The sequence below is a fragment of the Patiria miniata genome, unplaced genomic scaffold (assembly GCF_015706575.1).
Source record: "Patiria miniata isolate m_02_andy unplaced genomic scaffold, ASM1570657v1 HiC_scaffold_29, whole genome shotgun sequence".
NCBI lineage: Eukaryota > Metazoa > Echinodermata > Asteroidea > Valvatida > Asterinidae > Patiria > Patiria miniata.
Window position 1 is genome coordinate 11,072,809 of NW_024037068.1, and position 72,089 is coordinate 11,144,897.

The 72,089-nt window shown below is 40.6% G+C and overlaps 3 protein-coding genes and 1 long non-coding RNA gene across 4 annotated transcripts; 2 read left to right on the top strand and 2 right to left on the bottom strand.

The window, feature by feature from the left end:
* Positions 1-5,699: 5,699 nt before the first annotated feature.
* Positions 5,700-36,280, bottom strand: LOC119735594 (HAUS augmin-like complex subunit 5). Its single transcript, XM_038209355.1, has 17 exons — positions 36,197-36,280; positions 33,723-33,877; positions 31,934-32,029; positions 30,030-30,217; positions 27,446-27,605; positions 25,857-25,944; positions 24,994-25,079; positions 24,129-24,293; positions 21,708-21,789; positions 18,686-18,843; positions 17,213-17,375; positions 16,483-16,563; positions 15,914-16,059; positions 15,494-15,611; positions 10,823-10,967; positions 8,124-8,256; positions 5,700-5,909 (listed from the first exon to the last, which is right to left on the bottom strand). Exons 2-17 carry the CDS (start codon positions 33,845-33,847, stop codon positions 5,792-5,794), a joined length of 2,052 nt encoding a protein of 683 aa, XP_038065283.1. The 5' UTR covers positions 33,848-33,877; positions 36,197-36,280; the 3' UTR covers positions 5,700-5,791.
* A 199-nt stretch (positions 36,281-36,479) lies between these two features.
* On the top strand, positions 36,480-59,826 carry LOC119735731 (DNA repair protein XRCC1-like). Its single transcript, XM_038209638.1, has 15 exons — positions 36,480-36,767; positions 40,980-41,072; positions 42,251-42,358; positions 42,800-42,958; positions 44,542-44,631; positions 46,340-46,460; positions 47,447-47,547; positions 48,332-48,551; positions 49,569-49,737; positions 50,651-50,764; positions 52,207-52,447; positions 53,425-53,576; positions 54,773-55,006; positions 56,675-56,750; positions 58,062-59,826. Exons 1-15 carry the CDS (start codon positions 36,717-36,719, stop codon positions 58,170-58,172), a joined length of 2,040 nt encoding a protein of 679 aa, XP_038065566.1. The 5' UTR covers positions 36,480-36,716; the 3' UTR covers positions 58,173-59,826.
* Positions 59,827-62,793: 2,967 nt separating this feature from the next.
* Positions 62,794-63,216, top strand: LOC119735161. The gene has a single exon (XM_038208866.1). It carries the CDS (start codon positions 62,794-62,796, stop codon positions 63,214-63,216), a length of 423 nt encoding a protein of 140 aa, XP_038064794.1.
* A 4,335-nt stretch (positions 63,217-67,551) lies between these two features.
* LOC119736141 lies at positions 67,552-71,566 on the bottom strand. The gene is made up of 2 exons (XR_005272281.1): positions 70,665-71,566; positions 67,552-68,292 (listed from the first exon to the last, which is right to left on the bottom strand). It is a non-coding gene; the product is annotated as an uncharacterized LOC119736141 (long non-coding RNA).
* Positions 71,567-72,089: the final 523 nt, after the last annotated feature.

Below are 72,089 nucleotides of genomic sequence, written 5' to 3' on the forward strand. Positions count from 1 at the left end.
TACCCTTCAGATATGTTAATGAATTTAATTCTTGCTATTATTAGTTTTTATCTACAGTGTACTTATTAAAAATATATTCCATTGAATAATATATCTTGTCACTTTTTACTAGCAGTGGAAACAAGTCAAGTGGGCGTTTTTACCCCATGGGCGTTTTTACCCCAGTTTACCCTAAACAAAGTAAACCCTTTTTAAAAAGGCAGTGTATATTTTGCCGGAGACGGCAAACCTTTAGTAAACGTTAGTTTGCCGGATATGCACTGAACATGCGCAGTGACTGTTTTTTTGTACTTAAAACATTTTCCGGTGACAAGTTTTAGTCTGGCTCTATGCCAAAATTATCGTTGTTACCTCGTATTCACAAGATGGGATTCAGACCATTTTATAATTTCGGACTTTATTTCCCTTTTAAAAAAAATCCTCCAGAGCCACAAATCTGAAAAAGAAAATGTAATACTCTGCAAAAAATGTTTGAGACATGTTAAAATAATAAAAAGAAGAATATTCTTGCACTATCTTTTAAAAAAAAAGAAGAAAGATAGTGGATATATTGCCGGCGGTAATCCCGGCAAGCTAACGTTTACTAAAGGTTTGCTGGCAGCAATCCCTATCAACAGAGGGCGCTGTACTCTCTAAGATAGGGCTGAATTATAAGATGTATTAAATTACCACCAACGGTTGTGCAGCACTAGTCCGAAAATTTGGGACTCTCAATTGAGAGTCCCTAATCTTAAGGTATTGAAAACCTGCAAAACAAGAAAATAGACTGGCACCTAAAACAACCAGTCCAACACCGCTTTAGTACTGCATCATTCAACCATGCCAAAAGAATTTAAGAAACATGTGGCATGAACCGGGAACTAGTCTCAATTTACTACACATTGTTCCATAGTCAAGCCACCAGACTATTGACACTGAATGAGGAGGTCAGTCTTTTCAAATAGTTGGACCATGGTTGGACATGTACCAGTCTAGTATTTAGCCCCATTTTGAAATCACTTGACATCCCTCTCATGTGCAAAATTTGTACTATCTAACTTTTGTTTACGTTTGAAATGAGACTGCTCCAGATGTGGGGAAAAATGTTACAACCTGACGCCACTTTCAAAACAGAAAAAAAAAATTGTTTTGCTTACTTTGTTCCCAGAGAGTATACTTTCATGTGGGAACTGTAAGGAATATGTTGACAGAGTCCTTAAGAGAGATTTGTAGCTTAATGTGTGGCCAATCTAACTGAGTGAATGTTTACATGTCACCACATGTTTCCACCTCCGTTTATCACAAATCTCTCTAAAAGACTTTCTCAACATAGTCCTTCCAGTTCTCACATGAAAGTATACTCTCTGAGGTACATGGTAAGCAAAACAATTTTTTTTTTTCTGTTTCGAAAGTGGCGTCATAGTCAGTGGGCTTGTGGTGGCCCATATGCAATTTCGGGTACATTCTTTGAAACTCTCAGGATCACTAGGGGATACCTCAACAACGTCAAAACCACTTGATGCCATTTTTTTTAACCCTTTTTTGGGCGTGGCCATGATTTTAAAAAGTGGGGGGCTTCGTGCGCAGAAAATATTTCAAAAAATTTTACTTTTCTTTTTCGCATTTGGACAGTTCACCCAAGTGCTACATCAAAAGAAAAACAATTCCACAATTTTGCCTCTTTTGGGGGTGGGGCAACATTTTAAAAAGTGGGGGTCACATGTCGCTAACAGAAAATCGACCTGTAAAAGGCAATCTTGAGGGTTTTTGTTTTGTTTTTGTTTCAATCCATTATAATTTGGCGAGGAAAAAATGTTTACATGTCAACTCATCAATTCCTTTTCTCCCATTTGGGGGGCGTGTCACACTTTTTTCATAAAAAGGGGGCATACGTGTATTCCAAAAGGGAGCTTGTGAGAGCCCATATGGATTATTGCACATTCTTTCAAACTCTCACAAACACCCATGGACACCTCAACAAGTGAAAAACTGCTCCACCCTACTCCCCCCCCCCCCCATTGGTCATTAAAATGGCAGCCGTTTTTAACATATATCTGGCATATTGTACACATACAAACGGACAAATAATCAATTTTATGAGACATTTATGTTTTGATTATGATATACAGTGAAATCTCGATAAGTCAAACTTTGAGAGAATGGGCTCCAAATGTGAGCTAAGCTGAGTTTTGAGTCAAGCAGGGTTGTATATCACTGTTATACAACTGAAGGGAATAATTACTTTTTGTTTGACTTAACAAGAGGTTTGATTTATCAGAGGTTGACTTGTTGAGATTTCACTGTAGTTTATTTTGTCCTGACAACAATGCTGACCTTGTTTTATAAAATACAAACCGCAATAGCCTTTTTAACTTTAAATTTATTTATCTTTACTTCGTTTATAAAAAAATGATATTATAAAATGTGGTACTCGATCATTGGAAATAAAGTTTGAAAATTACAAATTGCAATATTAAGAGTAAAACTTGCCAAACTTGGGTGATTTAGTGAATCCTACATAAGTCACTTGTAATTGGACAACATATTTGGTATTTAATATCCATGACGTTATTTAGTAATAGAAAAGTGTGAGACTTTATTGTCAATAGTTTCAGAATCCAGATCTGGATGGATTACACAACATTTTTTGTGTGTCACAGTTTTAAATACGGCATTTCACTGAATATATGTATCATTAATATAATTGGTGCCATACTTTAAGATTTATGTATGCTGCATTTTTGATCAGAGTATTGTTTACTGAGCAAGAAATAGACATTACAAATCAAGAATGTATGTAGCAATGTGAAGTACATGTATGCACAAATAGTCTGGTTTTCAAAGGGAATGGACATTTGCTTTCGCTGCAATTCTTTTTTTAGAAATGAATGGATTCGGTAAATTAGTTTGTTATGACTTGCTTCACGTTTTGGGTTCGGAGAATTTATAGACTGAGGGGGGAGGTGGGATTGTAAGGTCAGAGAATCAGTCTAGCTGGCTTGTACCTCTTCACAGGTGTGTAATCAATAGACCTTTCTGCGTTTGGTTGGCAAACTGCATTTTTGCCAACCACGGCCTGCAAAACTATGGAAGTTCAAACAATGCAAAAATGAAGAAGAGTTATTACAGATCACCAAAATATTATTAACAAAGCTACAAAATAATTATTAACAACATTTTTAAAAAGCTACAAAATAATTCCTACACATGCCTTGTTGCTATGTGTTGATGGCGTTATGAGGACTTTTTTGGAAAAATATGTTGCCAACCACGGCTTCAATTTATGCGCTTACGGCAGCCCATACAAAATGGCGCCAATGTTTACAAAATGTACAAACATAAGAAAGGTCTATTGCAAAGAAAATGCGGAAGAAATAAATATGAATAATTAGGAGCAGTTTTTGAAAAAAAAAGCCAGTTTTCTCCAACGCTGGAGAAATACAAGTTTTCTTAAAAAGGTTGGCGAACCAGGAGCCTCGATTTTACAGGATGCTTTGAACTGTCATTCCCTAACAATCCAGTTAGATATTGTGTGATGATTTGATCATTTCGTTTTTTAATGCTTGCCAATGTTGTACAGGGCGAGTCCAAAAAACCAGAACCCAAACCCCAAATATTATATTTCATATTTAAAAAAATACGTAGCACCAAAAATAACAATGAATGGAAAGCCAATTTCATAAGCTACTTTTAGAAAAAAATAATTCCGAAATTGCTAAATCCGTTATCATATCACCTTTTAAACACAATAACCCTGAAACCTCTTTCGTCCAAAAAAATGCGATTTCAAGAATCGTCATCATTATTGTCTTCAAACATCACCAGCAATTAAACCTCAGTTTAAAAATTAATAATATTCAAAAAGTCCTTTTGAAGGCCCATCTTTAAAAAAAAAGAAGAGATTTTATAAATCATATTGTTTGCCTAACCAGGGTAGTAAATACAGATATTGTGTATTTCAGTTGTTGACAGTTGTGGAAACAAGTATTCTGTGTCATTTTCTTTGGTGTTCCAAACAGTCAGAATACACAATCAATTTTAATTTTGTGTGTGTGTGTGTGGACGAAACAGGTTTTAGGGTCATTGCGCTTAAATGGTGATATTATTTGAACGGATTGACCAAATTCAGTAAAAAAAATTTTCATGTAAGAGTAGCTTATGAAATTGGCTTTCCAGTCATTATTATTTTTGGTGCTACATATTTTTTTAAATATGAAATATAAATTTGGGGGTTTGGGTTCTGTTTTTTGTACTCACCCTGTATCTTCCCTTTTACGGGCGTTACACGGTGCAGCCAGCCAGCCAACAATCTATGTATAAGATGATTTTTTTTTCGAAATGAAACAGTGCTCTGCCTTGGCACTTTATTTACAGTAAATACCAAAAAGTCATTTTATAGATACTTTACAATTTTATTTTGCAAAACGCTAAGTGTTACATTTTTTTGGACTGCTTTGATCTACCCACGGTCCCACAGTTGCCTGTAACTTAAAATATGAGACCTGTACCCACAAAACCCGGACAAAGTTGCAGAAATTGTTTTGGCATGTGCATGTGAAGTCATTTGGGGTGGGAACTGACCATTTTGAGGTTTTGAACAATTCTGAATCAGTAACTGTAAATTTACAACCTCCCAAAATATGCATGTAATACAAGTGGGTGTATTTGGTCGAGTTTGTGAAGATAACAAATGTCTAGAAATCTATACAAAACAGCATTGTCATGCGTTCATTGGAACAATGCATGTAAAATTCCATTGTTCCAGGGTTTGTAGTACACGTTGAAACTTATAATAGAGGTCAAAGTTCACTATTTGCTGTGTATGAAACATGGATCCTTACTTGAGCTTGCTGACTAGTCTTGTTGACAGGATGATTGACTAATTCATGCCCTGTTGGTATGGCATTTTCCAAGGCATACTTCCAGGGTCATTTTTATATAGCTTGTAATTCACATTACAATATATGGGTAAAAAAAAAATCGCTATTTGCTGTCAACAGTTCAACTCTGGTTATTACAGGGGCTCTCATAACTTTATTTGGCTATGATTGAATGAGGAACTTGAGAAATATTAATTTTTTTGACCCACAATTCTTGGAGTACTTAAATATTGCGTAATACGTACTGCAAAATATAGTCCCTTTAGAGGGGAACACACATTTTTACATATGGGTAGTTATTGGTATCGTCATCATGAGACACTGAGCAGAGCGCATGAACACTGTTCGAAATGTTGAGTTAAAACAACTGGTTCTTCTCTGAACCACACAACTCAGAAAGAGATAATATTCACATGGTGTTACCAAAAACCTTCTGGTCTCTGTTCATGTCCGCCATGCAATCTCCCAGCCTCATTTACATGTATGTAGCTTGCAAAAGCCGTATTCGCAAAATTCCTAGTTTTGAAAAAGCTTTAGTCTGGCTTCATGTTCACGCCAACAGCCACATTTTGGGAATGACATAGTCTGGTACCGACACGAGCGGGGCCATATCATAAGTCCGACGCCTCATAGGTCCGACGCCTCATAAGTCCGAAATTTCGGACTTATGAGGCGTTTGACTTATGAGGCATAAAATTTATTTATTCCGCTTCATAGATCCGACGCCTCATAAGTCCGACGCCTTATAAGTCCGACAACAGAAAAATGAGGCGTTTAATTTGTCGGACTTACGAGGCGTCGGAGCTATGAGGCGTTGGACCTATGAGGTGTCGGATGTATGAGGCATCGGACTTATGAGGCGCCAGACTTATGGGCCTTTATTTGTCGGACCTATGAGGCGTTGGACTTATGAGCGGACCCCACATGAGCCACTAGATGCCCAACTGCCTCAGTCGAGTCACAGCCACCGTCCATTTATCCAGCCACTGTTGCAGTGCGAGGTCGTCCAGCTTGACCCAGGGAGTAAGAAGCTGTGCTGGCTGCTCCCACCTGTCAATAATATCAATACATTACGACCAGTAATCAGGTTTTATTAAGCATGCATAAAAACCTTAAACAGTTTACCCATTACTATTGGTTGAGAGCTCATGAGTGGTTTTAAACGGTTAATAAAACATTGACTTTTTTTTTATGTTTCACAAAACATCAGTAAACTTGTTGAACAAAATCGTTTGTAATGTAATATTTTTGACTTGTTTTGACTTTTTGCCCGAAAGGTATTTTATGAATGGGAATATATATGTGCTTGGCTGCTATTAAACAAGTACAGTAAACTCCGGCTAAGTCGGCACTCTCAGGACCCGAGAATTTGTGACGACTTAACGCGAATGCCGACATCTGCTGTAAGTCGTCATTTTGCCGACTTACATGAATGGTCTTTTGCACACATGATTCATTGCACTAATTGGCTTCGATTTACCCTGGTTTATCTCCTTAATGCTTGAGTTGATTCCAGCAAATTAATCCTCGAATTTTATCATCACGTTAGTGGTATTGATAGTGGACGGGCCACGTGCACAAAATAGTAATACATACGTGCACAGTTACGAATTAAATACGTGCGTGGTAAACCACGCACGCATTGACTGTATCATTGCAGGTATTGACTGCATCATTCAATAAGACGACCCCCAAAATGGACAGAGCGCAAGCGTACAGGCCTAGAGGGGGTACTGGTATGATATGCTCACGATGCAGACAGTAGTGGGAAACCCCTTGGCTTGGCTGTGCAGCAACGCAGTGACACCAATGCAGTGATCAAGGGCCGTGCCAACCACTTTTCACTCGACCATTTTTGCCAACCGCAGTGCAGCATGGAGGTAGGAAGTCGATGCCAATGCGTGATTTTTAACTCTTTCAGTGCCCGCGACATTTCAAAAGTTTAACCCTATTGTGCCCAACTTCAAGCCTTTTTGCTAATTATTCAAAATTCTGTAAAGAAAGTAAATAAGTTGTAATCACCAAACTTGTTGTATCTTGCTCTCTGGAATATTCTTGTTACCTTCAAAAGTCAATAGTAGTCACGCACCTAGTGATATACCCTGAAACACTCTCCTGAACACAGGGGAATTCCGCACTTTTTGCAGAATATACGTGTGTCGCGTCTGATACCCCTCCTCATACAAACTCTGTTCATTATCATCAATATCGTCATGATTGTCACTACTGACACTAACGTAAGCACCATCATTATCATTTGTATCGGTATCCCCATTTTCGTCCTCTGACTCACCATCCTGTTCTTAAATATTCAAAGATGATTCTGAATCAGAAAAGTAATCCCTTTCACTGTCTGAATGAGCAAAGATTTCATTGATTTCCTCTGGAAATAACACGCGAGCTCGTTTTCTGGGCGTCGCCATTTTGTCAACAAGTCGAAACCTAGAGACGGGCTGTCAGTGTTGCAAGAACTCGAATAAAAAATAAATACAGGTCGTCGATGCATGAAAATGGTACCATTACAAAGAGCAAGAGTGCCCCCTTTTGATAACATGTTTACTCTACCTCATACATGTATGAGGTTTGGCGAGTTTAGTCACGAACATTACCTCGTACATGTACGAGATTGGTGCTTTAGTACTAACAAATATACCTCCTACATGTACGAGTTTGGCACTGAAAGAGTTAAATGCCAACTTACACAAAGGATTTTGTTATGCTTTTTATGGAAAGGGGACCGTAACACAAAAACTTGAGCGAAATGGCGACTTGTAAAAGCTGACTTTGAAATAAAAAACTCAGTGGAAATGCATTTCAGACAATTGGGACTTTAGTCAGACGGCCGACTTGAGTGATTTGATGAGTTGCACGATGTCGACTTGGCCGGAGTTTACTGTACATTGCTCCTTGCTTCGTACGTACGTACGTACATGTACATGCATGACTTTCTGTGATCAATACCACAGCCTGTAATCAACCATGGATGTAGAAATAAACCAGGGTAAATCAAAGCCTTTGAATTTTAGCCATTAATCTTGTTTGCATGATCCAGATACAGATGCGCATAGGCCATTAACTCAATCTATTTTTTTCACTCCGTGATTCAATTTGTGTATTTGTGTAAGTCGGCAAAATGACGACTTGCAGCAGAAGCCGACATTCGCGTAAGCCGTCACAAATTCTCTGGTCCCGAGAGTGCCGTCTTAGCCGGAGTTTACTGTATATGAAAAAGAACCCGATGACAAAATGTCTTCTTTTTCTTACCAAGCTGAAAGTGCATCCTTCACAGAAATGCAGGAGGCAAGCGCGTCCGTAGACTCATTGAGTCTGGTCTGTAGAACAGGCAGGACTTGCCTCAGCAGCTCCTCATCGTGAGCGCTGACTTCTGAGGTGAGGGCTGCAGATACAAAGACAGAAACTATGATCATTGTTTGTACCTAATATACACTGCACAGGAACAGATGAACCGTAGAATGTCCTTAAAAAGTGGGAACAATGTTCTGTTCAATTCGGCCGACAGTGGAATTTATGCAGACATTAAATATTAGGCTTTGCCCTTCACCGATGTATTTTAAAACACTGTATAAAATAGTGTTGTCTTGAGTGATTGTGAGAAAAATATCACTTGGGTGGGACTCAAAGAATGCCAGACAACTCAACCGTTGAGATAACTCAACTCGAGACAGTTCGACCGTTGAGACAACTCGACCGTTGAGACAACTCAACTCGAGACAACTCGACCGTTGAGACAACTCGACCGTTGGGACAACTCGACCGTTGGGGCAACTCGACCGTTGAGACAGCTCGACCGTTGAGACAACTCAACCGTTGGGACAACTCGACCGTTGAGACAACTCAACTCGAGACAACTCGACCATTGAGACAACTCGACCGTTGAGACAACTCAACCATTGAGACAACTCGACCGTTGGGACAACTCGACCGTTGAGACAACTCAACCGTTGGGACAACTAGACCGTTGAGACAACTCGACCGTTGAGACAACTCGACCGTTGAGACAACTCGACCGTTGAGACAACTCGACCGTTGAGACAACTCGACCATTGGGACAACTCGACCATTGGGACAACTAGACCGTTGAGACAACTCGACCGTTGAGACAACTCGACCGTTGAGACAACTCGACCGTTGAGACAACTCGACCATTGGGACAACTCGACCATTGGGACAACTCGACCGTTGAGACAACTCGACCGTTGAGACAACGCAACCATTGAGACAACTCGACCGTTAAGACAAGTCGATTCGGGACAACTCAACTGTTTCTACAACGCAATCATTGAGAAAAAAATCACTTGGGTGGGACTCAAAGAATGTCAGACAACTCGACCGTTGAGACAACTCAACTCGAGACAGCTCGACCGTGGAGACAACTCAACCGTTGGGACAACTCCACCGTTGGGACAACTCGACCGTTGAGACAACTCAACTCGAGACAACTCGACCATTGAGACAACTCGACCGTTGAGACAACTCAACCATTGAGACAACTCGACCGTTGGGACAACTCGACCGTTGAGACAACGCAACCGTTGAAACAACTCGACCGTTAAGACAAGTCGATTCGGGACAACTCAACTGTTTCTACAACGCAATCATTGAGAAAAAAATCACTTGGGTGGGACTCAAAGAATGTCAGACAACTCGACCGTTGAGACAACTCAACTCGAGACAGCTCGACCGTGGAGACAACTCAACCGTTGGGACAACTCCACCGTTGGGACAACTCGACCGTTGAGACAACTCAACTCGAGACAACTCGACCATTGAGACAACTCGACCGTTGAGACAACCATTGAGACAACTCGACCGTTGGGACAACTCGACCGTTGAGACAACGCAACCGTTGAAACAACTCGACTGTTAAGACAAGTCGATTCGGGACAACTCAACTGTTTCTACAACGCAATCATTACCCAAAACCTACCCAATCTCGTATGTCCGCCCATCCCATGTGCCAATGAATGGGACAGCGCCATCATTTTCCTAAACTAAAAGAAGCCAACCCCGTCCAGCTACACCAGCCCCATTAACCCGGCCCAATCCGACCAAGCCAAGCAGGCTTCCCCCAACCCGTACCCCACCACCCGTGGCCGGCAAGGCAACAAAATCCCCACGGCCAAAAAAAACAACAAAACCTCGGCGTCTCCCCATCCTGTACTCGACCACCTGATCCAAACACGACAAAAAATCCCCGGTAGGGCCGTCCATGAATATTCCCTGAAAAATTGCGAGTAGACTTTTCTCAACGGGCGACTTATCTCAAAGGACGACTTGTCTTTCCATTTAATGCACATACGGTCGACTCAAACCCAATCACAAGGGACAACACTGTTTATGCAACACTGTTTATGTTTATTTTAATACGTCGGTGAAGGGCAAACCCCAATATTGAAATTACATCACCCCAACGCAAATTCCATCTTATGAATACTATGCAGACATGCTGACGTTAACGACTCTAAACTGCCAGGATTCACACAATTCTGTATCATAACTCAAGTCACTAGGTTTTGCAGATTGTGTGCATTGTCCTCGGGCACTTTATCGATGAAAGATCTCTGCATACATGTAACATCTTACGTTTTTCCCCCCATCTTTTCTTGTTTGTCTCTTATGTAGACCCGTTATGTAGCACCTTATGAGTGTATACAAGGTGCTGCGGCGCATATTGCAGCCACTGCCAGAAACACCGGGGCAAACCCCTTATCTTAGCGATAAGTGTTACTGGGTTTTCTAACTCGCATTACACAAAACACGGGACCTACGGCTTTACGTCCCATCTGAAGGACAAAGCAATAATGGTAATGTGCTTTGCTCAAGTGCACAAGCATCATGTTCCCACGGTCAGGATTCGAACCCATGTACCACGGCACACGAGTCGAACACCGTAACCATTGGACCACAGCACCCCACAGTGCAGGATACAGCTTTGCACTCACCTGATACATGCTGGATGGCGGTCAGGTCATCGGTGTGGGTCTCTGCCATGGATGCATGGAGTAGATGCTGTGAGTCTAGCAGCGTCTGCACCGCTGCTATTTCACATTTCAGCTGGACGGCGTACGGCAGCAGATTCTCTGGAGCCTGTATGTAAAATGATGGAAGAAACGATCGTGAGCTTGCGGTTGAAAGAATATTTTCATTGAAGAAGGGTGAACACTTTACTGCGCACGGATGCAAGAAGTTGTGTCCAGTGGATAATTTCAAATCTAAGTGGAGTGCCTTGTTGTCTGGTGCATAACGGTAGAACATTATTGCTTATCCTCACCCAGGAGTAAAATTGGCTGAGAGTTTGAATTATCCAATTTCACCTACAGCAAACTCCGGCCAAGTCATCATATCGTAAGTCATATCATAGGTCGTATAACTCGTCATATCGCTTAAACCGGCCGTCTGACGAAAGTCCTGATTGTCACTAATGCAGTTCCATTGAAATTTTCATTCCTAAGTTGGCCTTTGTAAGTCGCCATTTGGCCTATGTCGGTGTGTTACTTTCGGTCCCATTTCCTCACAACCACAAAAATTCCTCTGTATAAGTTAGCATCAAAAAAGAAAAAAAAAACACCCCTGCCACGTGCGTGATCAAAAAGGGGTTTCCCCGATACTGTGAGCGCTCAATACGATTCCCCCTTCTAGTCCTGCACGCATGCGCTCTGTCCATTTTGGGGGCCCCCTTATTGAATGAACTTTACCACGCACGGCTGTACGGTACGCACGCATTAATTCGTAACTGTTCACGTACACATCTGCACGTGTGTGTATGCAAACGTTCACGTTCTGCACCACACTGCTAATGCTGGCCGGCCGTCCTTGCAAGCCTGTTCGGTATGACGATATTTCACGATATTTCGATTAAATTTTCATATCGGAAATCGTATCGATCTCATAAAAAAAAATCGGCACATCGTGAAATTCGATATGCCGAAAAATACCGCGATATTCTTTTGAGGTACCGCTTTTGTAACCAAAGTCAATCCCTCACAGTTTCATACCGTCGCTAAAGCGCTCCCATGAAAAACCGCAAACCACAAATTCACTGTTACCGCATTGTATGTACCGCGAGGTCTTACCTATTCAGGGGCGGAACCAACTGACTAACGTCACGCGTATTGGATTTTGCGTCTTCCACACTGCACGTGGTGCAGTACAAACACCACAATTTCACCCCACATACCAAGTGCCAAAATCGTAATCACGTGCGTGGAGTTAACCGAAGGGAAACAAAGTCTCTGACATTTCGCAAAGAAAATACGGTGCCTGTTTTGTTTTGACGGAAATGTGAAGTTGTACAGACAAAACACCACAAATACATGTGCTTGAATTGTAGATTACGACGTTGAGAAGTGAATGTTTCGTTTCGGCACGCGGCTAGAGGAGACCACGCCGAGCCCGCAAATTTTCTTTTTCCAGCACCAAACGACATACTTTTATGATACGTCGGCATTATATATTTATTAGTTTTCCACTTTTGAAGCGAGCAATGTGACGGCTCAGTCGATAATTCATTGTGTTTTATACCGCGAGGTTGCGGGTTCGAATCACGGTATTGCAGATGATTTTTTTTTATTATTATTTTCTAACCTGAGGCTTGGGAAGATTTTATTAAAAAGGGAAATAAAGCCCGAATTTCATATATTTCTTTTTTTGAATTCCTTCTCATGTTTTTAGAAAAGTATAGTCCAAAACGCCATAGCGTATTGCGGATGTCGTATGCGTTTGGGAGAGAAAAAAAAAAATTGCCGCTGGGCTGGGACGACTCCGCGCAGGCGAACTAGATCAAATTTTCCTGCACGTATTTTCCTGACTCGTTCCTTTTCTTCCGTGGTTGTGCCTGGGCACTTACACTTGCTTAGTGCCAAAACTGTCCCAAACTTATGAAATCTGTTCATATTTTCAGCAACAAAAAACTTCGAAAACCAACTGTTCAGTCGTGCCTTTTATTTCGTTCACAGAACAGAAAATGCGTCACAAGAAATTGGACTGATCCATTAATTTTTGTAAAGGGGTGCTTCACCCTCATTTTGGAGTTAACATCGTTTTTCGAAAAAAATCTTTAGAAAAAAAAATATTTTGTTAGTTTGTAACGATGAAGAACTTTTTCTGAACCAGGAAATATTTCGGACTCCATTAAAAAAATATTATTTGTAATTCTGAAAAGATGGAAATACTGGTAAATTGTTTTCAATGAAGCACACCCTTGCCGCAATGGTGTGGGCTGTACTATGAGTGCACGTGGGGATCATGTCAATGCGGCGTGCAATTGCGTGCTAGTGCTTCGTTCTTTCCTCGATATGGATTTCTATTTGCACATTTTTATCCAACATTTCAAGGTAATTTTGTTTTCGATGTTTGAATGTGGAATTTGTTTTCTACCTAAATTGGCAAAGTAAATGAGACTCTAGTCAAATAAACTTGACGATTTTGTTCAGGACATATTGGGTCTTTTTCACGGCAGTGGATCGCGACTTCGGTAAGTTTTTTTTTTTTTTTTTTTTTTTTTTTGGTTTTTCCATTGTTCCATGAATGGAAAAATGACGTCATCACGATAATATTGCGATATCCGATATTTTTTTCACGATTTGCCGATTTAAAAATAAATGGATATCGAACAGGCTTGCGTCCTTGCTTCGTACGCGTACAGGCATGACTTTCTGTGATCAATACTCCAGCCTGTATGCGACGATAAACATTGAGGATAAATTTGCTGGAATCAACCATGGATGTAGAAATAAAACAGGGCAAATCAAAGCCTGTGATCCCATACTGGGAGATTGTTTGCAGTATTGATCCAGATACAGATGTGCAAAGGCCATTCAATCTATTTTACTGCATGATTCAATTTATGTATATCATAAGATTTGAAGGTGTTATTTGTAGGCTAAATCCTGACTTATAACATCGCGTCATCATTGGAATCCCTCATTCTCCTGACAACGGGCAGAGCATACTGTTCGAAACGTTGAGTCCCTCCGGTTCTTTTCAGAACCACACAACCTCACAAAAGAGATTTTGCTCACATGGTGTCACCACAAACTTATCTTGTCTTATGTATATTAGTTGGCAAAATGACGACTTACAGCAGATGTCGGCATTCGCGTAAGTCGTCACAAATTCTCGGGTCCCGAGAGTGCCGACTTAGCAGGAGTTTACTGTACATGGCAGCATCAAGCTGTGTGTACCTACATGGAGCTGTGATGGTCATTGACCTGATGATCAGGAGTTGAGGTCCAACATTGGAAGTGATGAGCAATTTTTTAATAATTTGTTGTTAGTATTAAGGGAATAAATGTGTGCTCAGGAGGTTTTTATCACTCGTTTAATACCGCTTAGAGTCTGGGTGCTGATAATTACCCGAGCCGGAGGCGAGGGTAATTATCAGCACCCAGACTCTAAGCGGTATTAAACAGAGTGATAAATACCGACCGAGCACATATTTATTCCCATTCATAAATACCTTATCCGTAAAAAAAATCAAATAATTCGTTCAAAAAATCCCGATTTTGTTCAGCAAGTTCACTTCATGCTTTTTGAAACATCCCTCTAGCAAAATAATGGAGTGTTCAGCTGGGGAGTAAGATGTAAACAACCCTTTTATGGAGATTGACGCGCGCGTAACATGTTCTGCGCGATGTCACGCAGAACGCACCTGGGGCGTTGCGTTTTGAATTTAGAACTATAAAATTCTAACTCCCTGGTAGTGTTGCGCATGCCTACGTGAGGATTGTGAACGTTCAACCAATGAAACGGTAAGAGGCACTGGATATTTAGGAGTCCACATTTTATTGTGACGCTGGAAAAGTGTTTAAGACCAGCTAGCCATGTCTTTATCATCCGTTTAAGACCGGCCACGTGACGGGCTCTCGACCAATAGGAATAGCTAAACTGTCTGAGGTATTTATGTATAAGGGAATAAATATGTGTTTGGTTGGTTTTAAACAAGTACGTTTTATAACCAGCTAAGGGGCCTGGTTGTGGATAATGCAGTCCTTCTGATTTGAGGCATGCGATTGCACCCCCACGCCATCGCACGCCTAAAAGCTTCCCGAGAAGTGCGAATAATTGCACGCCTGAATTACTCTGGACCGCACACCTTGCCATAGATTTACGGCATAATTAAACTTATTTATGGTCAAGAGAAAATGGTCAAGAGAAAATGGCTTTACTGTAAAACAAGATGAATATGATAAACAAAAAAACCTGATTGTTAAGTCCCCGCTTGGACTGCAGAATCACAAATTAGAAAAATCACACGTCTACAAAAATCCAGGTGTGCCTTTTTCCACACACCTGTGATTTTCAAATCAGAAGGACTGATAATGGCCAGAGCCAAAGGCCTTTTTGTGCAAAAAGTCAAAATAAGTCGAAAATTGACAACATTCCAACGATTTTGTTCAACATAAAGTTTACTTTATGTTTTGTAAAGCATCCCTATGGCCATGTCTATGGTATGTGCCTGGCGCGCGTAGTGCTAAAAATCTCCTTATATGGACTGTGTGAAGTGGCGCAGAATGCAGCGGTGTTGTACCGGCGGTTTAAAACCACTCACGTGACGGGTTCTCGACCTATAGGAATGGGTAAACTGACTCGGGTATTTATGAATGGTTGTTTACCTTGTACAGTGGATACCTCAGCAGTTGAAGGACTTCAACGATAGCCCCGCCCCCGCTGCTCTCTGATTGGCTGCTGAATCGGTTGATTGACAGCTGGTTCACTGGAACACTCTGCCCGCTGGATTAGAATCATCATGAAATAATAACACACATTGTTAATGACCTGCAACATTTTTTTTCCGCCCGTTTCGGAAATGGCCTGAGGCGCCCGCCGGACATCAAGTTGGCAGCCATGTTTATTGCATGGCCTCATGGGATTCTTACCCAAGTAACCGGCTCGGTGAGTCGGTTACTTGGGCCAGGCTCCAGTAAGCACGAGAAATCATGTGAGAGGTAAATCGAACGCCGTGTCGGGCTTGCACGAGTAAGCGCGGGGGAAGTAATCGAACGCACTCAGTGAACACAAGACCAGCAACTCACCTGTCCAATGAGGTGAGGCGTAACAGGTGCAGCGGCAGCTGGGCGAAACGTTCCACCTCCTCAGCAACCCCGTTCCTCATTTGGGTTGCCATGGCGACAGTGCCCGCCTCATGACTGCACAGCGTGGACTGCATGTACTTCAGATTCTGTCGGAGAATGACAACAAGAAATTGGAGAAGAGAACTGACATTGCAGAAAAGCAAGCCTGTGGCTGAATTGAAAAACTGGCAAAGAAATCTAAAATGTTGTGGAAGATGCTCATGACTGCAATTGTCAAATAGGCCATCAGCCTCGGTCCAAAATTTTGGCAACCGGTATCAAATGAGGGGAATAATCGTGATGGCGATTTTAACAAGGTATACACCTCCAGAGTTGGAAAATATGTGATAGCATTGCAGCGGTGGCAGCTTTTTAGGTGTTACCACCCTTTTTTTCAAAATGTCCATCAAAATGCTTGTTACCACTCTAGGGGCGGTATACCTTGCGCATGCGCACTATAATCATTTATGCCCTGATTTGATACTGACCAAACCCCTAAGCTGATGGCCTAAAACCAATATTTTGTTCACCTCTCTCTGAAGAACCTCCAGTTTTTTCTTGGCCTCGGAGTTCTGCCGCACCAGCACTCGGATCAGGTCCTGCTTCTTTTCCTTTAAAATGTGAAAAACAAAGAAGACATTCAAATTCAAGGAAATTGGGTATGAGAAGGGATCAAATGTTACATAGAAGAAAAAAAAAATTCACTTCAGTCTTGAAGTTTTATATGTTTTTGTGTAAGTTTTTGTATACAAATTCAATGAGAATCATGGAAATTTATGTCTGAAAACAGATGAATATTAATCACCTGTACACACATTTCATTATTAGTATTTTTTTACATTGCAAATAGCGATCATTAACCCTCCTGCTGTCTGAACAGTCACAGAAAGTCAAAAATTAATCCCCTTTCCCTGCCATGCCTTTTACACAGGCTAGTCACCAACAGTCAGCTGTCAAGCGAGCACTGTGACTAGTCAAAGTCAATCAACAGACAAAAGTAGGCGAACAGTAGGCACAGCTGGCTTATATCAATCACCTACTGTCAAAGCACAACTGTATCAAGTTACAAAAACAGTCACAGCCAGTCAATCCTGCTTTATGTAGGCTGGGAGCTCTTAACTGTTGAAAACAGTCACTTGATTGATTTTGAAAGGACAACTTTGCACAGAATGTATGTTTACATAGAAGGGTTAAAGTTGAAATATGGCATTCAATGCAACGTGACTTTGATTGCCTCTTTTGCAGCCGCTTTTTACTCACAGTCAGCTTCTTGAAGTCTTGAATCTTCTGGTACTTGCTGTACAGACTGTCCTTCTCCTTGGACGCCTTGGAGGCAGACTCCTGGAGCTCCCTGCATGAATCCCGGAGCTGCTCAAGAGCGGCTGTGGCGGAGACCAACTCCAACTCGGTAGTGAACAAGGTCCTGATAATTTATATTTTTTTCAAACAAGACAACATTAACCTTAAAGGCAGGCATGGTATGCAGTTCAATGAAGGATGATATAGCAGGATTTCTATTTAGTTAATTAAATGTAAGGTGTTCTAACAAAATTGTGAGGCGTTCTAGCAAGATGGAACTGGGCATAGGCTGAAGGGGAGAAAAATGGGGTGATTTTCTTTTTTTAATTTTCAAATTTATTGATATTTGTTATCTCTGAATGGTCTACTACACATAGTTTAGAAATAGCAGATTTTTGCAAAATGCAAAATTTTCAAGCCAACTTCTGATATACAGCCAAACGCCACAAATACTGATTTAGGGATTAGCGTGCTTAGCATGTTTTAGAAGGCGAGTCGGGGCAATCTTGACGTCTTAACCCGTCAGCCGTGCCTGTGTATAAAAACAGCCAGTGCATGTTATCTCGTCCTCCGACACGAACTTCTTAAGAAAAATACAATTGGCATCCTTCAGTATTTTACTTTTTTGACATGTCGATAAATGCAAACTTTAAACAGACAGAACTTGTCAACAGAATGTCCGAGTGACGTGCAACAAATGGTAGTGCAAGGATAATTGTATTCTCTTTCCTAATACCCGCAAAACCTCATTTCGGCGTCTGCCCAGTTCTGTCTCGTTTTGCTAGAACACCTCATAAAATCTGACCAAACATTCTAGAAAAGAATCCACACCATAACACTTGACAGATTCTTGTCTTCCAGTTAAAGGTACAGTCCATCATTTGTAATTTGTGCATTTTGTTCGTTTGAAGCAACAAAAGTGCTCCAGATCTAAAGAAGGGTGCTGAACAACTAACCTGATGAAGTTTCAGCTCAGCTTCAGCTGTATATTCCGAGAAAAACAACATTCTAGGATCTCGATTTCAAATCAAAAGTTGCTGAATCATGTTTTGAATTGGGCCTGAATTCAGCGTCCGAGACACGTTCTCACGGAGCCGATTGCAGCTACGCAATGTCACGCACTCATCCAACAAATTATAGCAACCGCGCGTGCGTGTGCGTAGTGCCAATCCTTGCGCGTGCTTCGCCGAATAACAAAACGAACTACTAATTTGAATTTCCTACGGTGCTTCTTAAGAAGCACCATTGGAAAGGCCTTATTTTGTTGATTTCTTCAAATTGACAGCTTGCCAAAAAAAATAATTGCACAGGGAGTTTAGTCCCCTTACTACCTTTCAACCAAGTATGTTTATCAACAATAATTACGCCAGTTACTTTTTGGATAGCTGCAAATGATGGACTCTGGCTTTAAGCAGTTTGTGCAGACCTTATTACCTTGCCATTTCTGAGGCGCCTGGGTTATCAGCCAGCAATGCCGCTAGTCGTCTGTGGACCTGGGAGACTAACTGAGCTAGTCTCTTGTCCAGCCGCCAGGCACTGTTCCGACTCTGCTCTGTGACCATGAATGTGCGCATGTGGGCTAGCTGCTTCTCCTACAAAAACCAAAAATTGGACTAAGTCAATTTTGGTTTTTTTCAAATCCCGATTGAAGTTATTACATGATTTGGAAAGTATGAATTTTATGCAACAATGGACAAGTTTGCGCAAGAACTATTGTTGACCAATGGTTAACTGTAGTTCGACTAAAGTGAGCCCAAACTCTGTCTAGTCGTTGATGGTTGACAACCCTAGTCGACTATTTGGAACCAGCCTACTGGGCCTGGTTACATCACGGCTGGTTACCAACAGCCGTGTGCATTCATAACGTACAGCAGGGAGCCAGGACCCAGAAGTTTTGCGATGACATTTTGACCAGCGTTTGACTAGAGATGTTCGCATGTTGCTATTAGTGCGCAGGCGTAAGGTACGTCACAAATCAACCACTAGTCGACTAAGGCCAAACAAAAAAAATGGTGTGTTTACGGTAACGGACTGAAAAAAATCCAGGTAGGCAGGTAGGGGAATAATTTTATTTGTAATTTTTTTAATTTCAGTTTACATGCTCGTGCGTTTTCTTTCCGAAAATATTTCTATAAAAACATTATTCAAGCATTCAAGATATTCAATCGATACATTAATTTTCATTCAAAATTAATTTGTACCGTCCATGCAGAGTTCTCCCCAGGATTTTTTCAAACCTGTGGGGGAAGTTTTGCTGTGATTCAACAACCTGCGAGTACATGTAATATTCAATGAACCCTTTCTTTGAAATTGGTTCAAGCATGCATGAGCCAGCGTGGTGTCTGTACAAATCAGTATGATAACTTCACTGATAGATAAAGGAACCACATTTCATTGTGAAGAGATTAATTGGCTTGGTGCCGTGGCAAATAATTGAAAGTACTTGAAAATGTTTGAAATTTGTTCATCCAAATGGTCAATATCAACCTTCAATATGGCAATAAAAAGTTTGAGGTCGGCAATTTGGTCGAAAAAATTCCAGGTCGGTCGGGTTATACCGTAAACACACCGTTTTTTTTGTTTGGCCTAATGGTCCTTGCCCGAACATGCTCAATGCTGACAATCACTCACTACCGGATGGTTGTTCATCAGATGAAGCATCATCCATCTTTGATGGTCTTAAAGGGAAAATACAACATTTGCAAACATCAAAAAATAAAACTACCAAATCATTTTGAAATACCTTGCTGGACTGTTAGTGAATGACAGTGTAAAGCATCCTGTGAAATCATGGCACCTGGTATACTGTCATTTTCAAGAAAAGTGGTATTTTTGTATCAAATTCCAACGCTGATCAGCCGATCAGCGTTGGAAAAAACTGTTTTTTTCTTCAAATACTGGCCCCAATTGACCATCAAACTTGTTTGCAATCGATTACAAACCTATGAACGGGTACGAGCCAGCTAGACTGGTTCCCTGACCTTACAATTTCCCAATGTATGTAAACTGCTCTGTTTCTTCTTATATGGAGTCAGGGAACCAGACTACAGGAAATGATTGTTTTTCTTGGTTTTTATAGCATTTTCGAACCCAAAACCTCAAAAAAGTCAGTGTAACTATATTTGCTATATATTTCCAACCCTCCAATGCCATCCATTTCTGAAAATTACAGTAAAAGCAAATGATGTATATTCCCTTTAAAAGTAACATTCTGATGAGACTTCATTTCAATAAAGGTAAGTTATGAAATACAGTGAAAACTCGATAAGTCAAACCTCAAGGGAACAGGTTCAAAATTTGACTTAAGCAGAGTTTTGAGTTAAGCAGCGTTGTATATCTTTGTTGTACTACTGAAGGCAATGGAGTCTTTGTTTGACTTAACAGTTGTTTTGAGTTATCAGAGTTTGACTTATCGAGATTTTTATTGTAACTCCATAATGGTTTGAAGTTTTCTAAGGAATTTTCATATGAATACTTCATATAAATCAAATTAGGTTTTGCCCTTCACCGACGTTTTTTAAACACTGTATACTCAGTGTGTTACCTCCCGAGTGAAAGTTGGAAAAAATCACTCGGGTGGGACTCAAACCCACAACCTCCTGCTTTCTAGTGCAGATGTCTTACCACTCGACCACCGAGCTAACAGGATCGGTTGGCCGGTTCGAATCTGATGTACATATAGCAGCGGGTACCGCATAAACTATTATAAGATGGAATTTTGCGTTGGGGCGATATAAATCAAATTAGGTTTTGCCCTTCACCGACGTTTTTTACGAAAGCAGGAGGTATGGGTTCGACTCCCACCCGAGTAATTTTTTCCAACTTTCACTCGGGAGGTAACACACTGAGTATACAGTGTTTAAAAAAAACGTCGGTGAAGGGCAAAACCTATTTATAACCTGATTTATATCGCCCCGACGCAAAATTCCATCTTATAATACTTCATATACTTTTACACTTAGAAAAAGTGAGGTGTACTCATAAATTAAACTAAATGTATTTGTTCATTCAAACATTTATTCAATTTGATGTATCTGTATGTGTTTTAACGGGGTTCGACTGTAGAAGCCCGCAAGCCAAATATTTGTCAAAACAGCGGCGGGCTAGTCAAACTATTCCTTACAAGTAGCCCGACTGGCAAGTCAAAAAGTTATTGGAATACGGCAAAGATAAAAAGGACAGGAAGAAATAAATCATTAAATTCAGAAAGCAAACCTGTATCAATTTGTGTCTGATTGTATAAACTGTTTAGGGTTAAATTATTAGATCTGTTTATTAAAATCGGTGACAAGATTGCCTCAGGATACACAATACTGCTCATTGTTGTTTATGAGACACTCCATAAAAGAAAAACATGCAGGCTAGTGAAAATGCCTGCGGGCTAGTTAAGAGTCTGTGTCAGTAGCCCGGCTGGCTAGTGAACAGAAAAGTTAAGGTCAAACCCTGTTTACCGTACCTCTATGAGTTGATGGACACTCAGCATGAGGTCAGGTGCAGTGGCAGCATCTTCCAGTAGACCGCTGCTACCATGCTGAAACCTGGCAACCAGTACACAAACACAGTTAGATAAATCACCCAACACAACGCAGAGTCCTTTACTTTTTTTTCTCGTTACCCCTGATAAGGCCAAAAAAAAAAAGTCTCCGGTTTCTGGTATGCGCGCGCATCGCCGTAGCCATGCACGTCGGCAAAATGAAAAAGTTTTTTTGTCCATGAAAGATGATGTCTCAAAACCGCCAAACTCACAGGTTTGACTGGAATCCTGCTGCTGCACAATTTTAACGTGTTTTTAGATGGGGTTATGGTCGAGAATAAGCTTTATGTGGCCTCTCTGGACTCCCATATATTTGCACTAAGTTTAGTCGGGCACCATTTGCAGTCATCAGCCGACATTTGAAGCAAAAAAATCAGGTAAAAAAAAAAAAAAAAAAGCCGCGTCGCCGCACCACTTTTTGGGCAAGCTCCATACCAGAAACCAGAGACTTTTTTTGGCCTAAGTTAATTTGAGTGATTTCTGTTCAGTGAACAGAAAGAAGTACTTGTTGTACACTGTCTTGCCTAATAAGGACAAACATCAAACATTTTTAAACCTTGGATGAATTCAAACCATAGAGCAATATTAAATTACTAGAGCGCTAAACTCCTCATTCTTACGAGGGGATATACATGTACTTTGAAGCCGTCCTGGTCGCAGACATTTTGAACTCATGTGCTTGTTTGTGGAACATGACAAAATTAGCAGGAATTTTGAAAGTGTACTCTACGTGGATGCAACATGCAAGTGAAACATACGCAAACAACTTAAGCGGTTAAAAAAACGTCACGGCAAAAATTATCTGCAGCGAATACGCACACGGGTTTGTCTTGTTTGTGCAGAGCAAAATGAAACGCTCATTTACTGATTGTGTGTTTTGGTTTTGAGCGTATTGCCTTTGATAACGCACCTGTGTAAAATACAAATACAGATCCATGCAAAAAGCCCTACTAAATTTTGAGTCTTCCAGGTTTGTGCACAAAGATGGATGCGCCCAGCAGGCTTCATTTGTATGGCGAGTTAGCGCTCTAGTAAGAAAATATACATGTAGCTCTGTGGAATCTACACAAAAACAGTTAGATATTATAAGGAAACCACCCAACACAATGCAGAGTGGTTAGTCCTTAACTTTTGCCTCATTACCCCTGAAAAGTCCATTTAGTTATTCCTGTCCTGTGAACAGAAAGGTGTGCTTGTTGTAAACTCTCTTGCTTAAGGACACAGTACCTGTTTTATACTTGGATTGATTCAAAGCAAAATGTCTGAAGACACAGCCGTAAGAGAGACACCAACATGATGACAATGCAATATTTGGTATCGTTTCGGTTTGCGGTAACACCATGTGGTAATAACTACTGCTTAGAAGATATTAGTTCTGAAAAGAACTTGTCCTGCTTATTATCAACTTTGCTAAGTAGTTTTTGTTCTGATAAGAACAGTCCTGCTGTAAGTTCTAAACAAACTTGTCTTTGGTCTCAACGTTTCGACTAGCCTGCTCTAGTCATCGTCAGGAGACTGCAATATTCGTTGTGTTCATGCAACAAAAAAGGTTGTATCTCCTAAAAAGGGCCGTACGTGAAACTCAAGTTTCAGAATGACAAAAGGTCGTATCTCACTTAAAATAACCCGGATGTACACACAAAGTCAATGGACGTCGAGATACGACCTTGTTGCATGGAGCCTATTCGCGCGAGATACGACTTTGTTGCTGAATGGAGTTACGACCTTGTTGCACTGACGCAACGTATTGAACTAAAACGAACTGACACTCAATGGTGCGTGAGCGCCCAGCACGCACGCGTACTTTACAGAACCGCGTAAATTTTAGGTTTTCACGAACTGACATCCAAGTACTACATTCGAGCACTCCGTACATTTTAGTTTTCACAAACTGAAACCTGTCTTAATGTCACCAGTTCAAAGGATTTTAATTAAATGTTTCTGTCACCCCACAGGTATACCGATGGAGTAAATTTGCGTCAAACCTTTCAAAGCATTTTTGTCTGAACTATTTTCTGCCACATGCTTGCGTTTTAGTTCAAGAAAACCAAATTATTATATTACACCTCAGTCTAGGAAGTGCGCGCACACAGCTGCATATCAGTTTGTGAAACCAAAATTATTGATTACGCAGTTTTCACAAACAGAAAGCACACAGCGCGTGCGTGCCAGTTTGTGAAAACGGTGACGAATTGTACTTCTCAGTTCTTGATCACACCCTGTTACTTGTGACAGGACTTGTGAACTGATAAGAGATTTACTTGTGACCGAACTTGTGACTGGACTTGTGATGGACTCTCTACTACAGCATTGTAGCAATGAGGCCAATGAAAAGATACAGACCTCAGCTGCTCGGCATCTTTCTTCAGGTCGATGTTGTTTGTGGTCTGTCGCAGCGACAGAGCGGATTCCTCGCCGATGACGGCCAGCGATCGGACAACTTGATCAGCTGGGTGATCTGCCAGCACACGCTCGATGCTTGCCCATATCCTGTTCTGCTTCTCGGTCCTGAGAGGTGATAAGAGGTATTGACACTTGGGTACGAAAATAAACATCTTTAACAGATTAAAATGTTTCAGTATGCGATTAATTTTGAGCCCGAAATCTTGGCTCGTCTATTGTAGTGGGTGGCATTTTATTCATTGAGCCCATATTTAGGCTCATCTTCTCCAGTGGGTGCCATTTTTAGCCCATAGATTGGCATGCAGGGTTGTTTGATTTAAATCATTGTTTCAACTAACAATTTAAATCAGTGGAAAACAAGTGATTAAAAAAATCAAAAGGGCAATTCCACGGTTACTCACGTTACATTTTTGATGTACTTTTGAGTTTCCTTGGGCTGTAATTACCTTACTGAAAAGGTTTAATAACTGTTCGCCCCATGGTAGACCTACCTAAGCACCAAAAATGACATCCAGAGAAATGTGTTATGTATGATAAAAAAGACGCACAAAATCGGTTACTCACGTTACGAAAATGTAACGTGAGTAACTGTGGAATTACCCAAAAGCATGTATAAGTTAAAAAAAAAGTACATGATACGCTCGTAGATAAGAGCTTTTAAAGAATTTTAACTCAATTTTTGTATACACTAATGTATCATTCCATCCAGTATGCTCTCCTGGTAGTTGTTCTGGTTGGCTACACTGTTATCAACTTCCCAATGTGTGGTGCAAGCAAACGGTTGGTGAAAAGACCAACAACTCACAAAGCTTTGGAGTCAGACCCGAAGTCCCCCTTCAGTAGCTGATTGAGGAACGATGCAACCTCCGAGCTCGACTCACGGACAACTTTCTAAAGAAAGAAGGAAAATAGTGGTGGGTGGGATCGGAGTTTTCAAAATCCAGTTATCCTAATTGTTTTCAAACCAAATAACGTTATCTGATTTCATCGGAAGTTCCCATCCAGCTCACAGTCATACCAACAAAAAGTGACGAGTGAGGTGCCGCATGAAATGCCCTCCCAATGACTGGGTATAGTTTGCAGGATTTACTGCCTATTTGGACTTTACAAAAAAGCAAGTGAATGCAGTTACAATCAGAGACCATGGAGCAAATTTGGGGATGTTCCAGTTGTTTTCTTTAGCCTGTTGTCACAAAACAATTGAACACTTAATTTTAAGGTTGGTTTCGAATATTCGGTATCCAAATTTGAAACCGGATAGTGAAATTCAAACCGAATTAAAAAAAATCTGGATTTAAATCCCACCACTATACTAACAAATACTTACATAATTGTGGTGCCATGGCGTTTTTCGTGGCGGAATAAATGTGAGATTTGTACATTATTTCAAACAAATCCTGCTCCTCATCATCACTGATTGTGTTTCAGTTCAAATTTGAAAAGTCCTCTCTTGGATTTTTTTTGCAGTGCTGTTTTATAAGCTCCTTAGAAAAAAAATAAGGAGCACGGAAGGAACGCCTGCGTGAGCATTCTCCTCAAGAATGACAGCTTCATTGTCGCAACTGTGGATCTCAAAGTGTAAAACTCTACTGAAAACTTCTCAAGCAGAAAATGTTCCTCTCTGGCAGTGAAGGGGTTAAAATGTTGTGACATTTGCCCAAACCTTACCGTGCATGCAGACTCCAGCCCTGGTGAGGATGTGCCGTTGGCTTGGGATGATCCTTGCTTGCTGAACAACAATGACTGGCCGTGCCCACTATTGAAAAGTAAACAATCAGAAAACAACCAGGGGTGAAAATAACCTTTATGAACTTTTAGAAAAATTCTTAGCGTGAATTCACAGAAGTAAAAGACCAACAAACTTTACATCAACGCAGCTAGTGAAATATTCTCCAATAACATGATATACAAATGGACGCGGAACGCGCACAATCTGAGACAAATACTAACTTAACATAGAAAATTCCACCAGGTTTTCTAACTCGCAAATGGGTATATGTCAATTGCTTGAAAGGGCTTGAAAATGCACCCTTTGCTTAAAAAGACAAAATTGTCAAATTTAGGCTGCATCTGGTGACACAAAACAAAACAAGTTCCGTAGTGCTCCCCAACAGTATAACAAAGAGATAAGAGATAATTAGTCCTAATACTTGAATTCAATTATACTGCATTTGAACGGAATACTTTGGTGACAAAAATTAAAGCCATTTTTTAGGTGGAACCACACGCTTACTGCTGTGAGCCAAAGCCTGTAACATGCAATCTTAATTTTTGATAATAATGATAATAATAGCAGGCTTTTCTATAGCGCTTTTACGCCACAACAGACTACAGCCCTCTCAGCTCCCTGGGGAGTATACAGCTCAATGCTACCTGTTAGGCGCAAGGAAGCTAATAACCATCTCTGCCCTCACAGGTAACCATTTACTCCTGGGTGGAGAGAGGCAATGAGTGACAAAGTGCCTTGCTCAAGGGCACACGTACCACAACCCCAGGCTGGACTCGAACCCACAACCTGCAGAATTACCCGCAGACCACTAACCCGATGCCTTTAACCACGAAGCCACAGCACTAGTGGCAACTTCATTTCTCAGTTGCAAACAGTTTGGAACATGTTAATGGATATTTTACAATATGCACGCCACATCGTTTGCACATAAATTAGAAATAAAGGGGACTGTTTTCCTGATGCAACTATATCACATGAGAGCAATCACAATCCCGATCGCGTGCAATCTGGGCCAATGTGAACAACCAGATTCAGATTCAGCACTATCGAATTAGTAAAGTGGACGTTATTGGAATTTGACACAAGAAAGTTAAGACGAACCTCAACTTCTAGACCTGATACAGATTTTGGCCCATGACCTAAATGTTCCCAGTGGGCACGTGTGGTCTAGCGGTAGGGCACATGATTCATGATCGTGAGGTTGTGGGTTCGAGCCCCTCCGTGGCCATGCGTGTTGTGCCCTTGAGTAAGGCGCTTTACCTCAATTACTCCTCTCAACCCAGGTGTTACATGGGTACCGGCATTATTCAATGCTGGGAAGGTAACAGACTCGCTGTGGAGGAGGTGTGGCGATCCCCCCAACAGCAGCATATGAGTCTGGCCCAATCGCTAACGAAAGAGAGATGGGCACTCCGTTCCTGTTAACACAGTTTCGTCCCTTTTTACCTTAAACCTTCAAGCAAATTACAAAAAGTCTTGAATTTTGAGACCCTCACATACTCAGTGATGCATTTTTTTTTTGTGTTACCTTTTCAATTCTTTGTAGCGGTTCAGCTTTCCCGCTATGCGTTTTGTGTACTCCTCGTATCTGGCCGTGTTAGCCTTACACTCGGCAGAATGCGCACCCAGCAACGTCTGCTTGTGCTGGAGGTCTGATATCTCAGAACAGGACGTCTGGTACTCGTGCTCTGTGAAAAAATGGATACATTTAAAAATATAAAAACAAACATTTACAAAACAATGAGCAAAACTGTCCTTACAACGGGAACAGTGTTTGCAAGTATTAAACAGAGATGCCACAAGGTTTGCTTGAAAAAAACGGAACTGGGTCTGCTTGAAAAAAACCGGAACGGCTGCTTGAAAAAACCGGACTTTTGTGTATGTGAAAAAGCCACTCCGTGTCCGACACAAAGTCCCCGCTGTCATCTTTATCTTGTAGCCAAGCCAAGTTCTGTTTATTTTTTAATTTTGCTTCTATGGCCTTGAAAGCTGTCGGTTCGTTCAATCACTTTGACTTTTTCCATCCTAATATTTATTCTGCCTACCCGAATTTCCAACGTAATATTCGACACGAAACATGCATGATTCCACAACACTGCTGTCGGTGTACATGATCCTTGCACTACGCGATGCGCTCAACGAAAACATGGTTGGTACCCGCATTTTTTGTATTCACATATATCACTGCGATCGGAAACCACCGATAGCTGAAATGATAGACTTGATTTCCAGGCTGAATGCTACGTGTGCTTAGCACACAACACGCCCACACGCGGTGAAGCACGCGCGAGGCGCCGTTGTATACTGCGTGCAATTAAGTACGTTGGCCGTTTGTATCGCATGCAGGCTCGGCAACAATATACACAAAGACTGTTTTTAAGACTACTTCAACGAACAACGTTGTGCCATGCGTGCGCCTAAATGTACTAAATCGAGGTAAAAATCAACGCATTTCCACAGTTTTTCTTCTGTTTTTCTGGTTAATTTGACGGCCGGAAAAACCGGAATTTTGTGAGATTTTTTTTAAAAACCGGAATTCCGGTTAAAACCGGAAAAGTGGCATCTCTGATTAAAAACAACAAAATAAGTTGATTTTTCTAACCCTCATTTCAGACAGGCATTTAAGAGTTTGCACCCAAACCAAAATGTTTTTAGAGCGACTTAAGTCGATCCCAAAAAGGACTGGTTTCAGACGGGTGACCATTATGTACATACAACACCTGAAAAAATCCCCGTCATCTGATTGGTGAATCGTTGATCACTTGTCATTGAATTAATCGTACCAACCCACTGCGCGCGCGTGGCGCGCAGCGCACAGTGCAATGGAAGTTCTATTGCACGCTGAATGGAACTTCCATTGCACGGTGTCACTGCTGCTGGTGGCGGCGCTGTTTTAAATTGAGATAAATTCAATATGATTGTTCTCAACCTGTTGACCAGTTTGCATTAATATAAATAGTTAAACAGTTTTTAACCTGGATAAACTGGCTATTAAAAGTCAACCAATCAGATGACAAGGAATTTTTTCAGGTGTTATATAAAACAAATAATGAATGTTTCACGTTCGTGCAATGGAAAGAATAATTTCATTCGGTGACAGATGAAATGTTCCATTCCACTCGGCTTCGCCTCGTGGAATGGAAAGTTTTATCTGTCACCTCATGAAATTATTCTTACCATTGCACTCACAAACATTCATTATTTGTATACGAATTTTCCATTGACTAGACTGTGAAGTCATTTTGAATGGCTGTATGTCAACAGCGACAATTTTTCAAAGGGTCGTTCCTTGTTTTAAACGTCCAATTGAATTCTAAACTTCGGAACAATTTTTGTTTGACATAACCCTGTAATGCTCGTGCTGAACATGCTGAACATACCAAAAATATTGAATATTCAAATATTTGAATATTCGATCATCCACCGAATACCCAAATACAATTGTTTTCAATTCAAATATTTGAAAAAAAGTGAGGAATCTTTAGGAGAGATGATTAAAAAGGTCCACGAGGTTGTTTTTAATTTGCATGCTTTGAATTTGTCAACTTTGCCACACTTTTGTTCAAAAGCCACTTTACACAGATAATTTGAGGCTTCCATGAGGAATATCCGCTGAAAGTTCTTTCTTAAAATCTGTAGACCACCTTGGCGCAGCCTGACGAAGAGAGGAGCAGAGCTCGCCGGGCAACGTCGCAGGGCTGCAGCTGTAAACAAACGCACAGCAAGGAAAGCCAGAGCAGCCAGCACGTCAGCCCAGCCACCCACCGCCCCAAAATGCAAGACCTGTGGCAGAGAGTTCCGCGCCCGAATAGGATTCATCAGCCACCTCCGTATGCGCTTGAGCAGCAGTTGAAGTTGTGGTCATCATCAACATCGATGGACAAACATCATCGTTTTAATAAGCTTTTTGTCAATCTTCGATAGACGTAGACCTGTGCAGATGCACGCAATTCCACATTGGCAGCCAGGTTAGGTTGACTACGTCAAACTTGATCAGCGCAACTCAAACATTTGAATGTTTGACCAATTCCAAGTTAGAACAATTGAATACTAAATTAATTACAAATGCAAACAGCACTGTGGTAAGCCAGTAAGAAACAGGTGTCACGTACCTGCAGATAAGATTTCAGACTCGAGTCTCCCCAGATCCTTGCCCAGGCGCTTGACGTCCGCCTTGGTTCCCTCCAGCTGGGACCTCAACCCCCTCTGCCTCTCCAATAACTCCGCCTTCTCCTGGGAGTACCTGGTGTCTCCCTTGTACTTCACTTTGTACCCGCTCCCTGATCTGTGCCGGGCTTGGCTGAGAAAGGTTTTCATTTGTCAAGGAAGTTTTTGACAGTTTGCGACCCATCATCGTAAAATTAGCCTGAAGCTGGTTACAGGTCACATGTGTGACCCATTAGTGGAATTAGACAAAAATACTGCTTGGACGATAATTGCCAAGCACAATAATGAAGCAGCAATTAAATAATGATGCAGCAATATTGAAGTATCACATGTGGTTCAAATGCACGAGTTAACATAACAAAATTGTTCATAAGATGGAATTATTCATAAGATGGAATTTTGTATCGGGGTGATGTCAATCAATATTATGTTTTGCCCTTCACCAACGTATAAACGCTGTATACTCAGTGTGTTACCTCCCGAATGAAAATCGCTCTGGTGGGACTCAAACCCACGACCTCCTGCTTTCTAGAGCAGACGTCCCATTTTTCGACCACCGAGCTTGTGGGATCGGTTGGCTGGTTCGAATCTGATGTACATATAGCAGCGGGTACCGCAATTAAACTATTCATAAGATGGAATTCTGCGTTGGGGTGATGTAAATTAATTGGTTTAGACCAATAAGGTCCACATTAATGGTCATTTAATTAATGTCTGATGTCGGACCGTGATTTCGTCTGGGTGACTCACTCTAAGCCAAGCTGGATCCTGTTCTGCATTTTCTGAGCCTTCTGCCAGGCTGAAAAGGTCAAACATTGACACATTTTAGGATTGTCAAGTTGAATTCCAGAATTTCCTCAATTACTTTAGGAATAAGTGGCAAGAGGTTTTCAGTGAAATTTGGCTGTCTTAAACCACTATAATACAAGGTAGCCTCATATCTTCAGCAAAAGCCACAGTCCACTTAAATCTCAATCCAGTCAATTCAGGCGATTCACAATGCAGTGCGCCACCAAGAGTTTGCCACGGAGAGTTCATTTTTCCCAGTGCATTGTGGGAGACGGTTGACAAATTCGCAGCGCAGGACATTTTAAATTGTTAGTTTTTCCGGCCAGTAGTTTCGTAAGTGTATGATTCGAGTATATGTTTGCCCTTTTCTTTTCTTTTTATCATTATGGTGTCTTTTGTAAGGCCGCAGAAAGCTATGCCCCAATCGATAACAAATTAACTCAAGTTGTCTACTGACACTCTTTTAAATGGGTCGCGTTTTGTCGATCGTAGAGTTGAAAAATGGACTCTCCACGGCAAACTCTTGGTGGCGCACTGCATTATTAGCCTATTTGAGATACGGTGGACACAATACGAGGGCGCTATTTGGTCCTGGTACGTACAAAACAGTTTACACAAATCAAACAGCACCCTCCTATTGACCAATTGCGGTAGAATCGCGTTAGAATCGCGTCAACGCAGCTTGTGAAATATTGTCCAATTGCATGATATACGAATGGATGCAGAACGCTCAAAACTTAGCTTACAAAAATTCCATATAGGGTTGTCTAATTGGGCGTGGCTAACTTGAAAATGGCGATAGGTCAATTGTGTCTACCATAACTCAAATACATGTAGGCTAATCAGGCATGCAACTGTACATTCACAAAAAAAAAGAGGGAATTCCAAAATCCAGAAGACTTTGTACAGTGTTTTTCTATTTTTAATGGCTAAAATGTGAATAAAATAAATCAGCTGATCTGAGAAAAGTTGCATGCCTGGTTAATAAGTATTTTGCAGCAGTATATTCACCAATCGACTTGTCTCGTTTTATCTAATTTAAACTATGGACAAAGGATACAGTGCTAGGTTTCCCTTGACCTTCCTTGCCGTTTGGGCCGAGTGAACCCTTGCATTCACAAACTCCCAGATATCAAGCAGACCGCCTCTGCAAATCCTACAAAAAACGAGGAGAGAAAGAGATTACAATGTAACAGTACATGTAGATATTCTAAAACAATTAGCGGTGGTCAGTCGAGTCCAAGGGCAAATTAGGCAAACTCAACAAGTAGGGCAAGGTTTCAATGTACAAAATGCATGCAGACCAAAACCATTAAAAATAACCTGGAAGTGGACCGCGTAGACGGAACGAAATGGCTACAAACAGAAGAAAAGAGAAAGACGAAACAGAAACGCGAAACAGCTACGACCGACAGGGCTGACTATTAACAAAAATATAAGGGTCCGCAGTGAGTTTTGAAATATCGAGTGATGAGCTTGTGCCAGAGGCCAGAATGGTAGTAATGCCCAAATGATCATGGTAATGCACATGTTGTGCACTGAGAGTTGTAAAGTAACAATTGGATTGCAGTTTTCTGAATAGTTTTCTTCACCGATCTTGTTTTGACCAATTCGCACCGGGATTATTCTGCCATTGACCGGACCCAGGTGCTGGATTGTTTTTCACGAACCTCGATGCCAGACGGATTCAGGCCGCCATCTGCGGGTAGCACACCCTGATATTTCCGGCCTCGCTCGCTGCGAGCGGGTCGCAGACTGATATTTCCGCCCTCGTCTGTTGCATGCATATCCATCATCCATACCAAATTTTGCAAAACCTTTGCATGTATGCACGTCATCTGACGTGAACTGGTAAAAAGCACTGTAGTTTCACATCAGCAATATCTAAAAGCCACTTTCGGTGCATGCACACAATGATATGAGGCATGGGTCATTCGGGATAATCAAATTGCTCATCGAAGGCGCACGACGCTTGCGTGTTGATTACAAGCAGCATGGGCGTCCGTGTAATGTCATTGAGTATCATCACTTCGTCGATTTAAATCCCAAATGACCTTTGACCTGGGCTACATGTACGTCATCGAGGTACCGAACTGGCTTATTATGAGTACCTCTTTACCAAACTGACGAGTCTTTTTAAATCCATAACAAGTCAGATCACAAGTCAAATCACAAGTCACATCACAAGTCACATCACAAGTCACATCACAAGTCACATCACAAGTCACATCACAAGTCACATCACAAGTCACATCACAAGTCATATCACAAGTCAAATCACAAGTCATATCACAAGTCATATCACAAGTCATATTACAAGTCAAATCACAAGTCATATCACAAGTCATATCACAAGTCATATCACAAGTCATATCACAAGTCATATCACAAGTCACATCACAAGTCACATCACAAGTCATATCACAAGTCATATCACAAGTCAAATCACAAGTCAAATCACAAGTCATATCACAAGTCAAATCACAAGTCAAATCACAAGTCATATCACAAGTCAAATCACAAGGCAAATCACAAGTCATATCACAAGTCAAATCACAAGTAAAATCACAAGTCATATCACAAGTCAAATCACAAGTCAAATCACAAGTCATATCACAAGTCAAATCACAAGTCACATCACAAGTCAAATCACAAGTCAAATCACAAGTCATATCACAAGTCAAGTCAGGTCACAGCTACGGGATTAACAATGACAGAGACATGTCTTCGTCACAATTTATTTCGATAGCGGGTGACGCGACAGCAGACTACATGGTGACTTTTTCATTATTGTACTTGTGATGTATTGGACACATCTTCTGCCTCCAATTCCCCTGACACCTCCTCACCCTCTCAGTTCTTGTGGCGTTGGCATGGGAGCATTGACGTGCCGGCCCTGGGGCACAAAGTTCATCTCCATCGTGGCCCATTTGTGGAGGAGGGCCGCCACTTCACTGCGTTTGTCAGACATCATCAAAAGCTGCTCATCAGACAGTGACAATTTCTACAAATGGGAAGAAAAGCAAAACTCCTTCTCATAAAATGAAGAAGTATAAGGCCAAAAAAAAAGTCTCCGGTTTCTGGTATGGAGCTTGCCCCAAAAGTGGTGCGGCGATGCGGCTTTTTTTTTTTTTACCTGTTTTTTTTTTTTTTGGCTTCAAATGTCGTCTGATGACTGCAAATGGTGCCCGACTAAACTTAGTGCAAATATATGGAAGTCCAGAGAGGCCACATAAAGCTTATTCTCGATCATAACCCCATCTAAAAACACGTTAAAATTGTGCAGCAGCAGGATTCCAGTCAAACCAGTGAGTTTGGCAGTTTTGAGACATCATCTTGTATTGAAAAAAAAACCTTTTCATTTTGCCGACGCGCATGGCTACGGCGACGCGCGCGCATACCAGAAACCGGAGACTTTTTTGTTTTGGCCTAAAGGATTTGTTTTTTACACCATCCACTTCTGCCTGTTTCCTCTCCACCTTCTCCTAGACATGCTAATTGGGATGCTAGAATTTTTTTTTTTTCGAATTTCGGATGCTACCAATGTAGTCAAACTTAATCCAAATTTCTAAAAAAGGAGTTCTAGCGCCCAAATTAGTGGGTCTACCCTCCTCCCACACACACACACACATAAATAGGGGAAAAATGTCGCATTTCCTAACAAAATTGGAAATATCGTTTCGGTTTGCGGTGACACCATGTGGTAATAACTACTGCTTAGAAGATATTTAGTTCTGAAAACTCTTGTCCTGCTTATTATCAACTTTCGCTAAGTAGTTTTTGTTCTGATACGAACAGTCCTGCTTTAAGTTCTAAAAGAACTTCTCTTTGGTCTCAACATTTTGACTAGCCTGCTCTGGTCATCGTCAGGAGACGGACGGGAAATTGGACATGTTTCTCACTCAGTCTCAAATTCGTGGCTTTTCAACTTCTTTTGTAAATGACTGACCTTCACTGAGATGACGTGATGAGAACAGTCACGACAGTGTCATGATGCAACGTTCTTTCTGTATTGGCTAATGACAAAATTGAAATTTCTGTCTTTTCAACTTCAAGCAACATTTTTTTCGACCTGCACTTGGCTCCATGGCTTGAGTAACTCCAGCTGACATGCTAATTCACATTGTGAGTATTATCAGCTGAAGTTACTCAAGCTCATTTTTAATAGGTTTCATTTTATTTAGCAGGAATAAAAAACACACAAGTATTTTAGGCAAGTCCAAGCTTGAGTAACTCCAGCTGACATGCTCATATTCATTCACATGAATATGATTATGAGCATGTCAGCTGGAGTTACTCAAGCTAGGCAAGTCCAAGTCACCAAGAACTAAAAAGTGGATTTTCGTTCTCTTCTTATAAACTAGGCCTATAGACTAATACTAGTCCGAAAATTTGGGACTCTCAATACTGTGTATGAGAGTCCCAAAACTTAAGGTATCCATATCGTGCAAAACTTTGTGCTGCATAATAAAACCAGTGTGAATCAAATTTGCAAGCTTCTTACTCACTACAGTTTCTTCAATAATCCCTGAAACTTCTGCCTAGCAAAGTTACTGTTGTCAGCATTGCATCACCAAAATTTCAGCTTTTAATTCTAATTTTGCAGAGAGTTATCGAAATCCATACGTGAGACATCACATTGATGTGTACTGCAATGCATTGTGCAAAAAGACTCCTCAGATAACATTTTCATCGTGTAGATAAAACAGCACCCTCTTGTTGATCTGAGTGAATGCAAAATGTTTCATTTTTTAGCAGAGGGCGCTATGCTCATTTGGCCATTGATTAAAAAACAAGTTAGCTGCAAGGCTCTTCCTACACCTACCCAGAATACCTTGGGAATCACACCACCATTTCTAAAGCATGGAGAATGACGTGGATGGTTTTTGAACTGTCAAAAACTTGCCTTAAAATTGGATTCAAGGTCTCAAATTTCGCAGAAGACATGCTTGCAACTATAGCATTTTGATGTTTGTGTTGTGTGGACATTAATTAGCCGAATGGTGAGTAAACAAATGTCAGTAGTAATTTTGCACGTTTTTATGCACTCATGGTCCCAGTCTGGAGGTATACTAAGAGTAACGACCCCCCCCCCTAAATTTGTGTACGAGAAAAATGCTCAAAACGATAACATTTTAAATTAGAAATGAGACTGACAGTGACAATGACCTGATGACTGACACAGTGACAATGACTGAGAGGAGAGAAATTAGAAAATGAGGTTAAAAAATATATGATGAAAAAAATTGGTGAAAGGGCGCAACATTCTAGTAGTAACGGTCATTTCAAGTCCAGGCATTATTTCTTGATGTATGATACATACCTCAGAATTCAATTAATTATGTGAAATGGAAAAAATGAGATTTCCGTGAGCGGGTCACGCTTCGATGCTTCGGTTCGGGTCGGGAGCCACTTCTGAAGTTACCGCGTAACTTAACTAACTTGCCCACTTGAGGGCGCGCTCGCTACGAGTAGACCCGAAAGGCAAAACACCCCTACTTAACACAATAGTCTGATTCATTTTGTACTTTTTCTTATTTTAGATACACATACAGTCTAAAATAACACCTGCTTGTTATTAAAGAATAATTCTTATGCAATCACAATCAAATAAATCAGTCTAAATTGTCATTTATTGTCACTTAAAAACAAACTTTTAATCCTAAATGACGGGACCATTCTAAAAAAGGGTAGACGGAAATTCAGGGTCAAAGTTCAACCGCACGGCGGGATTTGAGATGTTTATTTTTCGGAGAAGTGAAATCCAACTTTAGTTTAGTTCCCGTTTTTGCCTGTAACAAATCAAACATTCTTCAGTTTGCTATTGACAAAATTTCCTCAAAATGCCTGTCATCAAGTTGCAGCATGTTGTGTCATGCAGTAGCGAAGATACGGTAAGGAGTGATTTCCGAACTTGCCATTAGTTGACATAGGATTTTACCTTAACCCGTAACGGTATTACAATCACAATTTCGTTTTGCACTGTTATTTGTTACTTACCACTGATGCTGAGTGTCGTTTAGGTTTGGAAATCAAATAGAGTTCATACATTCCGTTCACTGATTCGAGTTGTTTCTGTTGGATTTGATATTGAAGTAACTTGAACAGAAACTCCTGATAATTTTTTTATTTCCAACTTTACAAATTAAATAACTCTCCAAAAGTCCAAATGACATTAAAGATAAGGTAGGATTTCCATATCTGGCCATCACTAATTTTCCCTTCAGTGATGACCTATCAGCCATCAGAAAGTGATAATATAGGCCTATGTCCTAAAAAGTAAGATTTAGCAGGGAAAATATTGAAGTATTTACTGAGAAAACACTTAGCAATTTTCAGACTGTCAAGGCTGATGTTTGATTTTGTTTTATTTGTATCAGGAAAACGTCATGTTATCCTCATTCTCCATTTTTTAAACTAAGGACTAGAGTGAGTTTATGGTTAACCGAATTTGAATAAAACATGAGCACCCCATCTTCTTGTCTGTTTCGTTCCTGTTCATTGAGCCATGGTAAAGGAAGTAATGGATGAAGTTGTAATTTGCATGACAGAAGTATGAATGGGTGAGGAATGTGAACGTTAGCGAATGGCAAGGCTTGTGCGGCTTGCTGGAAAATAAAAATCGCTTGAAGGCAGAGCGCAACGGTTAGCGCTGCCGAGCAACCACCAGATTTGCTGGCGCAAAAAGCTACTTTTTCTGAGGCAGGATTTGCCTGTTTTACCGTGAGTATTGACACAAGGTTATTGGTTTTTTTTATTTAAGAGATGTTTGATACTTTATTGCTTTGATCTGTTGTTCTGATAAAATGTTTAATTGTGAAACATTTACTAGAATACCCATGCTGTGTATTAACCCAGTGAGACATATCCCGAGACATTGATTAATTAATTGACTAAGTTATTTCTTAATGTATATTTAATGCATGATACAGCTCTTTGATATAGTCTTTTCGATTGAGAAAGATGGATCAACTTCTTAGGGAATTTAAAACCCGGAATAGAATTGATTATTATGAACGTTGTTTCGAGCCAGCAGCATGTTTTATAGATAGATTTCCCGTCATTATGTGTAGGGAATATATCTTTGAATATTTTTTCAGATGGCTCAAAAGTCAGGTTTTGGACAAAGTCCACGACTAGCCTAGTCCTAGTCAAGAGCCCAGCAAGACACCGCTCATTATCAGACCCGAGGTGGCGAGATGAGACGGGGTTGACGCCGCACACAGTTGACGGCAACAGTACAGCCGGTACATGACCATTCCCGAGGACACCGATCACAGACGGCAGGATCCAGGGACAAGTAGAACGTCACAGCGCTAGGGGTGCACCAGTTATCGTCGAGACGAGTACATGTACATGTGAATAGTGGTGGGCCCATCATTTTTTTTATGCCCCGCGGCGAAGCCGAAGGGGCATACTGTTTCCGCCTTGTCCTTCCGTGGGTGGGTGGGTGGGTGGGTGGGTGGGTGGGTGGGTGGGTGGGTGGGTGTGTGGGTGTGTGGGTGTGGGTGGGTGAGCTTGTCTTACATACGCAGTGTGGACTTCCGAACAAAAGACGTCCACATAATGTAGGTAGCACCGACGTTGTGTGGACTTGCCCCACGTCCACACAGTGTTTCCCCATTTCTGGAAAACAGGTTTAGAGGCATTTTTGGGTTAGGTTTATCTGTAGCAGAATGAAGAGAAACACTAAAGGGAATCATAGAAAAAAAATTGGGTTGAAAGAGTTTTCACAGTTTGAGAAAAATGAGTTTTTTCACTGGTTTTTCTTAACTACACGAAAGCAATGGAAAGTCCACACTAGTCATGTGAAACAAGTATGGGTGGGTGTGTGGGTGTGTGTGTCCGGACAAATCTTGTCAGCGCGATAACTTGAGAAATACTTAACATATGAACTTCAAATTTGGTTTGTGGATTGTTCTTGGTAACCCTAAGAAGCCTTTCGCATTTGGGGCCAAAAGGCCAAAGGTCAAGTTCACAGTGGCTAAAACAATAGAAATCTTGTCAGCGCGATAACTTGAGAAATACTTAACATATGAACTTCAAATTTGGTTTGTGGATTGTTCTTGGTAATCCTAAGAAGCCTTTCGCATTTGGGGCCAAAAGGCCAAAGGTCAAGTTCACAGTGGCTAAAACAATAGAAATCTTGTATTTATTCTGAGATTATAGGGATTAGGGATTAATTCATATAAAACCTACAGAAGACACTAATGCTGTCAATGAATGTTCCATGTGACCAAGGTACATGTAAGTTGATGTTAAAAGAGTGGTGTTATGTCATGGGAACAGTCACGGTTGCGGGGCATTTGTGTTTGTACACACACCTGACTTGTTTGTATAGATATAGCCCGGATTTGATATTGTAAAGAAATTGTTGCCTGAGAGCAATTGAGTAAAAATCAAACATAAAGTCAAGAATTTTGAATTTCGTGTCATCAGTATTTGATTGATTGATTGAAAATTAGCCGATTGATATATATTTGAAGTTATTGAAAGTGCGTTTAAGGAGTTAAATTTTCTCACGTGGATAACATTGCATTAGTGAATTTTTTTGTTTAGCTACGAGACGTGTAGCACAGAGTAATACCATACTTTTGGAAGTTGATTTGGTTGTTTCACTAGTGATTTGAGGGTTTGACGAGACCAGTGTTAATGTGATTTAATCCATTAATATTTGTATATATTAATTTTGATTATTATTATTTTGGGGATTTATTTTCTTAATTAAATTTTGTTCAATATAATTGGAAGTTTCTCTTGAGTTTTCTTTCTGTTTCCCTTATATATACTGTCTTTGGTTGGGTGACAAACGTAAAAACCTTTTGTTTTCGCGCAGCATTTCAGGCGCGTGTTACACAGACCAGTCACATCATGTTCATACGGTTTGTGCACAGGGTGACAAGTGATGGCCAGATACGGGAATCTTTCCAAAAATGTAAATAAACTTGCAGGAAAAACCTTAATTTAATGTTTAAGTGTGCTTTCAACCTGTTGCGAAACATAACCAGTCAAAATCAAAAGCAAAAAAAAAAAAAATGGAAAAAATCCAAACCCCCAAAAATTCCTCCTAAGAGAGAACCAAAAACACAAACAACCATATATTCCCAAGGTGGCAGTGTGACTCAGATCAGAGGCAGTATGAAATTAGGCATATGCCAGTGAAAAGAGTAAACCTGCCTCCCTTTAAAAAAAAAAAAAAGCCCAGATGAGAAACTACATTTTTTTACTTGGCACAAGAAACTACTTTTTTTACGTTTGAAATGAGACTGCTCCAGATTTGAGTGCAGCACCCGATTTCACGAAGCGCTGCGACGCATCGCAACTCGAGTTACGACGTGTAACACGTCGCAACTCGCGACGCATCGTATCATCCATTTCACGAAAGTTGCGATGTGTTGAACGCGTCGTAAGTTCCTTGACAACGGCTTAAAACACGTCGCAAGTTAAGACGTGTCTAGTGGTCGTCGCAAAATAAGAAAAGTCATTTCTAAGCCAGTTTTATGCCATAAATATTACATTAACGAGATTATAATACCGAGGCAATGTGTGTAAAGTTGTAAATAGACAATTCATTGAATAATTATGAATTAGACCGGAATATTAGAATTGAAATTTCAAAGTAGCTATACAGTCCAATGAGAGTTTGTTTTCCTTCAAAATTGCATCCCACGGCCGCCATTTTGTTTTACGTTTTAACAAATTTCGAGCTTAGATCCGACGACTCTTTGTTGAATGTCAGACGACTATTTACTGTACGCTGACTAAATACATAAAACAGTCACCGAGTTGTGCTATAAATACACCTACGACGCGTCGCACTTACGACGTGTTTTGTGAAATGGATCGCAGGACGCGTCGCAGCTGCGACGCATCGTAGAGATACGATGCGTCGCATCGCTGCGATGCATCGTAAGTTACGAAGAGTTTGATGAAATCAGGTGCTGGTTAGGTTGTGTTTTTACGGCCCCACCCTCTTTTTGGTTGTCCTCTGTAACTTTTACTGCAAATGAAAAATTTGCTCACCAGATAGAAGGAGTAAAGAACAGTTGACAAGTCAGTGTTAGTTAATAAAAAAACCAACTTTTTTTTACTGTCTTCTTACCCAGACCCACAAGGCAGACAACCTGTTAAAGCCAGAAAGCTACCGCAAATGGAAATGCGCTGAGAATGCCAAAAGACACGCGTCTGTTATCCTGCAGGTAAATAACAATGCACACTGAACCTATTTTCCATTTGTTTTCCTGATTGTATGTTTTCTTGAGACTTTACAGATCTTACTTTTTCATCATTCCAGAGGTTTTTTTTTAGGCAGTGGATATTGAGCCAGCAGCAATAATTTCTTGCAGGTTTTCACAGAGGTACATATCAGTAAGCCCCGGCTTTTTGAGTAAACGCTAGTTTGCTAGAGCAAAGCGAGCACAATGGTGAAGCCACCTACCCCATGAAGCCTCGTTTATAAAGGTCTTAATTAGGCCTGGGAAAGTCGTGGATTATTCTACTCGAGTACTCGCAGAGAAATTACTCGTGAGTAGTCAAATACTCGCGAGTAGTTTACTAAATCCCCATAAAAAAAAAAAAATGGCATATACATAATTGAGAAGAAGGAAGTTACTACGAATAAACAGCGTGGAAGACACACCACATTCAACAGCACTGAGATATGCTTACTCTGCAAAATTTTGGCTCATTTTACTTGAAAATGTATTATTTGTTGAGAGCGTTAGTGGAATCCCAAGGAAACAGATGGAGGTAGTGATTCCTTTATTGCGGGGGATGTATTAAGAAGAATGACAAGTCTGTCGCAGAATCCGCAAAGTGGTTACTTTATAATAATTTGGGAGGCTAATCATCCTTACTCGCAGCTGGTATGCTGAATTGCGAAGGACGCGGCTACAACGTGGTCGAGCCGCTGGCACGTAAAGGTGCCTACGGCTGCCGGCCACATCGACCCATATATGACCACGGAGCACAGCCTGAGATCGAAAGTGTTTGATTTTTCTGGAGGGAGGAAAACCGGAGGGCCCAGAGAAAAACCCTCGAGGCACAGGAGAGAACCAACGCACAACTCTACTCACATGTGATACGTGGCCAGGATTCGAACCGTGGTCACCTTAGTGAGAGGCGAGCGCTTTACGCACAAGCTATCCATGCCAGCCCATTTAAAAGTCAGCACTTGTGAAACACAATTGCTACTCGTGAGTACCTGCTTTTACTCGTTCCAGGACAAGTACTCGAGTAAATGAAAAACCACGAGTAGTACAACAAGTAGCAAACACTACTTGTGAGTACTTGACTACTCACGGCACTCGCCCAGCACTAATTTAATCATCTTTGATTGACTCTCTGTACAGTAGATTTTGTTTATTTTTTGTTTCAGTTTGAGAAAGCCTCCCAGATCCATTCCATCGATGTTGGCAATGAGAGCTCGGCATTCGTGGAGATCTTGGTCGGTCATTCTACCTCCACTGCTTTGGATGATTATCAGGTGCGTGAACTCCTGGCTGGAGTTCTTTCAGCTGCTCATGAGAGTTTCTTTTTTTAGCTGCAGACAGCATCTCAACAAATCGCGGCGTCTCTCCGTTAGTTAGTTGGTTCGTACCAAATGTTGTTTGTTCATAACAAACGTCCCTGTGAGAGCTTTGCTTACGTATGACAATATGCGTCACAGCTGAATGCACTTGATACACACAGCCCGCCGCGGCGAGTCGGTGATGATTTCTCCGAATTCAGAATTCTTGGGTATACATGAACTTCAGCTTGTAACAAGATTGGAATACTTCTGGGATCATTTCAAGCTTGTTTGGATTTGTGCCTTTTTTTTCTTAACTTTGTCAAAAGTAACCAATTTAATCCCCCCCTCCCCAAAATGAAAATTGTAGTCAGACCTTGCAGTGATGAACCCTCTGTCATTCTGTACAATTCACAGGTGGTCCTAGTGACGTCGTCGTTCATGAGTCCCATGGACAGCAAGAATGGCATTAACACCAACCGCGTCCGCATGTTCGGACCGGACAAGCTGTCCAAAGCTGTCGCGGACAAGAAGTGGGACCGTGCCAAAATAGTCTGCTCCCAACCCTTCAACAAGGTGAAGCACAGAGCTGGGGTCACAGACTGGGACATGGAGTGCTCTGAAACGTGCACAACTAAATCAGGCCAACTTTACTATTATTATTATTATTATTATTAATCATTTCTGGTAATGAAACCAAGGATTCCTCAAAAGCGCCCTAGGCACTGTAGCTCGCAAGCCTGAAGAAACCTGTGGAGAGAAGAAGACAATGAGAAGAAGTTAAAGTTTTAGAGGTGGGAGGAAAAGCCCAGAAGAATATTCTGGGGAAAACCCATGGTATCAGGCAGGGACTGAAAACCCAATCCACATGTTGGCCCAGGCGGGATTCGAACCCGGGTCACAGCGGTGGAAGGCGAGGAAAGTACCGCTACGCCAACCTGACTCCCCGCTACGCCAACCTGACTCTTTAGCCAGCAAATTTCTCCAAAAATTCCATTGGGCAAAGAAAAGTTCCTCAGTATTTCACCAGCCAAGTTTGCAGACTCAATTCAATTTTTAAAGGAGATGTTTCTTCAATATTTTGCACATGAGAGGGAAGTCCAGTGATTTCAAAATGAGGCTAAAGACTAGACTGGTACATGCCTAATCATGGTCCAACTGTTTGAAAAGACTGACCTCTTCATTCAGTGTCATTAGTCTGGTGGCCGACTATGGAGAAATGTGTAGTAAATAGAGACTAGTTCCCGGTTCATGCCACATGTTTCTTTTGGCACAGTTGACTGATGCAGTACTGAAGCTGTGTTGCACTGTTGTTTCAGGTGCCAGTTTTTTCTTGTATTCCATGTTTTCAATACCTTAAGTTTTGGGACTCTTCATCACACAAAGTATTGAGAGTTCCAAATTTTCGAACTAGCGTTCCTAGCGCTATTAGTGAACAGTGAACCAATATGGATAATTTTGTAGCCCTCTCTTTCCCTCTCTTCATTTGTTATGGCACATATTGTACAAATCCAAAAAAATGTGCCATTGCTTTCTGTGCGTTTTTATCTGAACAATTCCAGCGTTATTAAAAGAAGTGTCATGTTCGTGACGGAGCTTATAACCCTAAACTCCCTAGGCATTTTTGCTAGGATGAAACCTCAATCCCGCAAACTCCTCCGGCTGCCTCCATGTAAAAATTGCATACAGCCTCAATCCTGCAAAATCCTCCCGTTATTTCATGAATGTGGTCCTTGGAGGGGTGACCACTGCCTCAATTTTGGAAAATGCTCCAGCAATCACTGTCAGTATGTTGAGGCAGAGCCAGTGACATCCTGGAGCAGTGCGGAGGATTTCAAGTATAATCTAGGCCTAAATTTATGCACGGCTGAGCATAACAGCCCAAGGTCCGGCCCAAGACCTTGACACAGTGCATCCTCCAAAATCAGCAACACACTTTTGCCATGTAGCCTCAATCCTGCAAACTTCTCCATTTTGCAAAAAAGGATTGTGGTGGATATGGGAAGGTTGGGGTTAACCATAATATCTAATTATATATTCAGAGAAACGATCCAAAACTCCTAGTTTTTAATCTCCTTGACTATTGCTACAGGGAGAGTCCAAAAGAAAGTGTCACAGTGAGATAAAATGTTCACAACCCGTGCATTTCGTTTTCACAGTTTCTGTCGTACGGCCTGTCTTTCGTCAAGTTTCATGCGCCACCAACGGAGGAAGAAACATCATCTGGACAGCATGGCCAACAATCTCAGGTCTGTGCACCCACAGCGCTTTTTTCTCAGATTTAAAATCCCAACAACAAAATGAATAATGGATGAACATTTCTTTGAAACAGGCTGTTTTTTTTCTCCTGTTCTGCATATAAAAAAAATGAAATCAGAAATTATAAGCAGAGTCTAGTACATGTAGTTAAACGGGTGTGAAAAACATAATCCTTGAATATTAATGCTAATATTGATAAGGCCAAAAAAAAAGTCTCCGGTTTCTGGCATGGAGCTTGCCCAAAAAGTGGTGCGGCGACGCGGCTTTTTTTTTTTTTTTTACCTGATTTTTTTGCTTCAAATGTCGGCTGATGACTGCAAATGGTGCCCGACTAAACTTAGTGCAAATATATGGGAGTCCAGAGAGGTCACATAAAGCTTACTCTCGACCATAACCCAATCTAAAAACACGTTAAAATTGTGCAGCAGCAGGATTCCAGTCAAACCAGCGAGTTTGGCGGTTTTGAGACATGATCTTTCATTGAAAAAAAAAACTTTTTCATTTTGCCGATGCGCATGGCTACGGCGACGCGCGCGCATACCAGAAACTGGAGACTTTTTTTTTTGGCCTAATCCTTGAATGTTAAATAAATAACAATTTGGCATTCTTCTTCCTTTCATTGCTAAAGTGGCAGTGTAACTGGTAACCCTAACTCCCTACTCCCTACAAAATCCATCACTCTCTCTGCTTCCAATACATGACATAATGGAATCCACCACTGAAGTACTGGTGGATATTGATAGACTTTACACGTGGCTTATCAACAGCAGTACAGCATGCTAGGCAAAATCAATCGGATTTCCCTAGCACTGCTTCAGGCCTCCCAGTCCAAGTCCATCATACTCCATCAAAATTCAGTCAAACCGGCCTGCTGCCAGAAGGACCATTATTATATTATTATTATTTCATGGTTTATTAAAAACATTTTCCATCGCAGCCAAAGGCTGAATTAGGGAAAACAATACATTTGTTCAATTTACATAAAAAGTAGAATAGGCTTAATATAAAACGACCAAAAATAAACACACAGCGTTAGACACACAAAAAATTGAGAAGAGCGAGAAAACAATGCAATTATGAAAATATGTAGTTGTACAAGGTTATTAGTAAAAAGAGATATCAAAAGATTACCAAAAAAAAAAAAAAAAAATACTGAAAGAGTAGGACTAAACACTTTAGTACAATGAGTTTCATTGCTTTGCAGTGCCGCAAAATGTTCATTGACAAAATAAAAAGATATCTATTGAGTTGTATTCAAAAGATTGATCAGATGTGGCACAGGACTGTTCTTAAATCTGGAGGTATTGCACTTGAGTTCAGTTAATTTTGTTGAGTTCCTCAGATTGTAGCCAGATGTTGACCTTGTTTGCGGACCTAGACTCTCATGTTTTGAGTTCTTGAGAGATTTCGCAAATGCAATGCTCAATTGTTCTCATCTATGCTCAAGTGTGTCTAGTTTGCAGACTTGTAGAGCATCACAGTATCGTACGTAGTCCGGACCGAGGACTATTCTGCACGCTCTCTTCTGGATACGCTCTCTTCTGGATACTTATTTGTCCTCCCAAATCCACCAAAAACAGGGGATGGATTTTGATAAGAGTTGGTGAGGTTTAGGGTTATGATTCTTTACGCTTTACCTGTAGAGTTGCAGAGAACGTTTGATATTTATTTCTGGTTCCCTGTGTTTTCTGCCATTAGCAGACTACCTCCAAACTGGGCATGTTCAAATTGAAGGAAGACGCCAAAGCATCCTCCATCTCCCCGGGGAGTTTCTTCAAAAGCAGGAGCTCCATAAAGGCAGACCCAGCGCCTCTAACAGGTCAGTGTGGGGATTAGTGTTGTGATAAACACAAGTTGATACTCCGATGCCTTGAAAGTTTGTGTACAAAGGTGGAGAATTTGAAGGATGTTTGGAGATTTCAGGGAGGGCCTTGCTAGAAACATCCTAAGAGTGTTTCTATCAAAGGGAAAGTGCCCAATTGGGCTCCAAAACGCATTTTAAATGAAATGATGTTATCAAATGCCGTCATTTGCAACCGACTATCCACGTGCATTGGCATTTTGAGCGTGATCTTGCATAACGTGCATCGGCTATTCGAATTTAGAACACATTTCGAGCAACAAGCGCGTGTGTTTGGAGCATCTTCAACACTACGCAATGCATGCTTGATTGCGTAAAATACGCAGTTGCAGTTTTCCTACAGAGATGACCGTCATTGACAAGCCCTATTTGAAAAAGCACTTAAAAGTAAAACAGAAATGTCCACACAATCGTTGTTTAAAAATTTGCTGTTTTTGTGTTATTCTTGCGAGAATGAATTTTGGGGTCAAATTTTCACTCTAAAATCTCGAGCTGTTTTGGGTGCTAGTCGTGCATGTTCATATGTCCCACCAGCGCGCATCACATTCTGCGGACGTGCGAGAAACAACATTGGTATATTGGTACTGTGTGTATTATGTGACACACACGCACGGCTTGTACTGTTCATGGAATCGTCTGACATGGACACAGTTGCACGGCATGAAGGAGACTTGTATCTACGGCTAGAAAGACGTTTGCGTATGCCACAAAATGTCAGCCGCGTCTAGGATGTTTCGTCCTTTCTCAGGAACAGTGCGACATTAGGTTAGTTAGGTTAGACGTTTGAAAAAGGACGAGTAAACAACCTAAAGCATAAAAATCTTGCCAATGTGGCTCTTTAAGTAGTTTGCAGTCACAATCTTGGGTTTCTGCTGCGCTGGATTTGTTTTAGTCGCAGTGCTTGTGGTCAATTGTTGTTTTCCATTTGTCTCTGGTTCTCGCAGGTGCTGCAGCAGTCCGTGCAGCAGCCACGGTAGCAGCGGCATCTCTCACAAGCTCAGTCACAACATCACAGGCGACTACCGCTTCAACGGCATCTAACCAGGTACATGAATGCTTCATGTCAAGGCGAAATAGATATGCAGCAGACTGACCCGTTCAACTGTGGATTGATGCACCTCTACATATACATGCGTTGGTTGAACTGGTGTACTTTTGAAAAAAAAACATAGTCTGTCAGTACACAAATTGTGGATTTATTAGATGCTACATATAAAAACACAATTTTTCTAGAAAGTTGTGTTTTGAGTTTATAATATGCAGCTTTTGGTGTTTTCAAGAAATATCTCTTGCCAGAAAAGTAAAGAAAGTTTGTCTAATAACCATTTTCAGGTTGTCAAATTATCTTATGAAATGTGACAGATTTTTTTTATAATGTTCCAAAGGTTGTGAAGCACAATTTAATTGAGGGCGCCTTTTACATGTACTACTTTTGAGAGCCCTGTGAAAGGGACACACCACGTGTGCGTACTGGTTTGCGCGTGTATAGCGCAAATTGGGCCCAACTAATTTCATTCCAAATGTGCACAAAGCCATAGCGTCTCCGCGTGAGTGTCAGCCGTCGTCAGTGATGCGTTCCAATGTCCTCCCAACGGGCTACCCAACTCTTTCTTGCCGGTGAGGGGGTACTTGTGAACGAAGCCCATAGCAGAGCTAGCACCCAAATGTACTTGCAAACGCAGCTATGGGCTCTGCAGAGCCCATTTGGAGCCCATGGCCCATGCGAAGCCCATAGCAGAGCAAGCACCCAAATAATCTGAATACAATGTACGGGATTGATTTGTGTCTCTTTCCATAGTCATTCATTTGTAATGTAATCATTTGCCCAGACCCAGCAAAGAGCACCCAAGACAACCCCCTCCACCACCACACACAGACAGAGTGACACCAGGAGTGACACACCCCAGAAGACAACCCAGAAAAGGAGACTGTCAGATGAGGACGAGGCGCCCTCCAAACGGGCGGACAGTAAGGTAGCGGCTGGAAGGAGAAACGACGCAGACAAAGAGAAGGGAAGGAGTAAAGCCCCACCCCCAATGAAGAGTAGAGGTGTGTTCAGACTGGAAGCCATCAGAAGCAGTGCGGTTAATACCGAGCACAATGCAGGGCTCAATTATGCATGGCTGAACATAAACAATGCAGAATACAGCCTACAAACTCGACGCAATGCATCCTCCAAAAACAACTAGACTTAATTTTGCCATTCGTTCTCAATCCACCAAAATCCTCCAAACCGTCTTGAGGATTTTGGAGGATTGACAAAGGTTAGGGTTAATCAAGTAATACACTCAGTTTTGATTGTTGAAGTACTTCTGATGTACCTCCAGTACCACACAGGTTCGGTCACAAGTAAATCACAAGTCAGTTTACAAGTTGAGATGAACTACATGTATAATTGCAAAGGAATGCCTATGTGACCTTTCATTTGAATAGCTCGTGAGTTGGCGTTGGACTAGATGACTTTGAATGGACTTTTATAAGATGGGATTTTTGCGCCGGGGTGATATAAATCAAATTAGGTTTTGCCCTTCACCGACGTTTTTAAACACTGTATACTCAGTGTGTTACCTCCCGAGTGAAAGTTGGAAAAAAATCACTCGGGTGGGACTCGAACCCACGACCTCCTGCTTTCTAGTGCAGATGTCTTACCACTCAACCATTGAGCTAACGGGATCGGTTGGCCGGTTCGAATCTGATGTACATAGCAGCGGGTACCGCATAAACTATTATAAGATGGGATTTTTGCGCTGGGGTGATATAAATGACTTGTTATGGACTTGTGATGACTCACAAGATCATTGACCACACCACTGAAATGTGAGGCATTCTGGAAAAAACAGAACTGGACAGAGGTCGAAATGAGGTTTTACGGTTGTTAGAAAAAACTCCTTACAATACTGTTTGTTGCACTTCAATTGGACATTCCGTTCACAAGTTATGGCCATGCTAAGCAATTTTTTTTTGCTTAGCAGCGCCGCGAAATTGGCCCCTGTGCCCAGTTCCGTCTTATTTTGACATAAAGCCTCACATCTCTTTGCATTTTGATTTGATCTTCTCACTTTCCAGAGGAAGCGCCAAAAAAGCCAAAGTCCAAGCCCTTTGAGAGGCTGATGGAGGGGGTGACGTTCGTCTTGAGTGGTTTCCAGAATCCTCTCAGGGGTGACCTTAGGGAGAAGGCCATGGAGATGGGAGCCAAATACCGGCCAGACTGGGGGCCTGGATGCACGCATCTCATGTGAGTAGCCTTCTTGTAGTAAGTTTGTTCAAAGCCGATATCTGACTATGTAATTTTGCATTCTATGTTGGACGGTCATTTGACGTTGTCTCTGTTAATGGCTCATTAGGCTACATAAATTCTAATTCTACTATGGACAGTCATTTGACATTGTCTCTGTAGCTCATTAGGCAACTTCAATTCGTATTTTATTTTAGACAGTCATATGACGTTAATAATAATAATAAAGAACATTTGTAAAGCGCCGGCATCTGCCTAAAAGGCGCTCATGGCGCTTGAGGAGAAAGTCAAGTTAGGATTGTGTGTTGTGAGAGTAAGCTTGTTTCTACAGGTGAGATTTTATGTTTGTTTTAAATATTGTGATGGATGGAGATGATTTGATAGCCAGAGGGAGTTGGTTTCATACTCGAGCTGATGCTGCGGCAAAGGATCTGTCACCCCAAAGAGTGGAGGTCCTGGGCTCGTGAAGCATCATGAGCTCATCACTGGAGCGGAGTCCGGTGCGTGCTGTTGAGTACGGGTGGATGAGCTCGATGAGATACTCCGGCGCATTGTTGTGGAGGATTTTGAACACGAATAGGCCAAGTTTGTATTTGATTCTGTATGATGCTGGAAGCCAGTGGAGATCTGCTAATACAGGAGTGATATGAGAATGTTTACTAGTGAGAGAGATTAGTCTGGCACTGATGTTTTGTAGTTATCTCTGTTAATGGCTCATTAGGCTACGTAAAGTCCTATTCCATTTTGGACAATCATGTGACGTTGTCTCTGTTAATGGCTCATAAAGCTACGGACATTCCCATTCCATGTTTGATAGTCGTTTGACGTTGTATCTCTTAATGGCTCATAAGGCTATATATATTCATATTCTATTATGGACAGTTGTTTGACGTTGTCTCTGTGATTTCCACAGCTGTGCCTTTGCTAATACACCAAAGTTCAACCAGGTCAAAAACAAGGGCAAGATAGTCACCAAGGGCTGGATTCTAGATTCCTACAAGAAGAAGTCTCTACACCCATGGAGGAGGTAGGTGTCCCCATTAGACCCTGTAGTGCCCCAAAGCACCTTGCCCTATTGCACCTTAAACTGCCCAATGATTTTATGGATCCATCAAGGAGTAAATACAGCTGACATGAATATAACTGACTGACCAAGTGGGTGACAGACATTAGGTGGACCAGTAGATGTCCAGTAGAAAGCAGGAGGTCGTGGGTTCGAGTTCCACCCGAGTGATTTTTTCCAACTTTCACTCAGGAGGTAACACACTGAGTATACAGTGTTTATATAACGGTGAAGGGCAAAAGCTAATTTTGATTCACATCACCCCGACGCAAATTCAATCTTATGGATAGTTTAATTGCAGTACCCGCTGCTATGTACATCAGAATTGAACCAGCCAACCCATCCCGCAAGCTGGGTGGTCCCAAACTGCCCAATGATTTTATGGATCCATCAAGGAGTAAATACAGCTGACATAAATATAACTGACTGACCAAGTGGGTGACGGACATTAGGTGCACCAGTAGATGTCCAGTAGAAAGCAGGAGGTCGTGGGTTCGAGTCCCACCCGAGTGATTTTTTCCAACTTTCACTCGGGAGTTAACACACTGAGTATACAGTGTTTATACTTCGGGAAGGGCAAAACCTAATTTGATTTACATCACCCTGACGCAAATTCCATCTTATGAATAGTTTAATTGTGGTACCCGCTGCTATGTACATCAGAATCGAACCAGCCAACTGATCCCGCAAGCTCGGTGGTCGAGTGGTAAGACATCTGCACTAGAAAGCAGGAGGTCGTGGGTTCCAATCCCACCCGAGTGATTTTTTCCAACTTTCGCTCGGGAGGTTACACACTGAGTGTTCAGTGTTTATATGTCGGTGAAGGGCAAAACCTAATATTGATTTACATCACGCCGACGCAAATTCAATCCTATGACCAGTAGATGTACTTATGTACATGTAGATTAACAGAAGTGTTGTTGTTGCAAGTGAATAAAGTCAAGTCAATGACGAGTAATTCAGAAAGTCCGAGTAAGTTCAAGTAAGTCCGGAAACGAGTGACAGGGATGATGAACAGGAACCAAACAAAATATGCCTTTGTCGTTGTTCATTTTCTTCTGACTTAATTGGGACAGAGACACCCAATGTGAAATTGAAGACCTTCCTCACATAATGAGGGATAAAGACACCTGGCGTGGTGTTGTGAAGGAGATCTCTGTTGTGACCGCTAGATGATGATGATGATGATGATGATAATGACTTGTGATTGACTTGTGAGAACTTGTGACGACTTAGAGGTGTGATAAAACACAATAAAACCAGAATAGAAATGAGGGCCGCAACCCCATATTTTACATTGTTTACCCTTGAAATTGATTAATTGGATCCAGCACTGATAAACTTCAAATATGGTTACGGGATCTCTGGTTTTACATTTTTTGTTCTTCATATTGATGTGTCAAAAGGTATAGTATGGTGACAGAGAGTGACGACGACGGCTCTAGCTACGAGGAGGAGAGCGAAACGGATGAAGAGGATGACTGGGAACCACCCAGGAGGAAGAAACCATCGCCTCAGAAAGCCACGCCCAGCAAAGCCATGCCGAAGAATGCCACACCCAAAAAGGCCACACCCAAGAAAGCCACTCCCAAAGATGCAGGGGATGGGAATAACAGTGACCAGGGAACGTCAGAGGCTGCTCAAAGGGTAAGGATATTACATAAATACTAACTGCCACACCACAGTTGTTCAGCACCCTTCATTAGATTTTGAGCATGTTTGTTGCTTCAAATGAACAAAATGCACAAAGTACAAATGATGGACTGTACCTTTAACTCTCACGTGACTTCTCGCACTTACTCGAGCTTGGCCTAAGTAACCGACCCGCTGAGCCGCTTGCTTAGGTAAGTATCCCACAATACAATGCAAAAATATGGCGGATAAATCTAACGCTGTGGCGGCGTGGCATTCAAAAGTGTCACAGCTTCACTTCACACTAGTAGTACTAGACGAAGGGAGGAATGTTTATTTCAAACATACCTTGCCATTCTTGTACACTTGGGAAAATCATGCACAGTGGCCACCATTGGCTTGCTTTCGACGGCTCGAATCCATACGCAAAGGGGATTTAATCGCCACATGACCTCTTGACCTGGCCCGGTGCATCTATACCCAAGAGAAAAGTACGGGTAGCATGAGGGAATTAAACCCTAACTCCCTAGGCCTTTTTGCTAGAATGTAGCCTCAATCCTGCCAAACCTCCAATTGGCCTCATGGAAAAATAGCATATATAGCCTCAATCCTGCAAATTCCTCCATTATTTCTTGAATATGCTCCATGGAGGGGTGACCACTGCCTGAATCCTGCAAAGTCCAGCTGCAGTGACTGTCAATATGTTGAGGCTTGGCCAGTGACATCCTGGAGCAGTACGGAGGTTTTCAAGCATAACCACGGCCTATATTTATGCATGGCTGAGCAAAAACAACACATGGTCCGGCCCAAGACCTTGACAAAGTGCATCCTACGAAATCAGTAACGCACTCTTACCATGTAACCTCAATCTTCTAAATTCCTCCACTTTGACAAATAGGATTTTGAAGGATTCAGGGCGCTTGTGGTTAATAGAATGCGCTGATGATGCCCACTGCTGCATAATGAATTGTTTTGCTCTTTCCTCTTGACAGACAAAACCCTCCAAGCCTGATGTCGAGGGAGACGACGATTGCAGCACGACAGACATTGACAGCGACACTGAGAATGTTGTGAGGAGGGCTGCTGCATCCAAGCAGCATGACGACGTATCGTCTGGAGGCGACACAGAGGATGAACTCAGGAGGTCGGTTGATGAATCTGGAATGAAGTCATGTCCTTTAAGGAGTGTGTGATACATTTCTACCCACCTTAGGATTGATGCTTGTTTTTATCTAAGAGCCAATCCAAGGATGGCTGAGTTGTTTGCTTGAAATATTTTCTTTTGTAGTTTATAATACAGGGCGAGTGAAAAAAAGGAAACCCAGTCGTCAGGACTATTTTTGTAATGAAGTTCTGCAAGCACTTTCAAAATCTAGGATATGAACGCCCACTTAATAAGTTTTCTTTTCGTACAAGAATCATTCAAATCAGTCATGTACTTTTCAAGTTACGGAATTTTGAACACCGTTTTAAAGTTCTGTCCAAGGATCCAAAAAAGGTAAGTGCTCTTTCAGCAAAATGAAAACAATTCACATACATCCTAATCCATGCTACACATGTAGTATGTGCTTTCCGGCAGTTTGGGGTGTTTTGGTGGTCAGATAACTTCAACAGCTCTCTCTTAAGCTTGTTGACTTGCCTTGTTGACAGGATGATTGATTATCCATGCTGTGCGGTGAGTGAGACTCACCAGGAGTTTAATACACAATCATATGGCTCTTGTCAGAGGGGCTGGTGTTTGGCTAGGATTTACAGGGTCCATAGTTCAACCAAGGCTAAAGCGGCACTCACCACATTATTTGGCTATGTTTGAATGAGGAACTTGTAAAATTTTTAGACCAAATAAGTGTCACAGTAATTACAAAATTAAGCAAAACAGACTCTATTCTAAGTTACAATCTAGGGCTTAGTAGATTTGAATAATTGAAAATTCAAATATTCAACCTTCCATTCAACAAAGTATGTACGAAATCAGTTTCATTATTAACACACACAATTGCACATTATAATGACTTCAGTAGCTTCTCACTTTTATGACTGACGCCAGCAATGATTTAGCTAAAGCTTAAGCACACACGCAAAGGAAAAAGATACATTTAAGAATTTGTTTTAGTTCTCGAATAAAAGTTTGATCAGTTGCAATGATTACGATTTTGTAACATATATTCTGCCACAATACATTTTCCTTTTTGGACAGGAATCAATCACTCTAGACCTGCATACACAAAGCTAAATCACTTTGATTATAGTTAAAAATGTTTAGCCAATGACCTCCTACAATCTCTCAGCAGAGGGTTTTAAGTAATTATCTGAATGATTGATGTTGATCAACTTTTCTAGGATACGAGAAAAAGGAGCCACTGACGCCAAGGCAGCCGCCAAAGACAACTACGACAGCTCGACGGACGAAGAGACATATATCCCAACGTCGAGCAAGCCAGAGGGCGCTACACCTTCCTTAAACGACATCCCTGACTTGCCAGATTTCTTTGCCGACAAGATTTTCTTTCTGTACGGCAAATTTGATGCGGAGGAAAGGAGGCAGATCAGCAGACTGATCGTCACTTTTGAAGGGTAAGATGGATTGGATTTTTTTATTTCAACATTGGAAAATTTGAGTTGTTTAACAATAACCACCTCAACTCCATCAAAATCCACCCCCATTTTGGTGGATTTTTTTTTTGGGGGGGGGGGGCTTGATCCAGAAGGCCTGCAGCTGATTTCACGAAAAGTGCGTAAGTTGCGCCATGCGTAAGACTTATGCAACAAATTTGTTGCGCAGCTGCGCAATAAACTTATGACCGATTTCACGAAACTTGGCGTTGCTGCGCAATGTTTCAAATAATTTAAACATCTTGGACGAGGATAAAAACAGCATTTACGACGGCTGTTTGTGTGTGAATTTGTTCTTTTGCGAAACAGTCGTGGGATCACCTCAGCCCGCCATTTTGAAAATTCTTCGGAATCGTTCGGCAACTCTAAAAATTATGTTACAAGTAAAATAGAAATTCATTTACTCCAAACAAAAAGTTGTGAGTGTCTTGTATCAACCTTGATAAGTTGTGCAATAATGGGCTCTACGACAGTGCCGTTTTGCTGGTAAAACATGTCATTTTCAGTCGCTAGGCCACAACTTACGCCACCTTAAATGATTGCACAAGATACACCATAATTTATTGCGTAAGTCTCGGACTTTCGCACCATCTGACTTTTGTGAAATGTATCATAAGCATAAGTGAAATGTTGCGCAGCGTGGAATGTTGCGCAACTTAGGCAATAAATAGTGCCGCAAGCAGAGTTGCGTCATTGCGTAAGGTTTCGTGAAATCGGCTTCTGGCATGACTTAACCCCAACTCCCTAGGCCTTTTTGCTAGGATGTAGCCTCAATCCTGCAAAATCCTCCAATTGGCCTCATGAAAATAAAGCATATAGCCTCAATCCTGCTAATTCCTCCATTATTTCTTGAATATGGTCCGTGGAGAGGTGACCACTGCCTGAATCCTGCAAAATCCTCCAGCTATGTCTGTCAATAGGCTGAGGCGGAGGCAGTGACATCCTGGAGCAGTGCGGAGGTTTTCAAGTATAATCAAGGACTTAATTTATGCTAGGCTGAGCATAAACAACACAAGGTCCGGCCCAAGACCTTGACACAGTGCGTTCTCCGAAATCAGCAACGGACTTTTGCCATGTAATCTCAATCCTGCACATATTCCTCCACTTTGCAAAAAGGATTTTGGAGGATTTAGGATGGTTAGGGTTAATATTGATGGAGTATGATGGACTTGGGCCTAATGGCCTGAAGTGGTAGTGGTATCTGATTGAATTTGCCTAGCTTCCTGTACTGCTATTGTGACAGAGATGCCACCTGTCCGGTTTAAGCCAGAATTGTTTTTTTTTTATCTCACAAAATTCTGGGTTTTACCGACCATCAAAATAAACCAGAAAAAGAGAAGAAAAACCTGTGGAAATGCATTGATTTTTACCTCGCTAGCGCTCTTGAGTTTAGTACATGGAGGCCTACATAAGGATTGCGCACACGCGGCACAACGTTGTTCGCTGAAGGAGTCTTTAAAACAAGTCTTTGTTGTTGCCGAGCCTGCATGCGATACAGGTGGCTAACGTACTTGCGTTACATGAACGTACTTTTACATTTTGCTCCGAATATTGACTTCACACTGGGAGGGTTAGAGTATCACATCGTTACTTCCTCATTAGAAATCCAAAATGTTGGTATCTTTCCAGGACTGTGGAGGACTACATGACCGATGAGGTATCTTACGTGATAACCAACTCAGAGTGGGATGCAGACTTTGACAAGGTAGGGGAGCTGTTATGGGACACTGAAAGGCTCCTTTTTTGGGCAGTTGAGGGCATTTTGACAATGCCCTTGTGGTATGAACAAAAACAAGTGCGAGTGCGCAATCTTAAAGAGGTTGTGGAATGCTCGAAGACTTTTGAGAGCTATTTTTCAGGTCGTGTTTCGACCCGAACGCGCAATTTGTGTAAAAGTCGTCGTTGCGGGCAGCAAACAAAACACAGTAAATCATGACGTAATAAACAGGACTCGTTTATGCTACTCTGCATCGGGAGTCCTGTTTATTACGTCACGATTTATTGTGTTTTGTTTGCTGCCCGCAACGACGACTTTTACACAAATTGCACGTTCGGGTCGAAACAGGCATGACAGGACTTGAAAAACAGCTCTCAAAAGTACCTTTTGTACTCATTTTATGACAGACACAATAGTCGTTTTTGTTTCATCACACCTTGGGCTACATATACCTGAAAAATGACGGAAATGTCTTCAAGCATTCCACAACCTCTTTAAGCTCTGGCCTCCTTGCTTGACATAAACAAGATGTTTCTATTGCTTACAAAATACAATGTAGGGCCCATTGATAATCTTTCACATAGATGGAAAAACAGAAATTTTTGTAACCTGGTAAAGATCGATAATTATGTATGCGGCTTTAATTTTTGACAATATTTTTGGTGAAATTATTAAATTGCTGATGATTGCTGAATAATGTTTGAAATATTCCCAAGTTCCATTGACTATTACAGGAGTTAGAACTGAAAGAGTAGTTCAATATTTGCATCATGTGCATGTACTATAGTAGACATCAACTGAAGGTTGATGAACAAATTACATGGAACAATTTTGCTGCCAAATTTATGTATGTGAATTGTGTTTTTTTACACACTATGGTTATATCAGTGGTGGTTCTATTGGGGGGGGGGGGCTAGGGGGGGATTTTGTCTGGCTCCCCCCAAAAAAATTCCATTAAAAAAAAAAAAATGCCTTAGCAAAATGTAAGAATTTGACGTACATTGCAACAGTCTTCCCATGAATCAGAAGGGTGCATTTGTACACTTTGAGTTAATATAGTGTGCCTGATTGTAGGATTTTATCATCGCATGGCACGAGGCACAAGCCTCCCCCGACCTATTGATTTTCAGAGGCCTAAGTGTCCGGAGAAAATAACCGGTCTATATTTTAGCACGCCTCCCTGAAAAAATTCTTGATCCACATTGCTAGCCCCCCAAAAGTATTGGCTCTAGAACCACGCCTGGGTTATATGGGTTAATGTATGATTAAATTTTGATTATTTTATTCTCATCCCAACAGGCTTTGTCAGATCACCCTGGGTTGTCGTTTGTCCGTCCCAAATGGATCTACGTCTGCTCTGAGAAATCCAAGATGGTGCCTTACCAACCCTACATCGTGGTGCCAAGTTGAAAAAAGGAAGATTTGATAACAAAAAGTTTAATAGTCAGTTTTGTACTGAAATAGTTTTAACAAGGTCAGCGCGCCCTCAATTGACATATTTTTGGGAAGGGGGTTCATTATACAGTCGGGTTTCGAAAAACAGATACAATAATGAGTATTTTCATAGAGATAATGTTGTACTATTAAACTATTCAAAGTCTCAAAGAAACAAATCTGCCAAATAAACCAATAAATCATTTTTTCCTGTGCCAACAGTGACTTTAGAGGATAATGAAATCGGAGCATATACATGTACATCATATAGGACCTGCATACAATAACCAAGCCTCTTCATTAGACCATTGCATTTTGTGCTTATGCACACTCCTTAGGCCTTTTACAAAAAACGTGACACACAGACATCAGACACAAAGACAACAGACAGACAGCTTAGGATCTTTTGATATAGGATAGGATGCCAACTTGCAAGTCGCAGTTTAGAAGGGCCCAAGTAATATGGGGGCAGTTGATGAGTGCAGTTGTAAGAATAATTTCACGAGATGACGGATGGAATTGTTCCATTCCACGAGGTGAAGCCGAGTGGAATGGAACATACCATCTGTCAACGAATTAAAATATTCTTTCCATTGCATGAATGTGAAACATTCCGGTTTTTTTTATTCAAACAGCAGCTGAATAAATCCTTGTACTTGATCTGTCTGGTAACTTGTAAACTGGTACTCTGTACATCATCAGAACTGTGTTATAGCACAACCGATATGTGACTAAATAATGAAAGGTTTGCAGAAACACAGGAGAGTGCCTAAACTCTAGGAAAGTAAACACTCGATGAAGTGTGAAGTTGCATCCTGTGTGGATGCCAAGTACGTAGCTGGGATCCTAGAGCAAGCTTGGTGCCTGTGCGAGCTATAGGTACCTGTGCATGGAAGTTCAATATACCGTAGAATGGAACTTCTATTTTTGCCGTGTCGCTGCGCCGTTTATCTGGACAAATAATTGAATGAGCCACCAATCAGATGACTGTGATTGATTCAGGCGTTGTATAATACAGTAGATTATTTTTTAAAGTGCATCATGAAGTACATAAGAATGAGAATACCAAAACTGTAGGATGTCATGAAGTGATTGGAATGAAATTCACCAGAGTCAAATTGTGCTCCACTATTACAAGTTCACAGCCAAAAAACATGTATTCCTCAAGCCAGAAATTCACAAAATTGTTGAATAAACTGTTTTTAAACGGTACATGCAAACTCTGTTGTTCAGTTTGAAACTTTACATTTTACGTGGTGAATTGGGAAAGAATGTAGTATCCAGACGCCACGTCTTTGGTTGTGAACAAAGTCTATTGGAGAGTTGAGTGCATTTTCCAAATTGGAACGTTTTCAGTCCCAGATGCATGTCTTTTCAACATATTTTGCAACGATTGACCTTCATTGAGATAATACATGATGAAAAATGTGGCGTCAGGATGCAACATTTTTGTCCTTGATTTGGATGGAATTTGACCACAAAACCATGTTTTCAAAGTTCAAACCACGAATACAGTATTTCAGCAACTACACTGTATTGTAGCGTAGACAGACCACAAGAAAACAAAACAGTCGCAATGTCGAATCAATTTTTGCTGCAGTAACAATATTAAGTTTCATTTAGTAAATTACAGAAGCCTTAGTAGATCACGTCATCGGGGAGGGAACCAAAACCCAAGTTAACTAGCTCCAGCACAGCCGCCCCAACTCTAGCGGGATGCGGATTCTACCGTTTAGCTGGAGCAACGGATACAGATACAGATACAGAATTAACAAAATAAATAATTACGTTTCCTACAACTTAGCAAAGTTGAGACTGTTTGCTATTGTTTGGTTCCAATTACATGCTCATGAACAGGAGCATGCTAGCTAGACTGGTTCCCTTACCTTACAATTTTCTGGCATATCTATAAATTGATCCATTTCATCTTTAGTGGAGTCAGGGAACCAGACTACTTGAATGTTTTTCCCCCAGCATTTTTGAACACAAAACTTCAAACAGTGTAACATTATACTAAACCCTCAACTAGGTCATTTCTGAAAATTACAGCCAAAGCCAATGATGTACATTCCCTTTCAATAAAAATGAATAGAGGCAATAACTTACATTTGTACTTCAGTTTGACGTACATGTGCACTCTCCAAACCCAAGGATGCCAAGAGCCACGCCCTCCATAATATAGATGTGCTTTCCACGCACTCAGCTGCTGGACTCAGCCTGACATTCCTGGCACCTACAGTTTTGACTGGGCTGACAACCAGAGCTAGAACTTAGACAATGGGGATTATGCAATTCCAACATGACTAACATATACTACAGATTAAAGTATGGGTATCTGGGTAAAGGCTATGGGTATCTGGCCATCTGGGTTAAGGCTATGGGTATCTGGGTTAAGGCTATAATTCACAATCAAAGGGTATTGTACAAGGATGGTGACTGGCTGGATGAGTCCACATTTTCCTCAGAGGGGGGATCGGAAGCCATGCGCACATATTTGACTTGTTAAGGCTATGGGTATCTGGGTTAAGGCTATGGGTATCTGGGTATAAGGCTATGGGTATCTGGGTTAAGGCTAATTCACAATCAAAGGATATTGTAAAAGGGTGGTGACTGGCTGGACTAGTCCACATTTTCCTCGGAGGGGGGAAGCCATGGCTAGACTTGTTAAGGCTATATGGGTATCTGGGTATAAGGCTATGGGTATCTGGGTTAAGGCTAATTCACAATCAAAGGATATTGTAATAGGGTGGTGACTGGCTGGACTAGCACATTTTTCTCAGAGGGGGAAAGCCTTGGCTAGACTTGTTAAGGCTATGGGTATCTGGGTTAAGGCTAATTCACAATAGAAAGGATGTTGTAAAAGGGTCTTGATTGGCCGGACTAGTCCACATCATCCTCAGAGGGGGAAAGCCATGGCTAGACTATACCATTTATGTACGGGGCCCCGGTTTTCACTACGTTGTTTAGCAAATGGGGAGAAAGGAAGCCACACCTTTTTCTGACATTCAGGTTTTCTAGAATTCAACAGTTTCATTTTTTAATATAAAGTAGTTCATTACATGGTCTACAAAAATAAAATCAGTGAAATTAATCTCGCCAAAGTTTTATTTCACAATTGCCATAAATAGAACCATTTAATGTCACATACAAGTACTTAACAATCATTTGACATAATTAAATAAACATGAATGAACAATAATTTACTTTCAAATATGGAAATGGCTATTGATTTGTAAATTTCAATAAAACTTTTCAGTTTTTTTTAATCCAAGCTTAATAAAAGTACATGTGTGTACAGGTAAGCAAAATCACATTTTTTCTGTACATGTACTCGTGTAGGTGGCCCCTGAACATGGATTTTACCTATAACCCAGTGTAGCAGAATAATTAACCATGCCCGTGCACATGTAAAATGGTCATTCACAAATTTAGGGGCCAATTCCTTTCAGGACCCTGTTACATCTCGTCACCGACACCATGAAATAACACCCAAGTCCAATTCAGTGTGTACTTCATGAAAACCATAAAATGGCAAATGGTTTCACGAAGTGTGTGCGTGTACATCGGACACTAGCGGGAACGATTTTTGTTTTCACACTGTTACGGAAATACTATATAGTGGATTTAAGCGTTTTAAAACGTTTGACAGAAATTTAATTAATACCTAGTCTTGTAGGATTACAGAAAATTTTAATACAAGGCTGTCAAACTGGTGAAATAAAGATGAGTGTTACTTCGTGAAAACGAAAAATGACCGATTCAGCGCACAGTGTACATGAGTGTTACTTCGTGAAAACGAAAATCAGTCGGTTCTGTAAAATATGCGCGCGTAGCGAGCACTCAAGTCCACTTGGGCATTACTTTATGGTGTCACTTTGTGGTGTCACTGACGATCTGATATAAGATTTTAGTAAATTCAGGATACATTCTATAATGTCTTCAATCTCCAAGATTGATTATGTAACAGTAGTACATGTACATGCAGCTGCCAACCAAATCAAAAATAGTTTGAAGTCAAGTTTGATGATACCGTGCCTGCATGGCAAATTACACAGGTCAGGCGTAACAGGGACACAAAAAAGTCACACTTTTGGACCCAATTTGTATGGAATGACCCATATATGAACATTTGACAATTTATTTGTTGTACATTCATTACAATCTACGTGGTCGTGTTTAAAAATAAATCAGGATTGGTCGATGATTGAACTAACATATATCATAAGTAAAATTTCATTTTTTGTACACTCTGTTTTTGAATTGTACAGAAAGGTAATAAAGAAATCAAATTTACAATCAATACTGTGTCGTGATTTTTAACATATAACTATGATTAACACATTAACACTTGTACTAGATTGTCTTACATTGTGTTTATTGAATGAAAAATCAATAAAACCATATAGAGTGCTCGGGCAGTTTCGGGCGTTACAGCGAGTAAGTAATAGGCAGGACTTATTGCGTTGTGGTTGGTCATTTTTTCCAACAAGACAAGCTTCCAGGATCCTCCAATTCTAAATAAAAAAGCCAGATATGAAATGGTGGCTATCTTTTTTTCAAAAATTATCTTTGCTGTAAAGTACAAGTTAGTTAAGAAATGGCTTCACGAAGAGCGAGCTACACGGCTGAGTTCAAGCTTATAGCGGTTAAGTACGCCGAACAACACGGCAATCGGGCAGCTGGGCGGGAGCACGGCGTAGATGAATCCATGGTGCGAAAGTGGAGAAGGAGCAGAACGGCATTGGAAAAAACACCGCGGAACAAGAGGGCCAACCGGATCGGCATAACCAAGTTCCCTGACCTGGAGACACAGTTGGCACAGTTTGTCAAAGATCGGAGAAACGGTGGGAGGGCCGTAACCACTGTAATGATTAGACGGCAGGCCAGGCACTTTGCCAAGGAGCGGGGTTTGGTGGACTTTGTCGGTGGCCCGAGTTGGTGCCATCGCTTCATGAAACGGGCTGGTCTTTCCGCACTACCGTGGGGCAGAAAACTCCAGATGACTGGGAGGAGAAAATGACCAGCTTCAACCTCTTCACCGACCGCCATATCAAGCGACTTAATCTCAGCGATGACAAGATCATCAACATAGACGAGGTGCCGATGACTTTCGACGCCCCGATGACACGGACAGCAACCACCAAAGGTGACAAGACGGTCACCATCACAACAACTGGCCACGAAAAGACCAGTTTCACGGCGGTACTGGCCTGCACTGCCAGCGGGAAGAAGTTGAAGCCGATGCTCATCTTCAAACGGGTGACCCTCCCAAAGGAGAAGCTGCCATCCGGTGTTGTCATCATGTGCAACAAGAAAGGTAAGTTTTTATTAATCCGAATTTATCATAATTCACAAGTGTAAATGAAACTCATTTTTGGATGACGAAGTGCTTTATCTCCCGATCCCCAAAACAATCAGTTTTTATTAATGACAAGTTTATCGTCCGTTGTATTATATTGTTTTATTGCCAAAACATTGGCGCTTGAAATTTTGTTCTCCCCAAAACAATCTTTTTTTTTATTTCTTTCCTTCTCTTTATTTAACGTCATTTTTGGATTTTTTTCTTTATGCAGGGTGGATGAACACCGATGTCATGCAGCATTGGGTCGAGCGCTGCTTCAAGTCAAGACCAGCAGCGTTGACACCATCCTGGCAGTCATTCCCGGCGGAATGACGAAGAAGCTGCAGCCACTGAACATCAGCGTCAACAAGGTGTTCAAGAGCCACATCCGGGAAGAGTGGGAGGAGTGGATGTCCCAAGGAATCCACTCCTACACTGAGACGGGGAGGAAGACATCGCGGAGGAAGAGACAGCCGATCGTCGGGCAACAGACCTCGACGACGAGTTGCTGGCTATGTTTCATAGCGACAGCGAGGATGATGACTTTGACGGCTTTCCAGACGTCTAGACAAACAAGAAAAACCAACCGGCTCTTTTCATAGCCACCACATCATCAATGAAGAGATTGATATCGTGCTGTCTGAATAAAGTAACAAATAAAAAGTTCAACGGGTCAAAAAAGGTTTCCCAAATCATAAGAAAAGTCCCAACAAATCCAGAAACATAAGTCTTATCATAATATCCTAAGTCTATAGTACACCAAGTAAGCAATTTTCTTCATATATTTCAACCAATTAAAGATTTTATATTATTGATTTTAAGACAAGTTTGCTAATGTTTGTTCGAAGTTGGGTGAAGAGTGGCGTGCATAAAATTGGGACAACAAAATTCAACAGATAATAAGCTCATAATGTACATTTCCTCATAGATGGTCGAACTCTCCCCTGGCAGCCAGGTTTATGTCTACAGCATGAACGTTACTGCTGCCAAGAAGAAGAAGAGCCCTTCCAAAATGGCCTGCTCACTTCTCAATGCTTTTTTTACGAATGGTGAGCTGGCCGAGAAGGGTAGCTTGGTCGAAGTTGATAAGAAAGTCGTTGATGCCATTGTTGGTAAGTAACAGTTGTTTTGTTCTTCATGTGGTACATGTACGTACATATACTCATCTCTAAAGTTCAAATCTCTAAAGTTCTTTGGCGGGCATATAGCAGGCACGCAACTTTTCCTCAGATCCGCTGATTTCCTTGTTTTGCATTTCTCGTGAATGCCATTACAAATTGAAAAACACTGTACAAAGTCTTGTGTGGTTCGGAATTTCCCCGTTTTTCCCTAAATTCCCAGTTGCACGCCCGATATAGGTTTACTTTGTAAACTGCAACTGAGGCTTCATGCTTGTTTCGCACATGAAAATGCATTTACATTAACTTGAAATCTGTTTTGGTTTTCCATGTACCCAAATATTCTGATTTTTATCTTTAATGCAGTTTCCCACAAAGTCCATTCAAAACCAATATTTGTTACTACTTGAGAAATTATTCACTATTTTGTTAAGTTATACAGGAATACATAGCAATCCCACATAATCCTGAACTGCGGTGCTATGCGGTATGGGCACTCGTGTAAACCCATTATGCACACCCCTCCAAACATTCAACAAACAGGCTGTTAGTGACTCTTTTCCAAACACATAGATAATACATTGCAGTTAAGTAAGATTTGAGGCTTTGCATGGTGGAGATACTAAATAATGACAGGTTTGCGGAAACACCATGTGCGAATAATTTCTCATCTAAGAGAATGGTTCTGAAAAGAACCAGAGGTATAAACTGGACGTTCCGGTCAGTATGCTCTGACCGTCTTCAGGAGGGTGCCTAAACTCTAAGAAAGTGAATACTTTCTTAGTGTTTTCACTTATTGCAGATTTCACCCTGAAAACCTCACCAGAGTCGCCATCATCACCTGCTTCAATAAGACAGGTATTGAGGTCTAAGGTATGTGGCTTGAAGTTCAGGGTTCAGAAGATTTAGATTTGTTATGAGTACACTTCTGGTGATGTTTACAACAAATGTGAAGTGTTCTGGCAAGATGAGACGAAACTGGGCACATAACAGGCCGTATTGGAGAAAAATGCCAAAAATTAAGGGGGTGATTTAATTTTGGTTCAATTTCAGATTAACCGATATTTGCAAGCATGCAACTTTTCCTCGGATCAGCTGATTTCCTCTTTTTTTACTTCCCATGTGTGCCATTGAAAATAGAAAAACACTGTACACAGACTGGGAAAAATTTGAATTTCCGCTTTTTTTGTGATTTCCCAGTTGCATGCCTGTATTTGTAATCTTTGATATTTTTAAAGATAAGTACAAAAATCTTGGATTTAGTGTATTTTAGGGAGAATACAAATGGCATCTTTCATTTCTACAAATACAAAACTCAAACATTCTAGGCCTTTTTCTCAGCATTTTACTGTTTTGACATGTCGAAAAAAGCGAACTTTAAACAGACAAAACTTGTCAATGGAATGTCCTATTGGGGTGCAACAAAAGGTATTGTAAGGAAGATTGTATTGTCGGTAATCGTTATCTTTAGGGCACCTCTATTTTTAAGAGTTCTGTTCAAAACTGACTTTTGCAGATGACTGTCCAGTACCAAAGTGACTTTTGCAGGCTAAAGCAGTCTTTTTTCCTGCAGATAAACTCATGTTATTAGTTGTCATTTTGAAAGCACTTTCAAAGAAAATATGATTTTCCTACCGTTTTTGCAGTTCGCCATCTTGCTTTTTAAATATATTTTCTGTTTGTCATCGTCGTCTTTAACCCCTCATAAATCAAAGCCCTGCCCTCTTTCTACAAAATTTAACCTGCTGATTTTCAAGGTGTCATTGCCAACTTTTCAAATGTGTCAAGAAACATCAGAATGTCACTTTTGAGTGTCATTTAGTCAGCTGTTTTGGTGACTCTTTTAACCTTATATAGGGACAGGGTCCTAAAAGTAAGGATTACCGTATACCTAATGCCTGCAAACCCATGCACATTTCGACATCTGCCCAGTTCTGTCTCATTTTGCCAGAACGCCTCACAAACATGAAAGCCAAACCCGTTATTGCCCGGCCTGGTTGAATCATTGTAATCTCAATCAAACTTTCAGTAGCAATTTGTGTATTATAGTTTACAGATTAAATATATTCTCCTTTCATTTATAGCTTGAGTTTCTCTCAGCACCTGTTCAAAAAATATATTTCCTTGAAGAAAAATATAGGAATTTTGCTGTATGGGATTATTTCCGCAGCTTGTCATCAAATGTGTACATCATATTCCCACATACTTTGCACCTCAATATACTTTGTTTTATGAATGCAGTCTCACCAGGATTTTTTTTATGTAAACTGATGGTCAATCAAGTTATGTTTTGGTCTGGGATTTTTTTAGGCATGCATGGTTCAATTGTCAATAGAACAATTACGGATACCTTTAAAAACGTTGCATATACTTGCCTGCAAAATATATACATGTACATTGTCAATTGAGAGATAAAAATAAAATGCTCATATTTTTTTAGTTTCAAAAAAAAAAAAATCCACAGTTTCTTGGAGATTTTATGCAATATTTTATTGATATTATATAACCACAAACTTGCCTACTGCACATTGTTTATACTCTCTGATGGCCAATGTGTCTGTGACAATTACACTTAATTGTTATCCTTCGCCAAAATGGCCTTCCTCAAGAAGCACCCAGACACTATCACGGACTGGCAGACAGTCAACGAAGAAGTCTACCGCGCACGCTTCGACGCTCCCTGCAGTGTTAAGATCACACATAACATCCAAGCAGCCGTAGTCGCACATGAAGATCTGCCTGAAGACTACTTCAGAGTTGGCTGAACTGTTCTAGAACTGCCACTAACAAGAACGGGTCCTACTAAAATACGTAACCGACATCAACAAGCCTCAACGGTCGTCAACAAGTTTAAACAAAATTTGTACATTCTTTTGCTTAACTAAGACAATTGTCGGCATATCCAATACAGTAAACTATATTTAAAAACTTGCTTTATTTAACGCGAAATAGAAAACAAATTTATCAATTAGTTTTGGCTGCCATGTTGTTTACGAATAGCTAAGCCCTACTACGCATGCGAAAAATGTACAGACCCATACTACGCATGCGCGATTTGTACAACGACATCCAAACAAAATAGCTGCCAACACAACTCGACTAATATGTCGTAAATTACGCGTTAAAAAAACCCCAATTTTTACAATAATTTCAACTTTAATTGATTTGCGAAACATGTTCTTTATTGTCTTTAACACGTACAACTACTTTTCATGTTTAAAAGAAAAAACAACATTTATTTTCCTAATTAACGACCGTTGTTGCGCTTGTTCGAGCTTGTTGACGCACTTCAGTGAAACCCACAAAAACCTATTCGTCTTGCCACCGCACATATTTTCCTCGCTTCGATAGCCCAACAAACAGGTATAATACTAATGAAACGTCGCTCTCACCATGCCAAAAACGTATGCATAATCTCATTACTTAGTGTAAATACAATAACATAGATATCTACTTTTCTTCACGTTTGTTCTTCACTTTGTGACTACTATACTCGCATACATATTCATTTGACATTCGGTTTTTATGTGCGCTATACTTTGTTATATTTTTATGTTTACCTCACTCAATACATGTATATATTTCCCTTAATCAGTGCCTTTGTTTCCCTCAAAGCTTAGCTAAATACCTCTTTAACCTTTAGATAGTTAGTTCATACTTTTATATTTTCCCTTAATACTATTGCTTATTCTAAATACCGTCCTTTGTTATTTATATTACAAACAATTAATGCGCCATAGAATCATTCCTGATACTTGACTTCAGTTCCTCAATAACTAGGTGCAATAACAGCAGATACATCTTAACCTGTTTTGCTAATGCTTTCATTGTGGCAGTGATTTTGTTTTAACTATTTTTAAGAGTTCTGTTCAAAACTGACTTTTGCAGATGACTGTCCAGTACCAAAGTGACTTTTGCAGGCTAAAGCAGTCTTTTTTCCTGCAGATAAACTCATGTTATTAGTTGTCATTTTGAAAGCACTTTCAAAGAAAATATGATTTTCCTACCGTTTTTGCAGTTCGCCATCTTGCTTTTTAAATATATTTTCTGTTTGTCATCGTCGTCTTTAACCCCTCATAAATCAAAGCCCTGCCCTCTTTCTACAAAATTTAACCTGCTGATTTTCAAGGTGTCATTGCCAACTTTTCAAATGTGTCAAGAAACATCAGAATGTCACTTTTGAGTGTCATTTAGTCAGCTGTTTTGGTGACTCTTTTAACCTTATATAGGGACAGGGTCCTAAAAGTAAGGATTACCGTATACCTAATACCTGCAAACCCATGCACATTTCGACATCTGCCCAGTTCTGTCTCATTTTGCCAGAACGCCTCACAAACATGAAAGCCAAACCCGTTATTGCCCGGCCTGGTTGAATCATTGTAATCTCAATCAAACTTTCAGTAGCAATTTGTGTATTATAGTTTACAGATTAAATATATTCTCCTTTCATTTATAGCTTGAGTTTCTCTCAGCACCTGTTCAAAAAATATATTTCCTTGAAGAAAAATATAGGAATTTTGCTGTATGGGATTATTTCCGCAGCTTGTCATCAAATGTGTACATCATATTCCCACATACTTTGCACCTCAATATACTTTGTTTTATGAATGCAGTCTCACCAGGATTTTTTTTATGTAAACTGATGGTCAATCAAGTTATGTTTTGGTCTGGGATTTTTTTAGGCATGCATGGTTCAATTGTCAATAGAACAATTACGGATACCTTTAAAAACGTTGCATATACTTGCCTGCAAAATATATACATGTACATTGTCAATTGAGAGATAAAAATAAAATGCTCATATTTTTTTAGTTTCAAAAAAAAAAAAATCCACAGTTTCTTGGAGATTTTATGCAATATTTTATTGATATTATATAACCACAAACTTGCCTACTGCACATTGTTTATACTCTCTGATGGCCAATGTGTCTGTGACAATTACACTTAATTGTTATCCTTCGCCAAAATGGCCTTCCTCAAGAAGCACCCAGACACTATCACGGACTGGCAGACAGTCAACGAAGAAGTCTACCGCGCACGCTTCGACGCTCCCTGCAGTGTTAAGATCACACATAACATCCAAGCAGCCGTAGTCGCACATGAAGATCTGCCTGAAGACTACTTCAGAGTTGGCTGAACTGTTCTAGAACTGCCACTAACAAGAACGGGTCCTACTAAAATACGTAACCGACATCAACAAGCCTCAACGGTCGTCAACAAGTTTAAACAAAATTTGTACATTCTTTTGCTTAACTAAGACAATTGTCGGCATATCCAATACAGTAAACTATATTTAAAAACTTGCTTTATTTAACGCGAAATAGAAAACAAATTTATCAATTAGTTTTGGCTGCCATGTTGTTTACGAATAGCTAAGCCCTACTACGCATGCGAAAAATGTACAGACCCATACTACGCATGCGCGATTTGTACAACGACATCCAAACAAAATAGCTGCCAACACAACTCGACTAATATGTCGTAAATTACGCGTTAAAAAAACCCCAATTTTTACAATAATTTCAACTTTAATTGATTTGCGAAACATGTTCTTTATTGTCTTTAACACGTACAACTACTTTTCATGTTTAAAAGAAAAAACAACATTTATTTTCCTAATTAACGACCGTTGTTGCGCTTGTTCGAGCTTGTTGACGCACTTCAGTGAAACCCACAAAAACCTATTCGTCTTGCCACCGCACATATTTTCCTCGCTTCGATAGCCCAACAAACAGGTATAATACTAATGAAACGTCGCTCTCACCATGCCAAAAACGTATGCATAATCTCATTACTTAATGTAAATACAATAACATAGATATCTACTTTTCTTCACGTTTGTTCTTCACTTTGTGACTTCTATACTCGCATACATATTCATTTGACATTCGGTTTTTATGTGCACTATACTTTGTAATATTTTTATGTTTACCTCATTCAATACATGTATATATTTCCCTTAATCAGTGCCTTTGTTTCCCTCAAAGCTTAGCTAAATACCTCTTTAACCTTTAGATAGTTAGTAGTTTTTTCATACTTTTATATTTTCCCTTAATTATATTGCTTATTCTAAATACCGTCCTTTGTTATTTATATTACAAACAATTAATGCGCCATAGAATCATTCCTGATACTTGACTTCAGTTCCTCAATAACTAGGTGCAATAACAGCAGATACATCTTAACCTGTTTTGCTAATGCTTTCATTGTGGCAGTGATTTTGTTTTAACTATATTTAGTTTAAAGTAGTGTGCATGAATGCAAGTAGCCAGAAAAAAAACGTATAATGTTTGTGTGTTTTTGACATTAATCTTCATATATTTCTCTTCCATTTTTTAACTTTGTTTGAACTAGCTTTAATTTTGATCATGTACGACCAGGCCTTCTTCAAAAGGTATGAAAGAATGAAATATTTCTTCTGGAAAAATGTTAACGGCCTTTTAAGTAAGGAAGCTGCAGCTCCTAAAATAAGGGCTATGCGATGCACCGGTACAAGCTAGCTAGCATGGACAATAATATGGACAATGTTGGTTTGCAATATTACGTTTCCTTTGCAAGTTTCAGCTGTTATTCCAGATTGAGTAATGTGTGGCACACATGTAAAGGAATAAATAGTGCCATTCATTTGTGGTTTATACTAAACGGTGTCTTCTGATATAACTACATTTAAACGTTCTGATATAAATGTAAAAAAGTATGACAAAAAATGTTGCTTTTACTTGTATTGTGTCATCGAACCTTGTTTGTACATTAGATAAAAGCGCAGAGTTGGAGAAATCATGAAAATACCGCTAACAGCAAGGTCAGTTTCAGCAATTTAATTTTCAAATTCCAGTGGATATGCAAACTTATGGTTGTTTTAAGCTGATGGTCAGCCTGCCCCCCCCCCTGAAAAAACATGTGGTAGATTTTTTATTCGAGCTAGCATATCATGTTTTTTTTTAAAATAGCTTTTCTATTTTAAAAAAAAAAGCATTGTATTTTTTGGAAAAAGCACATCCGATGCTGATAAAATCCAGCATATAGCGTCTGGCCTATTAAATCGCTAGCAAAGAAATAAGTAGTGCCATATTGCTATTCATTCATGGTTCATACTAAAAAGTGTCTTTTGATATGAATAAATTTAAACGTTCTGATATAGAAAAGTAGAACAATGTTGGTTTATTTGTGTTGTGTTATCGAACCTTGTTTGTACACTAGATAAAAGTGCAGAGTTGCAGGAAGTGGATATATGCATTAGAGTGGATATATGCATATTTAGGGTTGTTTTAAGCTGCAGCTTGATCATGTTGATCATGGTCAGCCCCCGCCCGGCGCCCATCTGTCGATTCTAGCTAGCATAGCATCCTATTTTTGTAAAATAGCATACCCTAGCTATGTTAATAAAAAATCCCATTCCAGCATAGCATCCTATTTTGTAAAAATAGTATCCTA

Excerpts from the sequence above, each read along its gene's own strand:
- LOC119735594 (XM_038209355.1), bottom strand. The coding sequence starts at position 33,847 with ATGATGTCTGACAAACGCAGTGAAGTGGCGGCCCTCCTCCACAAATGG. Across the intron at positions 17,376-18,685 it reads GGCGCCTCAGAAATGGCAAG|GACCTTGTTCACTACCGAGT; the intron begins GTAATAAGGTCT and ends ATAAATTATCAG. Across the intron at positions 10,968-15,493 it reads TGAGGTATCCACTGTACAAG|GCTCCAGAGAATCTGCTGCC; the intron begins GTAAACAACCAT and ends TTTTACATACAG.
- LOC119735731 (XM_038209638.1), top strand. The coding sequence starts at position 36,717 with ATGCCTGTCATCAAGTTGCAGCATGTTGTGTCATGCAGTAGCGAAGAT. Across the intron at positions 41,073-42,250 it reads ACGCGTCTGTTATCCTGCAG|TTTGAGAAAGCCTCCCAGAT; the intron begins GTAAATAACAAT and ends TTTTTGTTTCAG. Across the intron at positions 49,738-50,650 it reads CCTGGATGCACGCATCTCAT|CTGTGCCTTTGCTAATACAC; the intron begins GTGAGTAGCCTT and ends TGATTTCCACAG.
- LOC119735161 (XM_038208866.1), top strand. The coding sequence starts at position 62,794 with ATGGCTTCACGAAGAGCGAGCTACACGGCTGAGTTCAAGCTTATAGCG.